Source organism: Dendropsophus ebraccatus, chromosome 13 (genome assembly GCF_027789765.1).
Source record: "Dendropsophus ebraccatus isolate aDenEbr1 chromosome 13, aDenEbr1.pat, whole genome shotgun sequence".
NCBI lineage: Eukaryota > Metazoa > Chordata > Amphibia > Anura > Hylidae > Dendropsophus > Dendropsophus ebraccatus.
The window spans coordinates 45,623,254-45,695,342 of NC_091466.1; the positions used below are offsets into that span (position 1 = coordinate 45,623,254).

At 46.5% G+C, this 72,089-nt stretch overlaps 1 protein-coding gene across 1 annotated transcript; it reads left to right on the forward strand.

Moving 5' to 3' along the window:
* Positions 1–3,369: 3,369 nt before the first annotated feature.
* On the forward strand, positions 3,370–23,221 carry LOC138770549 (uncharacterized). The gene is made up of 10 exons (XM_069949652.1): positions 3,370–3,444; positions 17,154–17,175; positions 17,344–17,362; positions 21,165–21,215; positions 21,427–21,474; positions 21,818–21,862; positions 22,063–22,113; positions 22,449–22,481; positions 22,759–22,806; positions 22,996–23,221. The coding sequence occupies exons 1-9, from the start codon at positions 3,370–3,372 to the stop codon at positions 22,802–22,804; spliced, it is 390 nt and encodes a 129-aa protein (XP_069805753.1). The 3' UTR covers positions 22,805–22,806; positions 22,996–23,221.
* The last annotated feature ends 48,868 nt before the right edge of the window (positions 23,222–72,089 follow it).

Genomic DNA, 72,089 nt, shown 5'->3' on the forward strand with positions numbered 1-72,089 from the left:
CGCTATTGGCTAAGGGCCCTATTCCACAGTAACGATAATCGGCCGAATCGGCCCATCGGGCGATTATCGCTCTGTAAATAGAGAGAAACGATCAGCCGATGATCGTAGTCATCGGCTGATCGTTCATTTAGGGCCAGACCTAAATCATCGTTCCCCCCCGCGCATGCTACGGTTGAATACGCGGTGCATGCGGGCGACCGACGATTTGAGAAGCAGCAGCATACATTAACCTGCAGGTCTTCTGCTCCGCTCTGTCTTCCTCCCCGGGTCCCGCACGCTCTGGCTTCAGAATGGCCTGTCAGTTGACGGAGCGCTCAGCAAATCACAGGTCGGACCTCGGCCTGTGATTGGCTGAGTGGCCTGTCAGCTGACATGCCATTCTGAAGCTATAGAGCGCGCCGGACCTGGGAGGAGACGGAGCGGAGCAGAAGACCTGACCCGTATGTATGCTGCAAAAGCTGCAAGGACATCGATAACGATGTCCCTGCCGCCCTCGCTCACGATCACCAGGCCGTGGAATAGGCCCAGTAAACGAGCGGCGATCTAGCAGATCGGCGCTCATTTACATCGTTGATCGGGCCCTCCTCGACCCTGAAATAGTACCGTAAGCTGACGTGCTCCAGCGTCATCTCAGTGGCTAAAGCAGTTTCCCTGCTCAGCTGCTGCTCATGAGAAGATGACAGGGAGAAGACTGCACGCTAAGTTAAGCTCCCCCCTTTCCCGAACGGAGCACAGTGCTGACCCACAAAGGGTTCAGTTAACCCCCTGGTGACCAGACAGTGTCGATTTTTTTTTCTCCCTGAAAAGCGCCGCTAAAAACCACCATATGTATAGCCTGTGGCATTTTTTTGTGTAGCTGAAGCTTTCCATTGAAGTCTATGGGGGAAAAAAACGCTGCAGTTTTCTCGAAAAAAAAAATCATATGTGCAAGAAAACCATAACTTCCATTAGTTCCCAGCTAATATCTGGCCGCAGCGTTATTTGGGGGAAAAAAACGCCATAGCATTTTTTAAGAAAAAAGAGGCAATGTGAAGGAAGCCTTACTCAGAAAATACATCTACTTCAACAGTAAATAATAAAACTGTTTTTAATGCCTGAATGGAGAAAATCTTTAGTATGTGAGAAATTATTTTTCAGCAGTCAGACCTGTTAGACATCAAGAATTCACACAGAAAGAAGACAATTTCCGTTTTAGAATGTGCAAATTATTTTAATCAAATCATCAGAGAACTCAGGAAGTACCCTTATTTCCTTTATTTCATAACATTTTGCACAAGAAGAAGTATGACTATTACAGTCCACGTAAATCTTATAAGAAAAAAAGAAAAACCATTTAGAACAGACTGTGTGGCACAATCTCTAAAGGTTAAGAAAATACTGGAACATCAGTATAGGAAATACAACTACAGACAGTAGAGTTGGGATGTCGGGAAAGCTTTCTTAAGGAGAATAGAATAGACAAAAAAAAGGGGGGATTTAGGCAGAAGGAAAGAGATGCAGAGGGTCAGGTATTACAGAAGGAAGAAGAGTACCCCTAAGTGATAAGATGTACTAACGAGACCCCCAAGGACTAAGATCACACTGCAGCCATAGGCTCTGTAAGCAAATCCTTCCAAGATCAGATCCCACAATACAATGGGACTGACCTGTATGTGTCAGTTATTATGCCCCCTTCTCAAGGAATAGTGCCTCCTGCAGCCATTAGTATGCCCCTTACTCAAGTAATATTGCCCCTACAGCCATTAGTAATGACCCTTCCCCAGTAATATGGACCCCTGTAGCCATGAGTAATGCCCCTTCTCAAGTAATAGTGCCTCCTGCAGCAATTAGTAATGCCCATTCCCCAGTAATATGGACCCCTGTAGCCAGATATAATGCCCCCATTCCCAGTGGTAATGTCGCCAGTAGTCACATAATGGTCCCTGTAGTATTAAAACTATCTTTCAGCCAGTAACAATGCTCCATAGCCCCATAATGATGGCCACATTCCCCCATATAACATTCCCTATTGCCAATTATAATGCCCCTGCAGCTAGATATGCTACCTACGGCCAGATACAGTGGGTCCCTGTGACAGATAGGAGCCCCTATAGCCTGTAATATGCCTCAGTAGCTGGATACAATGCTCCCTACAGCCAGATTTAACATCCCATGCAACCAGATATGATCCTTATGACCAAATGCAATGTTCCCTCCTAGTCAGATACTTTAAACCAGCATACATAATGCCCCCTGTAGACAGATATGCCCCATATAACCAAAAGCAGTGCCTCCTTACTATACAGATACAATACCATGTAGACACAGATACCCCATGTTACCAGATACAATACCCCATGCAAACTACATATGCCCCCTGTAAATGAGGTGCAAACAGTCCAGATATACCTTTGTATTGAGATATGATGCACTTGTATACAGTTACAATACCATGTAGACACAGATACCCCCTGTAGCCAAAATACAATTTCCTAAGTAGGTAGATATGAACCCTGCAGCCATTACAATAACTCTATAACCAGATACATTGCCCTTGCTACTAGATATGCTACTGGATCAAAACCCATGTCTGCTATAGCCAGATACAGTGTGCCCCTGTAGTCAGATAGAATCCCCCTATAACCAGTTATGAATGACCCTTACAACTAAGTATGTCCCCTGTAACAAGGTGTATTGAGGAGTGTAGGGGACTGAACTTCTCAATACACATATTTGTTATAATGGCCCGCCTATGGCAAACTGTGCACAATAGTGAAGATGAACGTAAACACTAAACCCCAAAAGGGACCTGAACCCTACACAGGCAGAGCAGGCTGGAAAGTATGGCAGATATGTAATATAATCACTTATGACCCTTATATAAAAACTATTAATAAAATAGTAATTATAAAGGGAAAAATATTCTTTAGGAAGGGGCTGAAACCTTTTGCTAAATTGTTTTTTTTGTTTGTTGAGCAACATTATCAAGTATCAGTATAAACCATATTAAAATACTGCAGCCGAGCGCATAGACCAAGATCTTATTTATCCAAACAAAAATAGAAATTCCCGCCAATGGCTAATTATTCATTATGTATGTAATGTTTATATCAGTGATATTGCATTATATGGTTAGTATAAGTGTTGTATTAAGATGTTTAAATAAAGTTTATTTAAAAAAACAAAACAAAAGAAATATGACATCATAATAGAACAGCTACTGACCCGTCAGAGCTTGATTAGAGTTGGAGCGTAAGTACGCACAGTCCATTGGCTCCTGGTATTTTTTGTTATTTTCTATTTTTCATCAGTTTTCTCCATGTAATCTTAACTTTTCACACACACAGGCGATTTCTGCAAGAGATTGGCGACAGGAGGCAATTTGGAGAAATGGAAGAGGAGCCGAAGATGGACGTGGAGCAGTCCGTAGAGGAAAAGGACGTTCCAGTTGTCTTCGAGGAACATGTGAGTGAGAATTCCCCATCCAGTATAGCAGGGTATAGCAGATAGGGTTGTATAGAGATGGGGTTGTGTACATAGTAGGGATGTCCTGTCCAGGAGTATCTGTACCTGTAGATACTCCTCCCTGATCACATGACACATAGGTGCCCCCCCCCCTCATAGGAGACAGTGGTGATGGGAGGAGATGTGTAGAATGGGGAGCTATAAGTACCTTCACACCCTGTTACTTATTCCCCATGTTCAGCCATTTCCAACTGCCATTTTGCCATGTTCCATGCAGGGGGCGGGGCTTAGTTGGCCATGATAACTGCTGGGTGGTGGCTGTGGTCTATGGGCCGGGCTCATGCACTGTGTGTGTTATGTGATCTCCAGCACCTCGGCGGACATAGGAAGGAATATACTCCTATAGGTAGAGAGGGAAATCACATAGCACACATACATGGGCCTGGCCTAAGACTTTATCCAGATGTCAGGTAATATGTGACAGATGCTATCACCGGATCAGGATCTACTGTGTGATCTGTCATGTTAAATAAATAAAATAATAATAATAACGATATATATGGTACAAGATGGGAGTTTTAATTATGCAAACGGAGAGCTCCAAGCTGTAAAAACTACAACTCCCATAAAGTATAAGTCCCCACAACATGATCATGGTAAGTTGTAGTTCTTCAACTTGGAGCTCTCATGTTGGCATAACTACAAGCCCCATTCTCATGTTGTGGTGACAGTACAAGATGGGAATTGTAGTTCTGCAACCTGGAGATTTCCAAGTTACCTAACTACAACTCCCATCATGTAATGTCACCAGGACGTAATGGTAGTTGTAGCTGTTCAACAGCTGGGGGCCACAGTAGATGGAAAGTGACATAGGGGGTGACGCTGAGATGCTGGTAAGCAAGGGGGGGTGCTGCTGCACATTGTCCCTCTATGGGCTCTACAGGCAGACGAGGAGGCCTGAGTGGAATCCCCCGTCTTACAGCGCCACAGAGATGCTGGGGCCCTGAGGATGACCGGAGCCGCCACTTCTCTTGCACAGTGAATCCCACGCACCACACACCACACATTAAGGAGCTGCTGAAACACGTACGCAAGGCGCAGGGGGGGGGGGGGGGGGGAGGGGGGGGGGGGGGGGGGGATTGCAATACATTGTCCTGGCTATACGGGCAGATGGGGAAGCCTGTAGGTGAATTCTCCCCAACCAAAGCATCTCCTCCATGCTGTATGTGGGGAGGATTCCACTATAGGCTTCCCCGTCTGCCTGTAGAGCCGGCACAATGTCATGCAGCACAGTGGCCGACAGACAACAGCAGCCGGCCATCCTCCATAGCGGCCGGCAGACAGAGCAGCCCGGCCATCTTCCATCGTGGATGACTGACAGAGCAGCCCGGCCATCTTCCATCGTGGATGACAGACACAGCAGCCCGGCCAGTTCTCCATAGTGGCTGACAGACAGAGCAGCCCGGCCATCTTCCATTGTGGATGACAGATCAGAAGCAGCCCGGCCATTCTCCATATAGCCAACAGACAGAGCAGCCCGGCCATCCTCCATAGCGGCCGAAACACACAGCAGCCTGGCCATCCTCCATAGCGGCCCACAGAGACAGCAGCCGGCCATCCTCCATAGCGACCGACAGAGACAGCAGCCCGGCCATCCTCCATAGCGGCCCACAGACACAGCAGCCCGGCCATCCTCCATAGCGGCCGACAGAGACAGCAGCCTGCCATCCTCCATAGCGGCCGACAGAGACAGCAGCCCGGCCATCCTCCATAACGGCAGATAGACACATCAGCTCGGCCATCCTCCATAGCGGCCGACAGACACAGCGCTGTGAGTGGTGAGGAAATGAAGATGTCGCCGAAACAGGAAGTAGATACGTTTTTAAATAAATCGATGCAGGTGTATGGAGGCTGCAAGGGGGGGGGGGGGTTAAAAATAATTACATTAAAAAAAGGGCAAAGTTTCCTGTGTTTGTCCCATTGTTTGGGATGTTGGGAGGGAGAGGGACAGGGCCGGCCTTAGGGTAGATGGCGCCCTGTGCAGAATATTCTTTCGGCGCCCCCCCCCCCCCCCCCCCCCGGCTGATTGTAGCCCATCCCAAGCCTATCTCTTGGAGACACACACTGTATATACTGCTTACACAGACAGATACAGTCACATATACACATACAGACACAAGGGGGAGGTTCATCAAACATGGTGTAAAGTGAAACTGGCCCAGTTGCCCCTAGCAACCAATCAGATTCCACCTTTCATTCCTCACAGACTCTTTGGTTGCTAGGGGCAACTGAGCCAGTTTCACTTTACACCATGTTTGATGATCTCTCCCACAGTGTATATACTGCTTACACAGACGCACAGTATATATATCCTGCAAACACAGACACACATACAGTCACATATACAGATACACACTACACATACCCACCACTGGGAGTTGTTGTTGTCCCACCAGAGCCGCACTGGAGCATGCTGGGAGTTGTTGTCCTACCACACAGTCAAACAGGAGCATGCTGGGAGTTGTTGTCCTACCACACAGAGCCACACGGGATCATGCTGGGAGTTGTTGTCCTACCACACAGAGCCACACAGGATCATGCTGGGAGTTGTTGTCCTACCACACAGAGCCACACAGGATCATGCTGGGAGTTGTTGTCCTACCACACAGCCACACAGGAGCATGCTGGGAGTTGTTGTCCTACCACACAGAGCCACACAGGATCATGCTGGGAGTTGTTGTCCTACCACACAGAGCCACACAGGATCATGCTGGAGTTGTTGTCCTACCACACAGCCACACAGGAGCATGCTGGGAGTTGTTGTCCTACCACACAGAGCCACAAAGGAGCATGCTGGGAGTTGTTGTCCTACGACACAGAGCCACACAGGAGCATGCTGGGAGTTGTTGTCCTACGACACAGAGCCACACAGGAGCATGCTGGGAGTTGTTGTCCTACCACACAGGGGCATGCTGGGAGATGTCCTACCACACAGGAGTATGCTGGGAGTTGTTGTCCTACCACACAGAGCCACACAGGAGTATGCTGGGAGTTGTTGTCCCACCACACAGAGCCACATAGGAGTATGCTGGGAGTTGTTGTCCTACCACACAGAGCCACATAGGAGTATGCTGGGAGTTGTTGTCCTGCCACACAGGAGTATGCTGGGAGTTGTTGTCCCACCACACAGAGCCACATAGGAGTATGCTGGGAGTTGTTGTCCTACCACACAGGGGCATGCTGGGAGTTGTTGTCCTACCACACAGAGCCACAAAGGAGTATGCTGGGAGTTGTTGTCCTGCCACACAGGAGTATGCTGGGAGTTGTTGTCCCACCACACAGAGCCACATAGGAGTATGCTGGGAGTTGTTGTCCCACCACACAGAGCCACATAGGAGTATGCTGGGAGTTATTGTCCTACCACACAGAGCCACATAGGAGTATGCTGGGAGTTATTGTCCTACCACACAGAGCCACATAGGAGTATACTGGGAGTTGTTGTCCTACCACACAGAGCCACATAGGAGTATGCTGGGAGTTGTTGTCCTACCACACAGAGCACTAACACACAGAGCACACACAAACTCCACTAACACACACAGACAGAGATAGATATATATACTCACAGTCACACTGCAGTAGTAGTGGAGGATGTCTCTGCCCATGAGGAGAAGCAGGTAGAGCGGAGGATCACACTGCTGATGTCTCCGTCGGGGGAGGGAGCGGGGTTATGGGCCTCTGTGAGCTGGGAGACGCTGTGGGGGGGCGGGGGATGGGGGCCAGGCTGCAGTCACATGTCCGGGGAGAAGAGCTTCCTCGGCTGCTGTGCTGAGGCAGGGGACGGATATATGGCCTCAGGGGGATGCAGGTGGCGCCCCCTTCCTGCCGGGAGTGCACAGCGCCCTGTGCGGCAGCACTGCTCGCACACCCCTAAGGCCGGCCCTGGAGAGGGAGGGGGTGGGAAGAGTATGGGAGGGGGGTGGGAGGGATAGAGGGTGAAAATGAAACACTTGTTGTGTTTGTAAAACAGTTTTTTCAATAAAAAAGATCTGATTTAAAAAAAAAAAAAAAAAAGGGCAAAGTAATAGCACATCCTACAGATGTAAGAATAAATGTTATTTTTTGCATGATTACTGGGTTCTCCTTTACAAAAATAAAAATAATGTTATGTATATTTATAAAGTAGACTGTACTCCTGATTTGTTGTTGGGTGTAACATACATTTACTGTCAGATAGCTGCTATACTGTAAGACTAGACTGACACATGTGCAGTGTGGACACAACATTACAGTCACCATAAATCCTGTTATAACCACAAGGAGGGACACAGACTGTAAAACATGGTTTGGGTGGGTTCACACGCACAGGATCACGGTACTGAAATCCCCCTAAACCCGTACCACCCTAACCCACCGCTACTCAGTGAATACTTTACCCGTTTGCAATTTGGCTTGTTTCTGTGGCTTCCGGCTCCCTGACATCCCGCTCAGCCAATCAGTGCTCTGTCCCGCCGCAGCCACTTATTGGCTAAGCGATACGTCAGGGAGCCATGAGCCACAGAAGCAGGCCGGACTGCGGACAGGTAAAGTATTCACTGGGTAGCGGTGGGTTAAGGGGGGCGGAACATACTGGCAGGAGAATGACATACAAAATGACAGTACCGTGAAATCTGCTGTGATCTGGTGCGTGTGAACCCACCCATAACCCCTTAAGGACAGAGCCAATTTTGATTTTTGCGTTTTAGTTTTTTCCTCCTTGTGCATAAAAGGCCATAGCAATTGCATTTTTCCACCTAGAGACCCAAATGAGCCCTTATTTTTTGCGTCACTAATTGTACTTTGCAATGACAGGCTGAATTTTTGCATAAAGTGTGGTGAAATTGAAAAAAAAAACGCATTTTGTTTATTTGGGGGAAATGTGTTTTTACGCCATTCGCCCTGGGGTAAAACTGACTTGTTATGCACGTTCCTCAAGTCGTTACGATTAAAACGATATGTAACATGTATCACTTATATTGTATCGGATGGCCTGTAAAAAATTCAAACCATTGTCAACAAATATACGTCACTTAAAACCGCTCCATTCCCAGGCTTATAGTGCTTTTATCCTTTGGTCTATGGGGCTGTGTCAGGTGTCATTCTTTGCGCCATGATGTGTTCTTTCTATCGGTACCTTGATTGCGCATATACGACTTTTTGATCGCTTTTTATTACAATTTTTCTGGATTTGATGCGACCAAAAATGCGCAATTTTGCACTTTGGGATTTTTTTACGCTTACGCCGTTTACCGTTAGAGATCAGGAATGTGATTAACTAATAGTTCGGGCGATTACGCACGCGGCGATAGCAAACATGTTTGTTTATTTATTTATTTACTTTTATTTATAACCTGGGAAAAGGGGGGTGATTCAGACTTTTATTAGGGGAGGGGGCTTTTTATTCACAACAACACTTTTCTTATTTTTTTTACACATATACTAGAAGCCCCCCTAGGGGACTTCTAGTATATACACTCTGATCTCTCATTGAGATCTCTGCAGCATAGATATGCTGCAGAGATCCATGAGATCGGCACTCGTTTGCTTTCGGCTGCTGCAGCCGGAAACAAACGAGTGCCGAGCCGGGGACGGCGCCATCTTGGAGCGGTCCCCGGCCGGCTTCAGAAACGGAGATCGCTCCTCCGGGATAACATCCCGGAGGAGCCATCTCCGCCACTAGACACCAGGGAGATGCTGGATCCGGTAATCGGATGCAGCTGTCATGTTTGACAGCTGCATCTGATTACTGTATTAGCGGGCACGGCGATCGGACCGTGCCCGCTAATAACTACGGTCCAGGGCTACTCGGGGCACCCGGGACCGCCGCGGTTCAGAGCGGGGTCGCCGCGCGGCCCCGCTCTGAACGCCCTTACCGGCAATAGGGCGTACCTATACGCCCTTTGTCGTTAAGGGGTTAAAGGTATCATGTATATGCTAAAGTATAGAACGATCTTACCAAATGTATACTGCTTGTAGATCAATGGTAGTCTGCTCATCCCAAATGTGCAGGGTAGGAGGATGTAGTGAGCACCTTTGTCTCTAATAGGCCCTATGTCAGGTGCACCAAACTACCCCTGCTCGCTCAGAGACCCGTTGGGGTACAAATGCCCTAATAAGTGTGACCCCTGCCCTGTCCAATTCCTCTCCAATGCCATATTACTACTCTATCATTTACTCTCAACTGGTTCCATCCACCAGGAATAATAGTAGCACTAGGGCTGGGGGTAGTAGAAGCTGTAGAACTGCAGGTAGTAGGAGCAGTAGGGCTTGGGGTAGTAGCAGTAAGGCTGGGAGTAATAGCAGAAGTAGGGCTGGGGGTAGTAGTAGCTGTAGGGCTGGGGGTAGTAGTAGCTGTAGGGCTGGAGATAGTAGTAGCAGTAGGCCTGGAGGTAGTAGTAGCTGTAGGGCTGGGGGTAGTAGTAGCTGTAGGGCTGGGGGTAGTAGTAGCTGTAGGGCTGGGGGTAGTAGTAGCTGTAGGGCTGGGGGTAGTAGTAGCTGTAGGGCTGGCACAAGTGGTAGCTATAGGGCTGGGGGTAGTAGTAGCTGTAGGGCTGGGGGTAGTAGTAGTAGCTGTAGGGCTGGGGGTAGTAGTATCTGTAGGGCTGGGGGTAGCAGTAGCAGCTGTAGTGCTGGGGGAAGTAGTAGCTGTAGGGCTGGGGGTAGTAGTAGCTGTAGGGCTGGGGGTAGTAGTAGCTGTAGGGCTGGGGGTAGTAGTAGCTGTAGGGCTGGGGGTAGTAGTAGCTGTAGGGCTGGCAGAAGTGGTAGCTGTAGGGCTGGGGGTAGTAGTAGCTGTAGGGCTGGCAGTACTGGTAGCTGTAGGGCTGGGGGTAGTAGTAGCAGTTGGACTTGCAGTAATAGCAGCAGTAGGGCTAGGGGAATTAGTAGCTGTATGGCTGGGGATAGTGGTAGCTTTAGGGTTGGGGGTAGTGGCAGCAGTAGGGCTGGGGGTAGTGGTAGCTGAAGGAGTGGGGTAGTAGTAGCTATAGAGCTGGGGGTAGTAGTAGCTGTAGGGCTGAGGGCAGTAGTAGCTGTAGGGCTGGGTGTCCAATGTGATAGAGACAATGATTGGCACTATCGCCTATAGAGATCAGTCCAATATGTGCAAAATTGAGTTCATAAAAGTACCAGCAGAGTGTTCTCTCCACCCTTACTTTATATATAGAAAAAAGAAGATGTGCAGGGCACTCAATGTAAAACTTGACTTTTATTTAATCCATGTTAAAAATCCATTTCACGGGATAAAGACGGCAGGAACATCAGCACCATGTGGCAGCGTGACAGCTGTTTCGAGTACGTCAGTATGCTTCTCCAGACGCCTGGTGCTAGCATTCCTGCCGTGATTATCCCTTGTAATGGATTTTTAACATGGATTAAATAAAAGTAAAGTAGCTGTAGGGTGCAGGGTAGGAGGATGTAGATAGTAGTGAGCACCTTTTACGGTTTTATGGTGAGTGCCATGCACATCTTTTTACGGTGAGTTCCCAGCACATCTTCTTTTCTATATATGAAGAACCTGTACTTCTTACTATTTTGGGGAGCTAGGGGTAGTAGTAGCTGTAGGGCTGAAAGTAATAACAGCAGTAGGACTTAGGGAAGTAGTAGCTGTAAGGCTGGGGATAGTAGCAGTAGGGCTGGATGTAGTAGTAGCAGTAGGGCTAAAAGTAGTAATAGCAGTAGGGCTAGAGGTAATAGTAGCAGTAGGGCTGGGGTTAGTAGTAGCAGTAGGGCTTCGGGTAGTAGTAGCAGTAAGGGTGGGGTAGTAGTAGCTATAGGGCTTGGGTTAGTACTAGATGTAGGGCTTGGGGTAGTAGTAGCAGCAGTAAGGCTGGGGGGAGAAGTAGCTGTAGGGCTCGGGGTAGTAATAGCAGTAGGGCTGGGGTAGTGGCAGCAGTAGGGCTGAGGGTAGGGCTGGCCTTTGGGGTGTGCGACCTGTGCGCTTGCTCCTGGACTGCAACTGAATCCATCTGACACTGTCAGCAGATCTGTCAGTGGCCGCTAACAGTGTCAGATGGCTTCAGGGACGCCCTGTGCCTTTCAAAGCCAGCCTCACACACAGCTACCTTCCCCTGAAGCTGATACCTCCAGTCCTGCGGTGGCTGCACGCTCTTCTCTACTGCTTATCTTCTCCAAGCTGCTGACGTCACATGTCAGGGACACGCAGGAGAGAAGAGAGTTCAGGCGCCGCGGGGCTGGAGATAGGAGGTTCTGGGGAAGGGAGCTGAGCTGTGTGTGAGGCTGGCTGCTCAGGAAGCTCCCTGTGTGTGCAAATAGACAGAGACCAGAGCCTCAGGAGTAGAAATACGCTGCTGAAGAGCCATGTGGGAGGTGAGTATCCTTTTTTGTTTGTTTTTCTGCTACACAGGGGGGCTGGGGGTGGTAGTTGTGTGGGGAGCTGTAGTTGTTTTGGGGGCTGGAGGTGGTAGTTGTGTGGGGGTGGTAGTTGTGTTGGGGGCTGGGGTGGTAGTTGTGTTGGGGGTGGTAGTTCTGTTGGGGGCTGGGGTGGTAGTTGTGTTGGGGGATGGGGGTGGTAGGTGTGTGTTGGGCTGTAGGTGTTTTGGGGGCTGGGGTTGGTAGTTGTGTGGGGAGCTGTAGTCGTTTGGGGGGCTGGAGGTGGTAGTTGTGAGGGGAGCTGGGAGTGGTAGTTGTGTTGGGGGCTGGGGTGGTAGTTGTGTTGGAGGATGGGGGTGGTAGGTGTGTGTTGGGCTGTAGGTGTTTTGGGGGCTGGGGTTGGTAGTTGTGTGGGGAGCTGTAGTTGTTTGGGGGGCTGGGGGTGGTAGTTGTGTGTGTGGGGAGCTGGGGGTGGTAGTTGTGTTGGGGGCTGGGGTGGTAGTTGTGTTGGGGGATGGGGGTGGTAGGTGTGTGTTGGGCTGTAGGTGTTTTGGGGGCTGGGGTTGGTAGTTGTGTGGGGAGCTGTAGTTGTTTGGGGGGCTGGGGATAGTAGTTGTGGGGGGCTGTAGTGTGTGGGGGGGCTGTGGGTGGTAGTTGTGTGGGGGGCTGGGGGTTGTAGTAGCTGTAAGGCTGGGGGGGTGGCAGTAGTAGGGCTGGGGGTAGTTTTAGCAAAAGGGCTGGGAGAGGTAGTTTTACAGACAGCTGTGTTGGAGGAGGGGCAGGGAGCAGCGCAGGGTCCGTAACTGCTCTCTGGTGGCCTCTGTGTGTCTCTCCTGCTTCTTCCACTGATCTTCTTCCTCAGAGCCCGGCTGCTGCGGGGGGATCTTCTGTGTTAAAGGCTGCAGTGCTCTCCCTGCTGGGCCGGAGTCTGGTTATGAGTGAGGTTCTAAACATATGCATTTATATTATTTTGCTCTAAGAACTTGTCTAGCCCTGTTTTGAAGCCCTCTACTGTTTTTGCTGTGACCAGATCCTGTGGTAGACTGTTCCACAGATTCACAGTTCTCATGGTAAAGAAGGCTTGTCGCCTCCGGAGAATGAACCTTTTTTTCTCCAGGCGGAGGCAATGCCCTCTTGTCCTTTGAGGGGGTTTTACCTGGAACATCTTTTCCCCATATTTCTTGTAGGGGCCATCTATATATTTAAATAAGTTAATCATATCTCCCCTTAAACGTCTCTTCTCCAGAATAAACAAATTTAATTCTTTTAATCTCTCATAACATCATGCAGTAATTTTCTTTTTTTGGATACTTTTTGGAAATCCATCCTTACACCATGTTCACACATGGCATGAACATCAGCCGTTATTTGATACAGCCGGTGTTTGATGTTTCAAACAACCCATGTCTCAGATGTTCACAAGGCTGATACTGTAGTATCGGGCAGGTGAACATCTCTTCATTTTAATTCGAATGCCGGCACATTTGGGTGTGCCCATAGTCCTTTACATTGTGCCAACAGGCTATCTTGTGCAGCCGCTGTTCACTGAATAGCAGCCACACAAAATAGACCCGTCAATTATTTTTTGTAGACGCAGACCACGGCCGTAGTGTATACACAACAGCAGTGATTCCATACAATGTAATGTAATTGTACACTGTCAATAATACACATAGTAGCAACATAGTAGCTGCAAACAATGTATGAAAGCAAATACAACATCAACCAATAAACAAGCAGGTGTGAATGGGATGGGATGCTCGCCAGTGTGGATAGGTACAGGAGCTATTAACCCTGTTAAGCCCTGAGCATGGTGCACCAATCTACTCTTCCTCACTGAGGGAACCATCGGAGTAGACGCCTTCATAATGGCGGCTCCTGCCCTGTGCTGTCCCTACTCCCAGACCCTACACTTACCCTTATGCTGCTCCCTACGCAGCATTTCATGTACAAAGGACTCGTCAGGGGAGGATGATGATCCCGGGTATAGCACTGCATCGGGGTTCAGTACAGTGTGCGTCTGGCTTCAATAAACGTGGCACATCACAGTAGTGGCCGGAGTGCCTGGAGGACGCTAATAGCCTGATGTAGTCGTGTCACACAGCAACAGATCAGGCTATTAGCGTCCTCCAGGCACTCCGGCCACTGCTGTGATGTGCCACGTTTACTGAGTCCGGACGCACACTGTACTGGACTCCGATGCAGTGCTATACCTGGGATCTATCATCCTCCCCTGACGAGTGCTTTGTAGATGAAACGCTGTGTAGGGAGCAGCATAAGGGTAAGCGTAGGGTCTGGGAGTAGGGATAGCACAGGGCAGGAGCTGCCATTATAAGGGCGTCTACTCTGATGATTCCCTGAGTGAGGAGGGGTAGATTGGTGCACCATGCTCAGGGCGTAACAGGGTTAATAGCTGCTGTACCTATCTATACTGGGTGCATCCCATTGTGTTCACACCCGCTTGTTTATTAGTTGATCTTGCATTTGCTATCATACATTGTTTGCAGCTACTATGTTGCCTCTATGTGTATTATCGCACCTGACTGAGTGATGCATGATGGTACTGTGGTGTGTATATAGTTTTTGTGGTTTGGTTTTGCTGTGGAGGTGAGCACACACTGTTCTTGATTAGTTTTTTATCTATATTTAAAAAAAGTTATATATTACCAATAATACAATGTTTTCTCCTGGTATACTATAAAGTCAGGTCGGCCTATTTGTCTGTATATATGTGAAGATTAGGGAAATAAATGACAGAGCACATATAAAATACAATTTTATAACTGTGCACATGGTCATCAGCAAACACACAGGCTTCCCTTGTATTCGTTCTCTATTACCTCTCTGCCTGTGTCTGCAGCTCTGTACCTGGTATGGACAGATTCTCTGGAAAGCTGAGCTATGATTGGTTGCTGTGGGCAGCTGACCCCAGTTTCAGTTTTAGGCTATGTTCACACAATGTATTTTTAATGACAAGACTCAACAATGGCCGTGTTAAACAACCACTGTTGTTTTAACTGTGTGTGAACATAACCTTCCACAGTTTGATAAATCTGGGTCATAGCTGCCCCCATCCATAAACAGTGCCACTATTGTCCTCAGTTTTTCTGTGGTACTGCGGCACATTTACTAGTGATGTGAATAAAACTGAGTTGTAATACCACATAAAGCCTGAGGATACGCATGGCGCTGTTCTTAAAACAAATCAGCAGCATTTTTCTAATTCTGGATAAGCCACATAACTCCTTACATCTTGTGCTGACAACTGGATAAAAGCTTACACTGATTTGTTGGATCATTGTCCGCACTTTTCACCTACAACGCCCCCACCCCCCACAAAAGTGATGAGTAAATACACCAATTAGACCAGAAATAGATTATGCAGCATATATGAGAGTTTTATATCTAACAACGTGACACAAATATGATGGTATATTACCCCCAATGTGTAATGGATGGGGATTTTAATACAATTATCTGAAATCACTGATCACTGATCTACCTTCATTATATTCATCTGTGGCGCAGGTTTTGGGAGTTTCTACTTTTTATTGATATGCCTCCATTTTAATGGCCGCCATATTGGATCAAGGGCAAATTTTTCCAGTGCAAAGGTGGTCACGTAGCATATAAAAAAAGGCAAACCAAGGCAAACATACCAAAGATATGGTTAGGGAACCGAGGTATTACTGCATGTCTGGAACATGGCTGCCATCTTGGAAGCCACAATCCAAATGGTCATGTAGTACATTAAAGATTACTACAATTGTCTCAGAAATCGATTGGTACAACCATATCTGCAATATCTCTTGTGGTTTAAAAGGTATCAACACAGAGGGAGAACTTTATCAAGGCTGTGGCTGGGGCGTATGCCAGGGAGAAGGCGCAGATTTGCTTCTTCTCCCAGGCGTATGCCTGCCATATCCCCCCGCTCGTCTGATGGGCGGTTAGGAAGGGCAGCGAGTTTGGGAGGAGGCATGGTTTTTTGGACATATAGCGGTGCGTAGTCGCAGCCAATGATTTTAGATCAGAATCAAAAGACAAGATCATCAGCGATCAACATTGTCATCGCCTGATCATTTTCTTTATTAAAAGGAGAAATAGTCTAAATCATTGTTCCCCGCAGCGGAGGCATAGAGAGATGCAAGAGCGGGCGGCTATTTGAACTTTGCACGCTGCCTATGCTTCTTCCTGCTGCGGGGAACAGCTCCTCCAGCCCCTGGACCTGTCCCCAGGCTGCCGCCTACACTGCTGGAGTCCCCACCGACCCCTGCTAGCTGGTTCGGACACTGGCGACATTCCCCAAGCTGCTACAGCTGCCTCTTGCCGCCACAAGGCTCTTCTCCACCAGTCTCCCCGACGTCCTGATACCCAGGCCGCCCACCACCCTCCTTGAGCCCCATCCCCGCTCTCTGGTCCGGCAGCCGCCTGGTGGAGCATATACTGGCCGAAGCTTCTCCCTGACAGGGCTCACCTCCACTGGCCTTCCTGACCTCCTTGGACCTCTCACCAAGCCCCTGCCATCCTCCTCCAATGCCTGCTGCAGTGCCAAAATCAAGTAGCGACACCAAAATTAAACAGAGATAGCTATTGCCTCTCTCTCTGCCTCTGTTGCAGGGAACACCCGTTTAGAGCGGGATTCCCCTCAGGGTAATCCCCACTCTAAACAGGTGTTCCCCGCAGCCACAGCAAAGAGAGAGAGGCAGTAGCGCTGGCTACTTGGTGGTGCTACTTGAATTTGGAACCGCAGCGGGCATTGGAGGAGGACGGCAGGTGCCTGGTGACAGGTCCCAGGAGGTTGGGAAGGTCTGTGGAGGTGAACCCTGTAGGGGAGAAGCAGCAGTCGCAGCCGGTGTATGCTATGCCAGACCAACGCCGGACGGGGCTCAAGAAGGGTGGCGGGCGGCCTGGGGACAGGTACTGGGAGGTCAGGGAGACTGGCAGAGGAGAGCCCTGCGGCGTGGAGGGGCAGCTGCAATCAGCTGATGACAATAATCATGGACTGATTGTTTCTTTTGGTCCTAACCTAAAAACATTGTCCGGCGACTGCACATTGCTACGTGTAATAACAATGCACGGCCGACGGCTGATGAATGTGTAAGGAAAATAATATGCTTTATTATTTTAGACTTTTAGGCCATGTTCACACATTGTACGAACAACGGCCATTGTTGCATTGAAAACAGCATTGAAGTCAATGTAGAACGGCAGGATATAATTGAGATATCAATTATTTCCATGGCCATAGCAAACAACAAGCAAATAGCTCAGATGTACACAGACGTTTCATGCTCGGCAATATACCAATGTCTTCTGCTTACTCTCTATATTTCCTATTTCAGGCTGCACAGGATGACGGCGAGGGTGAGTTTTACCTCTTTATAACATCACCTCCATAGATTTCATGTCTAACATCTCATCACATATATCACACCAGTCCCCTACCCCATTGCTGTGAAACATTGTGAAAGTTACATCATGAGGTTTAAAGACATATTGAAAACTAACACTTTTCTATTTTTTTTTCTTCAGATGGAGGATCGGATTCCAGGTTAGTAAATCTTTACTGAAAATGTAACTTGTGTGACCCTATAATTCCTCCCCTATAGACACCGATCAGCGCCAGGATGCCTCTGTATAAACTTTCTTCTTATTGATAAAGTTCTGCCAGAAAACTGATGTCTGTAATGTGTGTTAGATTTTCACTATCTTCTCTATTCTATCCCTAACAGCAGCGAGGAAGACCCCGAGGAGGAGGAGATGGAGGTTTCGGAGTAAGTATCTCATAGTAAAATATAATAATATAATAGTTATATCAGTCACAAAGACTTGTTTACTATTCAGAGTTTTTTTTAATGGAATAGTTCAGCAAAAAAAGTGCCAAAAATTTGTATTTTACTTCTATTAAAAAAAAAAAGCTCCAGTACATATCAGCTGCTGTATGCCCTGCAGGAGGTGGTGTATTCTTTCCAGTCTGACACATTGCTCTCTGATGCCACCTCTGTCTGTGACAGGAACTGTTCAGAGAAGCAGCAAATCCCCATAGAAAACCTCTCCTGCTCACCAGACTGGAATGAATACACCACTTCATGCTGGACATACAGCAGCTGATAAGTACTGGAAGACTTGAGATTTTTAATGGAAGTAAATTACAAATCTCTGGCACCAGTTCATTTGAAAGAAAAAAATGTTTGCTGAACTACCCCTTTAATTCCACATTATTTGCTTTTTTTAAGTAAACTTTGTAGCATTTTGTTTAAAAGTAAAACTAAAAATGTAAAACTTGTGTGACCCTATAATTCCTCCCCTATAGACCCCGATCAGCGCCAGGATGCCTCTATATAAACTGTCTTCTTATTGATAAAGTTCTGCCAGAAAACTGCTGTCTGTAATGTGTGTTAGGTTCTCACTATCTTCTCTATTCTATCACTAACAGGAGCGATGAAGGCCCCGAGGAGGAGGAGGAAGAGGATTCAGAGTAAGTATCTCATAGTAAAATATAATAATATAATAGTTATATCAGTCACAAAGACATGTTTGCAGGGTGGTCTCGTCTTAAAGGGAACCAATCAGTACAATTGGGCTGATATGGTACCCTGGAGCACTGTATACAGCTCCTGAGCAGCCTGGGCAAGTACCGGCCGTGGCTGCAGCAGAAGCTGTATATCGGAGAAAAAGAGGTTTTACTACTAGAGCGCGCAGCAGGCAGAGACAGGGAGGTAGTCATCTGGGTGCCCATATCTGGTCACCGCTGTCTGCCTGTCAGCGTGCTCGGCAGAATGGTTGACAGGGAGAGAGGCTAGTAACAACAAGCCTACAAAAATTAGTGTTCTTTTAAGTTATTAGTTTTTTTTTTTAAAGGATTAGTAATTTACTTCTATTAAAAAAAACTCTTCAAGTAGGTATCAGCTGCTGTATGTCCTGCAGGAAGTGGTGTATTCTTTCCTGTCTGACACAGTGCTCTCTGATGCCACCTCTGTCTGGGACGGGAACTGGCCAGAGAAGCAGCAAATCCCCATAGAAAACCTCTCCTGCTCACCAGACTGGAAAGAATACACCACTTCATGCTGGACATACAGCAGCTGATAAGTACTGGAAGACTTGAGATTTTTAATAGAAGTAAATTACAAATCCATGTCACCAGCTGATTTGAAAGAAACATTTTTGATTGCTTTTGCTTGCATTTTTTCTAGAAAACGTTGCAGCATTTTCTTTAAATGTAAAATTAAAAGATAAAACTTGTGTGACCCTATAATTCCTCCCCTATAGACACCGATCATGGCGAGAATGCCTAAATTGTCTTCTTATTGATAAAGTTCTCCTAGAAAACTGATGTGTCTGATGTGTGTTAGGTTTTCACTATCTTCTCTATTCTCTTCCTAACAGGGATGAAAAGATCAGGGAGGAGTTCGAGAACTGGGTGTAAGTATCTCATGGTAATATATGTGACAGTAATATTATAGTTACATCAGTCACAAAGACATGTTTGTAGGGGGTCTCGTCTAAAACCAACAAGCCTCTGCTCCACGCTCCCTGGTGCTTCTGCCTGCTCCTCGGTATCTTCCTGACAGCAGCAGCAGCAGCCAGGAAGATACCGGGCAGCGAGCAGAAGCACCGGGGAGTGTGGAACGGTATGTATATACTTTGCTGTTTTACACTAAAGGCAAAGACTGCATGTACATTGCCAAAGATATACACAGGCCTTGCTGCACGATTATTGAGGCGCGTAATAGGCTCAGTAAATGAGTGATGATCTAGCAGGTCAGCGCTTAGTTACATTGCTGATCGGTCCGTGTAACATGGCCCTTTGTCTCAACTAAGTCTCCTCTATCATCATGACTGACGGCCAAGCCAAAACAATCAGTCAAGTTGATAGGGGAAAGGCAGGGGGGAATCGGAGCGGTGGCACTTTAGAGGTTAAGCCACGCCTTTAGGACACTTTCTCAGGTACACAGAAGGGAGAACTAGCAACATCACCTTGGATATGTTAAAAAATGTCCATTGGTTTAATATAAGAAAAGTAAGAAGATATTTTTATAGGTGCACTCACATATTGTACGTTAAACATAGTTTAACCAAGATTTTACGCAAATTTTTCAAATATTCGAACCCAAATACCAAGTGCTAAGAGCGCTTTTATAGTCAGACCATCTGTTTTAATAAATCTGGGCAGTGGATTTCTAATTTACCAGTTTCTATAAAATCTCCCACAATATGCGGCACTTGGAGGACTGACTAATATTTCCTTTATAATATGCAATTTTTTTTGTCATGTAATAGGTGGAAGATGAAGGTCATGGATGCGCCATGGATGTTCAGGTAATAACACTACACCAAAAAACAGCAATGACATCAAATAAATCATTTTTATCATAGTTTGTTTTTGTTTGTTTTTTTACTTGCTTCACCCCATAAAAGAATAGAATAAAAAACGATCAAATGTGGCCTAGAATGCACCAAAAAAAAATAAATCTTTTTTTCACACAAAAATATGTTAGCACCCCAAGTCCTCTGTAAATTGATATGAGGCCTATATAATATCCTAAATAAAAGGGGGACCCCTAAATTCACTTGGTGCTCCTTGGTGTGGAAGACCTATGTGTCAGACATGTTGAGCCCTAGAGACGCTATTAACAGATTTCTCAAACTTCAGAATCAGGGAATGAGTATAGAGTTGCAGTTCTCTGCCAACACCGGCTGCTATGTTACAGAAAGAAAAACTATTAAAATAGAAAATGAGAAAATAAAAATAAAGAAAATAAAAATAAAAATTTTAAATAAATTTTGGCACAAGTTGATTTGAATTTTATTTCCTCAGGAGGGGGTGCAGGTTTAGAAAAAGGGTGGTTTCAAAATATTTTTTTAATTTTCATAGAAATATGGAAAACTGCTACTAAATATATTAGCTCTTAAACGTTCTAAACAAAATAAAAGATTAATAAATAAATTTTGCCAACACAAGGTAACTATTCTGTAAATTATCAATAATAATTAATTTATCAGGCAAGTAGAGAATTTCAACTAAAATCCTATGTGTTCAAGAAATTTTAGAACTTTTATTCACAAAAAAAATAAATAATTGCCACTAACATAACACTTGATGTGTCATGGAACATAATGTCAGAATCACTTAGATGCAAAAAAGTTACTGCCATAAAAAGTTATTCATGTCAAATTTTAAAAATAGGGCAACGGTGTTAGGGAGACAACTGGCAGTGACGACAAGGGGTTAATAAATATCATTAGTGGAATTCATGTTCTTATTGAGACATCACAATAAATAGCATTTTCTGAAAGTTTCAAATGGGACAAAGTAACAATCATCCTAACCAAACCTATGTTCTCTGTTACAGGAAGGGCCGGTTTCCACTACGCACCTGGCACCCTAACCTGCAGACCATCATGTAAGTATGAAGAAGAGATAAAATCATCTACATTATGTGGGATAACAATATGAGTCCATTGAGATCAGAGTTCGCCATCCAAAACTCTGTGTAGTCACATATCCCCAAAAACTATGGAGCAGATTTGCCAATGTGCGCCCCTGGGCATACACCGGTCTTAATAGATCTTTATATATGTATAAATATGAGCTGGTTTATATTCTATATTCAGTGAAGTTGACGAAGACGCGGATGAGGACGAGGCGGCGGACATCCCCAGGTGAGGGCTCAAAGCTTATAGTGTTGTAAATACATATTTATTTTTTCACCATCCAGTATAGAGAGAGGAGCTGCGGGAGGACAGGATAGGGGGCGCTCTAGTTAGACATAACAGCATTTATTCACATACCAAACTGCTGACACTGTGAGATAGCCATTAGGGTCCGCATACACTTCATATTTTAGTTGGTCGTACCCGACATATATAGTAACACTATGGTCAATGCATACAGCAATGTACAGCTCCACCCATTACCTTTGCAATCACTTTCTTTACAATAAACTATATAATCTGTAATATAATGATATATTTATTTATGACATGGTTTACTTTCTATACACAGAGAAGAGGAAGAAGAGGACGAAGTGACCACCGAGGAGATCCCCAGGTAATGAAACAAAGCTTAGAGTATTGTGAATACATGTTTTTTTCTGTCCGTTCCCGACATATATAGTACTATCATGGTAAATACATACAGCAATGTACAGCTCAATCCATTACCTTTGCAAACACTTTCTTTACAATAAACCAAATAATGTGTTATAAATAATATATTTATATATGAGATGGTTTACATTCTATACACAGAGAAGAAGAGCAGGACGAGGAGGAAGAGGCGACCACCGAGGAGATCCCCAGGTAATGAAACAAAACTGATAACATTGTGAATACAAGAAACTGTTATTTACCATCCTGTATAGAGAGGACAGGGGGCGCTCTATTTGGAGCTGGATCTAATTTCTATTGTGGGTAATGTTGAATATTATATTACTGCAGGAGTGAATAGAGCTGGTAATAAATGCTGGAAGGATAGAACTAGACCTGACTATAATACATGTAGCTGCAGGAGCTGATGGCCCAGCTAAAAGAATACATTTTCTTTATATTGTTTCTATATAATGTGCTCAGCCATTCTGGTTTCCTTACACTAACCATTGATTTCCCTCCATTTCTTGGTCATTTCTCCTTGGCAGAAGCAGCAGCAGAAGGAGATCCATCTTATCCAGGTAAATATAAGGGATGATACACTTACATGATAACACACCTCTATTGCTGCACTGTATATCCTCATGTCATCACTATATATTATATTATCAGTCACATATAATAACCACGAAAGGCCTCATGTACATAATACAGACATACAAGTGACATGGTGCCGCCTGTATCACACCCACTAGGATAGCACTGAGTCCCCTCTCTCCAGTGTAATGTCTATTCCCCATCACTGCTGATGGGTCTGATCTCAGGAAAGTCATGCTGGTTTTTCTCTTTCCCTTATAGACTGCGGGCGCTGTTCTGCTGCTGCTGCGCCACCAAGGAGGAGTAAAGGTGAGTAACCAAAATCCCATCACACCTCAGATCACTTTTATTCTGACTATATTTTATCCAGTCAGGATAAAAGGATATATATATATATATATATATATATATATATATATATATGTAACCTGTGATTATTAACAATGTTCATCATATCTTTATTCTGTTAACACATGGCTTGTTATATATCCTATCTAGATAACACCGCGCCGCCAGTGTGAGGAGAAGACACCCGACCATCTGGAGCTGTCTGGAGGAGGAGGCGTCCGGAACATCAAGGGGTAAATGAGGCGCCAGTAAGAACAGGAGGAATCATTTACCTCACATGGGGGGGAGGAGGTTCCCCCATTTTCCATCAGAAATAGGAGGAATACACTTTCTTAACACCTAGAGTGTAAGGAGGAGGTGCCCTTAAAGGGGTTATCCAGGTAACTAAAAAGGCATTTCCTCCCTCGCCGCCATCTCACTTCTGGTTTGATCTCCTCTCACACCAGCACCTTCTTACCTGGCAAAACGGAGGCGGCCTGAGACAGTGGGCCAGGTACTTTGTTGTGATTGTCGCATGCGGGTGGAACCAGTGGCGGTCAATGTACAAACAATTTTGCCGATGTCATCACAGCATTGTGTGTACATTGACCACTGCTGGCGGCGAGTTTCACCCACATGTGGTGATCACACCATAGTACTTGATCTACTGTTTCAGACCTTTGCCAGGTCAGAAGATGTTGGAATGAGATGTGATCGAACTGGAAGTGAGATGCTGGTAATGGTGGAAAGGAAATATCTTTTCAGCTCCCCAGATAATCCCTTTTTAACATCAGGAGGCAAATCAGGGCCCATAACATCAGGAGGATTTATTTGCCTCATACGGGGGGAAGGAGGAGCCCCCATTACCATCAACACTAGGAGGAATACACTCTTTTAACACCTAGAGGGTCTGGAGGAGGTCCCTTAAAGGGGTTATCAGGTAACTAAAAAGGCATTTCCTCCCTCGCCGCCATCTCACTTCTGGTTTGGTCTCCTCTCACACCAGCACCTTCTTACCTGGCAAAACGGAGGCGGCCTGAGACAGTGGGCCAGGTACTTTGTTGTGATTGTCGCATGCGGGTGGAACCAGTGGTGGTCAATGTACAAACAATGTTGCCCATGTCATCAAAGCATTGTGAGTACATTGCCCACTGCTGGCGGTGAGTTTCACCCACATGTGGTGATCACACCATAGTACCTGATCTACCGTGTCAGACCTTTGCCAGGTGAGAAGATGTTGGAATGAAATGAGTCCGAACTAGAAGTGAGATGCTGGTAATGGTGGAAAGGAAATATCTTTTCAGCTCCCCAGATAACCCTTTTTAACATCAAGAGGCAAATTAGGGCCCATAACATCAGGAGGATTTATTTGCCTCATACGGGGGAAGGAGGAGCTCCCATTACCATCAGAAATAGGAGGAATACACTCTCAAAACACCTAGAGGGTCTGGAGGAGGTGCCCTTAAAGGGGTTATCCAGGTAACTAAAAAGGCATTTCCTCCCTCGCCGCCATCTCACTTCTGGTTTGATCTCCTCTCACACCAGCACCTTCTTACCTGGCAAAACGGAGGCGGCCTGAGACAGTGGGCCAGGTACTTTGTTGTGATTGTCGCATGCGGGTGGAACCAGTGGCGGTCAATGTACAAACAATTTTGCCGATGTCATCACAGCATTGTGTGTACATTGACCACTGCTGGCGGTGAGTTTCACCCACATGTGGTGATCACACCATAGTACTTGATCTACTGTTTCAGACCTTTGCCAGGTCAGAAGATGTTGGAATGAGATGTGATCGAACTGGAAGTGAGATGCTGGTAATGGTGGAAAGGAAATATCTTTTCAGCTCCCCAGATAATCCCTTTTTAACATCAGGAGGCAAATCAGGGCCCATAACATCAGGAGGATTTATTTGCCTCATACGGGGGGAAGGAGGAGCCCCCATTACCATCAACACTAGGAGGAATACACTCTTTTAACACCTAGAGGGTCTGGAGGAGGTCCCTTAAAGGGGTTATCAGGTAACTAAAAAGGCATTTCCTCCCTCGCCGCCATCTCACTTCTGGTTTGGTCTCCTCTCACACCAGCACCTTCTTACCTGGCAAAACGGAGGCGGCCTGAGACAGTGGGCCAGGTACTTTGTTGTGATTGTCGCATGCGGGTGGAACCAGTGGTGGTCAATGTACAAACAATGTTGCCCATGTCATCAAAGCATTGTGAGTACATTGCCCACTGCTGGCGGTGAGTTTCACCCACATGTGGTGATCACACCATAGTACCTGATCTACCGTGTCAGACCTTTGCCAGGTGAGAAGATGTTGGAATGAAATGAGTCCGAACTAGAAGTGAGATGCTGGTAATGGTGGAAAGGAAATATCTTTTCAGCTCCCCAGATAACCCTTTTTAACATCAAGAGGCAAATTAGGGCCCATAACATCAGGAGGATTTATTTGCCTCATACGGGGGAAGGAGGAGCTCCCATTACCATCAGAAATAGGAGGAATACACTCTCAAAACACCTAGAGGGTCTGGAGGAGGTGCCCTTAAAGGGGTTATCCAGGTAACTAAAAAGGCATTTCCTCCCTCGCCGCCATCTCACTTCTGGTTTGATCTCCTCTCACACCAGCACCTTCTTACCTGGCAAAACGGAGGCGGCCTGAGACAGTGGGCCAGGTACTTTGTTGTGATTGTCGCATGCGGGTGGAACCAGTGGTGGTCAATGTACATACAATGTTGCCGATGTCATCACAGCATTGTGCGTACATTGACCACTGCTGGCGGTGAGTTTCACCCACGTGTGGTGATCTCACCATAGTACCTGATCTACTCTCTCAGACCTTTGCCAGGTGAGAAGATGATGGAATGAGATGAGTCCGAACTGGAAGTGAGATGCTGGTAATGGTGGAAAGGAAATGTCTTTTTAGCTCCTTAGATAACTCGTTTTTAACATCAGGAGGCAAATCAGGGCCCATAACATCAGGAGGATTTATTTGCCTCATACAGGGGGAAGGAGGAGCCCCCATTACCATCAACACTAGGAGGAATACACTCTCATAACACCTAGAGGGTCTGGAGGAGGTGCCCTTAAAGGGGTTATCCAGGTAACTAAAAAGGCATTTCCTCCCTCGCCGCCATCTCACTTCTGGTTTGATCTCCTCTCACACCAGCACCTTCTTACCTGGCAAAACGGAGGCGGCCTGAGACAGTGGGCCAGGTACTTTGTTGTGATTGTCACATGCGGGTGGAACCAGTGGCGGTCAATGTACATACAATGTTGCCGATGTCATCACAGCATTGTGCGTACATTGACCACTGCTGGCGGTGAGTTTCACCCACATGTGGTGATCACACCATAGTACCTGATCTACTGTCTCAGACCTTTGCCAGGTCAGAAGATGATGGAATGAGATGTGATCAAACTGGAAGTGAGATGCTGGTAATGGTGGAAAGGAAATATCTTTTCAGCTCCCCAGATAACCCCTTTTTAACATCTAGAGGCAAATTAGGGGCCCATAACATCAGGAGGATTTATTTGCCTCATATGGGGGATGAGAAGCCCCCCCCTTTAAGATCAGTAACTAGAGGAAGAGACTCCCTTAACACCTAGAGTGAGAGACAAGAGTCTACAGGAGGCAGCAGTAACATCTAGAAGCAAGTGAGGTGAATTTATCATCAAGATTCATTGGTGTCAGATGGGACAAGAGTGATAGAGCTACTCACCCATCTATGCTGTCAGTGGTAGAGTTGGTATTAGCACCTGATCAACCTGAACCAGTGATGGAGCCCCTGCTCCAGGTTATGCTGCCCTTATCTGATTCTCAAACTATGTTTAATTAGTGTTACCCTCTAAGCCCAGAGGAGGGGCAACTCTCCAGCCATGGCTCCCTCGAGGTTTCCCCCACAGGGGGTTTTTCCTCGCCTGAGTGCTGGAGGGTGACTCATTGTGAATCGGGGGTCTTTTTTGGTGTCATATAATTTAAAATAAAATTATGATCATTTGACACCTAATTACAATGTGTCATGTCTTTATTTTGCTGCTTTGGTGTCACTTATTTTGCTTTGGACTTATATATTTATTACATATTGCAAAGTCATAAAACCACACATCTGCCCACCAGAGGAACACCTTCATCATTTTATTTCATCAGGATCAAGACTTAGAGACCATTCACTTTAGTAGCCTTGTGGACAGTGCCCCATGGAGAAGACTGTTTAAGACACATGACACCTTTATCTGTATGTGTGTATGTACGTTACATAGTATTAATTCAACTGTTAATTAACACTAATTATAGCAGCCAATGCAGGCCTACAGGAAGCGTAACCCTACTTTCCCAGGTGACTGAAAATCCAAAATTGCCTATGTGGGCAGGAGGGATTTTTAATAGACAGTCGAGTCAACTAGAACATAGATAATGGGTTACAAGTCTTACGGAGCTATACACAGTAGATAAATTCTCTGAATCTACAGGAAAAGTTTAACTGGAGTGAACTTAAAAGGGAAGTCACATGAAAATAAAAAAGCAAGGCAGGCAGGGGTGCAGGAACTTAATAAACGGTGTATACTTACCAGTACCCGTCTCACTGAGCTGTGCCCTGGCTGTTATTTTCTCCTGGAATCCAAGCACGTCAAGTACCTGGAACTTCCAGCTGCAACCTGACGGCTAGGCTGAGCGGTGTCCTTCCCCAGTCACTGACTGGCTTGAGGGGCAATTGCTCAGCCGGGCACATGACGTTGTAACTGGAAGAGCTGCAAGAACCCAGCGGCTGTTAGATGGACCCAGGGACCCTATGGTGGACTAGAGTAAGTATAGTCGGTTTATTATGTTTCCGCAATTCCCCACCCCTCGGTTTTTTTAATGTCCTGGGACTTCACCTTTAATGAATGGGTCTGGATGACACCCTTCAGTGTTGTCTGCGGGCGGGAGATAGCCCGGTACCTGTCTGCGAGTAGGAAGAGGAAAGGTTCTTCATGTGGACAAGTGTAATGGAGGCAGAGCCAGCGCTGTGGTAGGGCTGCCGGATTCACCGTATGGGAATCATGGGCTAAAACAGGGCAAAGTGTGTTAATGCAGGAGCTCTGTGTGCCATCACACACAACACAGTGTCAGCGCATCATGTACGATGGTGCCCGTAGCTGAGAGAAACATTAGTGGATGGTATCGGCTGGACTATTAAACCAATAGGTATCGGCTAAATACAAAGCAATATTTCCGGGCAGCGGTGCATCATGGGTTGTCAGCACCCAGGGCAAGGCAAAGTATTGTGCTCCCCAACTTGGGCCTGTGAACATATAAGAGTAACAATGCAGACAGTGTGAGCATTAAGCATTTTTGCAAAAAACGAAACAAAAACAAAAAAACGGATGAAAAAAAAGGATGCAATTGTGTGCATCCATTTTAATCCGTTTTTCATTGACTTCCATTATATATATATGAAAAAAACAAAATCCTTTTTTTTAACGGACACAAAAATGAAGTTAACGGATTCATTTTTTTTTTTAAATGAAAGTCAATGGAAAAACGTTTCAAAACGGGTGCACACAAATGCATTCGTTTTTGTTTAGTTTTTTGCAAGAAAATGGATGAAAATAACTGATTGCAAAAACGTAGTGTGAACCCAGTCTAAGGTACATTTCTTTTGCAGTGCAGTGGGATCTTATAAGCAAGTACGGAGCTGCTGCTGATTGCTGGTTTGCACATTTGTCTTTTTTGCTGCTTTTAAAGAGGATGTACCACCAGGTCCTCTTTAATCTAAACCCAGGGATGGAACGGCGCCGTCACGGGGAAGTCGGTGCCGTGGTCCATTTTTCGGACCGCGGCACTGTTCACGTCAACAGCGCCGTTCTATGAACCGCAACCTCCGATGCTCAAGCACTGAAGGTAGGCCGGCCCGCCCCCAGTGGGAGGGAATTCCCTCCCCTGTATGACGCGGCTCCATTCATTCTAAGGGAGCTGCGTCATACAGGGGCGGGAATTCCCTCCCACTGAGGGCGGGCCGGCCTACCTCCAGTGCTTGAGCATCGGCCGGTTCTGGTGCATAGAACGGCGCTGTGCACGGGAACTGGGCCGCGGTCCGAAAAAACGGACCGCGGCACCGGCTTCCCCGTGACGGTGCCGTTCGATCCCTGGGTTCAGGTTAAAGAGGATGTACCTGGTGGTACATCCTCTTTAAGCACAAGGCACTTTTGCAGTTGCAGCTTGTGAGATAGTTTAGTGGTTGCAATCCGGTCACTGAGGCACAAGGCACTATAAGTGAGAGTACTTTACAGTATATATATACAAGGCACTTTTGTAATGCCTCCGAAATTGGCCGCTGGCTGTTCCTATGGAGTTGATGGAAAGAGCCAAGTACAGCGCTCTTCCAGCGTACTCGGCTCTTGCCATCGCCCAATAGGAAAGAATTGAGCCGCAGGTCGCACGCTATACAAGCAACACTATTCATAACAGAGCCGGCAAGGCCCGATATGGAGATCGGAGGGGAGTACAAAGGTCGGACACCCCCCCCCCCCCCCCCGCCCCCTGACCTCCTACTTTTCCTCTATCCTGTGAATAGGGGAAAGGATGAATTTCTTCTGGACAACCTCAAGGACAGTTTAGTCCACAGCTATTTTACCAACAAAAGTAGAAGGAACACCATCACTCTTACAGTAAAGGGAAGGCACCTCTGTGAACAGTTTTCCTTTTCTTTCTACCCCATAGAAATTAATTTTTGAGCCCAGCAAATGGCAGAACAATCAAACTAATTGACCAGGTGAACTGCAAAAGCAAAAGAGCCATCTACATGGCAATGTGCACCTGCCCCAAAATATATGTAAGGAAAACCATTCAGGAGTTACGCCGAGGCATATGCAAGCACATTAGCAAAGTTAAAACGGGGACAGATACGGCACTAGTACGCCATGTTAGAGGCTTTTCTATTACAATGATGTTAACACATTGGCTCTCTGTGGTTTGAGAAAAAGAAAACTTGGTCCTCGAGGTGTAAACTTAGATAGCCTCCTTTTACAGGAATATACAGACTACACTGTCCCTGGACGAAGGCTTCACATTTAACAAAATTTTGTCCTTTTGGAGTCTGCTTAATACTGACCAGGTATTAAAAGGGTATTTCGAGAAAAATTAAAGGGGTAGTCCTGCGGGGGGGGGGGAGCATTTTTTCCCTGACACCGGGGAGTAGGTGGCTGAGGGAAACGACGTCCACTCACCTCCCCGGTTCCAGCTCCAGGTCCCGCATCGCGGTGCTCCGGTTCCCGGCCGCTTCCTGGTGTCTGACGCGGGCCCTAGACATGACATCTCAGGTCCCCTCAGCCAGTCAGTGACGGAGGAGGGATCCGTTTCAAGTCCGCTCAGATCTCGCCTCTGTCACCGACTGGCTGAGCAGACCTGAGACGTATCGTCTCGGGCCCGCGTCAGACACCAGGAATCGACCGGGCACCGGGGACCGGGGACCCGCCGCTGGAACTGGGAAGGTGAGTGGACGTCGTTTCCCTCAGCCACCTCCTCCCCGGTCCCAGGAAAAAAATGCCCCCCCCCCCCCCCGCCGGAGTACCCCTTTAAGGAGATGAAGTTTAAGGTCTAAACCCTGAACCCCCCCCCCCCGAACGATCATCGTATCGCACCCCGCAGGTTCTATTCATTCCTATAGGATGTGCTGACCCAGGGGTCTATTCATAACAGAACTGAAATACCTCTTTCATACAACTGTTAATAATGTACATAGATTCACTAAGTAGCAATGATAGTACATATCCCATTTCTTGAGCTGACAAATACCGATATGGCATGATGACAGTGTTTCTTATTATCTTAGAGGCTCGTAGTGACACCTCAAAAGAGAAATATTAAACTTATTACATTCCTGTGGACCCTCAAAATAGTGAATGATCTAAGATCTAGAAGTTGATTAAAAAGCAAATCTCCATAGTCTGAATATTATAAACTAAGACTGTGGTCATATCTAAGGTCCCTAGTTTTAATTACCATTACAATCGCACTATTAATACATATCAATAAAAGTTACGTTTTAACCAGAACTGTGCGGTCGGTTAGACGCAGCTCGACTCTACGTCCTTCATAACTGGCCAATCAGACGCCAGGGGAGTTATTTATCACACTGGTGTAAAGTAGAACTGGCTCAACAGCTTCTTTCTAATGTCCTACATGATCCTGGGCGACTTTTGAGGGAATAGGACAAAGATATAATGCAGATTCTCCTGACTGTGTGTGCAGTGAACTACCCACTTTGCCAGTCAGTGACTACAGCTGTGTCCCGCCTCACTCACTGATTGGCTCAGTGGGTATTTCAGAGTGGGGCCGTAACATCACAGGTTTGGGAGCCCGACGGGGACCATGAGCTGTGACACTGCACTGTGGGGGCATGGGGGTGGGTCAATAGGACTTCTTTATTATGATCTCATAATGTATGTGAGAAAGGATTTTTCTGGTTTTAATAAATAAGGGGCTTATGGTGCGTTTACACAGACAGATTTATGACAGATTTTTTAAGCTAAAGCCAGGAACAGACTATAAACAGACAACAGGTCATGATAGAAATACCGATATTTCGCCTCTTTTCAAATCCATTCCTTTGGCTTTGGCTTCCAAAATCTGTCAGATAAATCTCTCTGTGTAAACGCACCATGAGATTGATAGAACATAACACATATTAATGAGGAACATTTATAAAATTAACATGAAAATTCAATTATAACATTTTTAAAGATTTTTTTTAAAGCTGGAGTTGGAGACGGGACATTTAACCCCTTAGGGACCAAGCCTATTTGGACCTTAATGACCAGGCTCATTTTTCAAAATCTGACCTGTCTCACTTTATGCGCTTATAGCTCAGTGATGTTTTAACATATGCTAGCGATTCTGAGATTGTTTTTTCGTCACATACGGCACTTTGTGTTAGTGGCAAAATTTGGTCACTATCTTGTGTGTTTTTTGTGAAAAACATAAAAATATCATGAAAAATTTGGGACTGGGACTAAAAAGCAGGCCTGGCAATGAAATCCCAGCAGCTCATATTCAATATAATCCCTGCTGGGGCCTGACTGGTCATAGGGCATCTCTGGCAAATGGCTGAGGGTCCGACGTCCTCTGTGGGGCGGTTCCGACTCCCTGGTAGGCCCCGGCCCCACACACATGCGGCACACTGACTGTCGGGTGGCAGGGCCCCCCCCCCCCAAAAGTGATACAGTGCTGCCACGTACCCCCCAATCACTCTTGTGACCACAAGCAGTGTTTTGCTTGCGGTAACAGGAGGCAGTCTAGCCCCTCGCTGAACTTCCTGGGGGTGTCCGGGGCACCAGAGAGCTCAGTGTGCGCTGGCATCCGGGATTTCCGGAACAGGGAGCGTGTGTTAGAGACGCTCCCTGTGCCGGAAGTACCAGCCCCGTTGCTCACTGAGCTCTCTGGTACCTGCACTGCCGGGAATCCCCAGGACACCACCAGGGAGCTGCGTATCAGCAGGGGAAGAAGAGGAGAAGAGAACTGCGATGGGGGAGCAAGGTGTTAGGTGAGTTTGTTCTATTTATCTGCTTTGCACAACAGAGGGGCCATCTATAAGGGGGACAACACAGGGGGGCCATCTATAAGGGGGACTACACAGGGGGGCCATCTATAAGGGGGACAACACAGGGGCCATCTATAAGAAGGACAACATGGGGGTGGGGGGCATCTATAAGGGGGACAAAATAAAGGGGGCAACACAGGGGGGGCATCTATAAGGAGGATAAAGAACAAAGTAGGGCCATTTATAAGGGGGACAACACATTGGGGTCATTTATAAGGGGGACAACACAGGGGGGTCATCTATAAGAGGGAATACACAGAGGGGGCATCTATAAGGTGGAATACACAGAGAAGGCATCTATAAGGGGAAATACACAGTGGGGGGGCATCTATAACGTAGACTACACACAGAAGGGGCATATACCATAAGGGATATATATATATATATATATATATATATATATATATATACCTCCCAGCATGCCCTGACAGCTATAAACCTTCAGGAACTGCTGGGAGTTGTAGTTTTCCCTACAAAATAAAAATTTATTTTGTAGGGAGAACAATAACTCCCAGCAGTTCCTGTAAGGCTGCGTTCACACAGAGTAAAACTGACGAAATTCTGCTGCGGAATCCCGCCAGCCTCCGTGCCATACTGGCAGTCTATAGGAGGCTCGTGTCCATTCTTCCACGCAGAGAGAGAGGAGCCTCCCGTAGACTCCCAGTATGGTACGGAGGCTGGTGTGATTCCGTGGCGGAAAATTTGCCAGTTTTAGTGTGAGAACAGGCCCTTAGTATATAGCTGTCAGGGCATGCTCGGAGTTGTAGTTGCCAATCTATGGGGTTGGGAGTTACATTTTTTTATTCATGTAAAATGAATACCCCAGAACTATGTAACACCTAACCCCATAGATTGGGAACTGCCCTTGCAGCTATAGACCTTCAGGAACTGGAGTTGTAGTTCTCCCAACAAAATATATTTTTTAATTAAGGTAAAATGAATTCCCCAGAATTATCTACTTTGTTGAGAGAACTACAACTCCCAGCAGTCCCTGAAGGTCTATAGCTGTCAGGGCATGATAGGAGTTGTAGTTCACAATATATGGGGTTGGGTGTTACATAGTTCTGGGGTATTCATTTTACATGAATAAAAAATGTAACACCCAACTCCATCACTTGTGACCTACAACTCCCAGCATGCCCTGATAGCTATAGACCTTCAGGAACTGCTGAGAATTGTAGCTCCCGGTATGTCTAACATGATTATATAGTATATAGGGACCTTAGTAGTGTCTGTGCTGCAGTGACATTTTATCATAAAACTTTCCCCGTACGGTAAGTGGGCTTGGGTGCTTTTACATGCCAGGGCTGATATTAAGTCCCAGTCCGGCCCTGACCCCTGCCATATGGCGGGAAAATACACAATGTCACACAACACCTAGGATGGAGCCATCTATCACTACTCATATTCATTTGTAAATTACACTAGGAACAATACAAGAAAAATAAAATAGCTAGGATTTACCTAATGACGTGATCATGTATGTACTACTACTATACAAGCACATATATAATCAATAATACCGCCATAGAGTGGTCAGATACCAGCTCTATGTAGGATTTGTACAATAACATTATAATAGCACTCATATAGTCAATAATAGTTAGTGTATAATACCAATGTGGTTATATACTGTATATACTGCATATATAAGCTTATGTAATTAAAAGTACTGAAAGACTTGAGATTTTTTTAAATAGAATTAAATTACAAATCTCTGGCACTTTCTTGCACCAGTTGATTTGAAAGAATCCCCCCCCCCGCCCGCTGGAGTTCCCCTTTAATACATATACAAAGTATAATAGAGTAGTCATTCCTGCAAACCACCTCTGTGTAGTCAATGTCTGGGATTGGCGCTACAGCCATATACAGCTCTGGCATTGTGGAACAGTGGACATGTGCACTAGATCTCCACCTTATCGGGCGACATGACAGATAAGGGAAAATGTCTTATGTGTTTAAGTGTCCATTTACACATGCAGGGGATGGTACGATTTCAGGTGAGTATAACGTTATCTGTGGCACCATAAGAATAAAATAATCTACCATGTCGGCCTCTATGCTGCTTCTATTTGTTCTCATGTACAGTATGTACAGTATATAGACTATGGATGAAATTTACCACCATATTGTGGTATAATATTACGCTTTACCATAACATGTCAATATTTATAAGTAAGGGAGGAAAAATACAGGAAACCCTTGTGTGACCCCTGCTGTGTATATATGCAGGGCAGGTCAGGGACGCTTTAACCAGAGGGCACATGGTGCACGTGCAGCGGGCCCACTGGTTAAAGGGGCCCCCCCGAGCAGGCCGGCCGTTGCTATGTGCGACCAGTGCGGTCGCACAGGTCTCCGGCCACCAGCCTGTCAGGGGGGAGCGCCATGGATGGGTAATCTACTTACCCCTCCATGGCGCCCCCTGCAGGGCCCCCCGTCCGCCGCTGCCCCGCCCGCCCGCTGCTGCGGCGCTTCACCGCTTTAGCAGCAGCGATACTGACAGAGAGAGAACCATTGGCTCCCTCCCTGTCAGTCACTCTTGTAACCGCACTTCCTGCGGGCACAAGAGGCCGCACTCTCCCTCTAGCGTCCAACGTCACTGGAGCGTCTGCGCGAGGGTAAGGGGAGTGCAGCCTCTAGTGACAGCAGGAAGTGCGGCCACAAGAGGCAAGAGAAGAGGAACCCGTGGACCTAGGTTAGTAAAAGTGTTTTTTTTTCTAATGTTATACGGGAGGGGGAACGCATATACTATTGGGGAGCAAAGGGGGCTATATACTATGGGGGAGCACAGGGGGCTATATACTATGGGGGAGCACAGGGGGCTATATACTATGGGGGAGCACAGGGGAGCTATATACTATGGGGGAGCACAGGGGGCTATATACTATGGGGAAGCACAGGGGGCTATATACTATGGGGGAGCACAGGGGAGCTATATACTATAGGGGAACACAGGGAAGCTATATACTATAGGGGAGCACAGGGGAGCGCATATACTATTGGGGAGCACAGGGGGCTATATACTATGGGGAAGCACAGGGGAGCTATATACTATGGGGGAGAACAGGGGAGCGCATATACTATTGGGGAGCACAGGGGAGCTATATACTATGGGGGAGCACAGGGGAGCGCATATACTATTGGGGAGCACGGGGGCTATATACTATGGGGGAGAACCGGGGAGCTATATACTATTGGGGAGCACAGGGGAGCTATATACTATGGGGGAGCACAGGGGGCTATATACTATGGGGGAGCACAGGGGGCTGTATACTATGAGGGAGCACAGGGGAGCCCATATACTATTGGGGAGCACAGGGGGCTATATACTATGGGGGAGCACAGGGGAGCTATATACTATTGGGGAGCACAGGGGAGCTATATACTATGGGGAGCACAGGGGGTTATATACTATAGGGGAGCTATATAATATAGGGGAGCACAGGGGAGCTATATACTATTGGGGAGCACAGGGGAGCTATATACTATTGGGGAGCACAGGGGAGCTATATACTATGGGGGAGCACAGGGGGCTATATACTATGGGGGAGCACAGGGGGCTATATAGTATGGGGGAGCACAGGGGAGCTATATACTATGGAAGAGCACAGGCGAGCTATATACTATGGGGGAGCACAGGGGAGCGCATATACTATTGGGGAGCACAGGGGGCTATATACTATGGGGGAGCACAGGGGAGCTATATACTATGGGGGAGCACAGGGGAGCTATATACTATGGGGGAGCACAGGGGAGCTATATACTATTGGGGAGCACAGGGGAGCTATATACTATGGGGGAGCACAGGGGGCTATATACTATGGGGGAGCACAGGGGGCTATATACTATGGGGGAGCACAGGGGAGCGCATATACTATTGGGGAGCAAAGGGGGCTATATACTATGAGGGAGCAAAGGGGAGCTATATACTATGGGGGAGCACAGGGGAGCTATATACTATGGGGGAGCACAGGGGGCTTTATACTATGGGGGAGCACAGGGGGCTATATACTATGGGGGAACACAGGGGGGCTTTATACTATGGAAGAGCACAGGGGAGCTATATACTATGGGGGAGCAAAGGGGGCTATATACTATGGGGGAGCACAGGGGGCTATATACTATGGGGGAGCACAGGGGAGCTATATACTATAGGGGACCACAGGGGAGCTATAAACTATGGGGGAGCACAGGGGAGCGCATATACTATTGGGGAGCACAGGGGGCTATATACTATGGGGGAGCACAGGGGAGCTATATACTATGGGGGAGCACAGGAGAGCTATATACTATGGGGGAGCACAGGGGAGCGCATATACTATTGGGGAGCACAGGGGAGCTATATACTATGGGGGAGCACAGTGGAGCGCATATACTATTGGGGAGCACAGGGGAGCTATATACTATGGGGGAGCACAGGGGGCTATATACTATGGGGGAGCACAGGAGGCTGTATACTATGGGGGAGCACAGGGGAGTGCATATACTATTGGGGAGCACAGGGGGCTATATACAATGGGGGAGCACAGGTGAGCTATATACTATTGGGGAGCACAGCGGAGCTATATACTATGGGGGAGCACAGGGGGCTATATACTATAGGGAAGCACAGGGGAGCTATATAATATGGGGGAGCACAGGGGAGCTATATACTATTGGGGAGCACAGGGGAGCTATATACTATTGGGGAGCAAAGGGGAGCTATAAACTATGGGGGAACACAGGGGGCTATATACTATGGGGGAGAACAGGGGGCTTTATACTATGGGGGAGCACAGTGGGGTATATACTATGGGGGAACACAGGGGGGCTATATACTATGGGGGAGCACAGCGGAGCTATATACTATGGGGGAGCACAGGGGAGCGCATATACTATTGGGGAGCACAGGGGGCTATATACTATGGGGGAGCACAGGGGAGCTATATACTATGGGAGAGCACAGGGGAGCTATATACTATGGGGGAGCACAGGGGAGCGCATATACTATTGGGGAGCACAGGGGGCTATATACTATAGGGGAGCATGGGGGAGCTATATACTATTGGGGAGCACAGGGGAGCTATATACTATAAGGGGAGCACAGGGGGCTATATACTATGGGGGAGCACAGGGGGCTATATACTATGGGGGAGCACAGGGGAGCTATATACTATGGGGAAGCACAGGGGAGCTATATACTATGGGGGAGCACAGGGGAGCTATATACTATTGGGGAGCACAGGGGAGCTATATACTATGGGGGAGCACAGGGGGCTATATAATATGGGGGAGCACAGGGGAGCTATATACTATGGGGGAGCACAGGGGAGCTATATATTATGGGGAGCACAGGCGAGCTATATACTATTGGGGAGCACAGGGGGCTATATACTATGGGGGAGCACAGGGGAGCTATATACTATTGGGGAGCACAGGGGAGCTATATACTATGGGGGAGCACAGGGGGCTATATACTATGGGAGAGCAAAGGGGGCTATATACTATGGGGGAGCACAGGGGAGTGCATATACTATTGGGGAGCACAGGGGGCTATATACTATGGGGGAGCACAGGGGAGCTATATACTATGGGGGAGCACAGGGGAGCTATATACTATGGGGGAGCACAGGGGGCTTTAAACTATGGGGGAGCACAGGGTGCTATATACTATGGGGGAACACAGGGGGGCTATAAACTATGGGGGAGCACAGGGGAGCTATATACTATGGGGGAGCACAGGGGAGCGCATATACTATTGGGGAGCACAAGGGGCTATATACTATGGGGGAGCACAGGGGAGCTATATACTATGGGGGAGCACAGGGGAGCTATATACTATGGAGGAGCACAGGGGAGCGCATATACTATTGGGGAGCACAGGGGGCTATATACTATATGGGTGCATGGGGGAGCTATATACTATTGGGGAGCACAGGGGAGCTATATACTATAAGGGGAGCACAGGGGGCTATATACTACGGGGGAGCACAGGGGAGCGCATATACTATTGGGGAGCACAGGGGGCTATATACTATGGGGAAGCACAGGGGAGCTATATACTATTGGGGAGCACAGGGGAGCTATATACTATGGGGGAGCACAGGGGGCTATATACTATAGGGGAGCATAGGGGAGCTATATACTATGGGGGAGCACAGGGGAGCTATATACTACTGGGGAGCACAGGGGGCTATATATTATTGGGGAGCACAGGGGGCTATATACTATGGGGGAGCACAGGGGGCTATATACTATTGGGGAGCAAAGGGGGCTCTATACTATGGGGGAGCAGAGGGGAGCTATATACTGTGGGGGAGTACAGGGGGCTATATACTATGGGGGAACACAGGGGAGCTACATACTATTGGGGATCACAGGGGAGCACAGGGGAGCTATATACTATTAGGGAGCACAGGGGAGCTATATACTATTGGGGATCACAGGGGAGCACAGGGGGCTATATACTATGGGGGAACACAGGGGAGCTACATACTATTGGGGATCACAGGGGAGCACAGGGGGCTATATACTATTAGGGAGCACAGGGGAGCTATATACTATTGGGGATCACAGGGGAGCACAGGGGAGCTATATACTATTGCGGAGCTATATACTATGGGGGAGCACAGGGGAGCTATATACTACTGGGGAGCACAGGGGGCTATATACTATTGGGGAGCACAGGGGAGCCATATACTATTGGGGAGCACAGGGGAGCTATATACTATTGGGGAGCACAGAGGAGCTATATACTATTGGGGAGCACAGGGAAGCTATATACTATTGGGGAGCACAGGGGAGCTATATACTATGGGGGAGCACAGGGGAGCTATGTACTATTGGGAGCACATGGGAGCTGTATACTATTGGGGAACACAGGGGTCTATATACTATTGGGGAGCACAGGGGGCCATATACTAATGAGGAGAGTGCACAGGGGGGCTATATACTAATGGGTGAGCGCACAGGAGGGCTGTATATAACTGGAGGAGCACATGAGGGTCTATATACTACAGGGACACCTTAAAACTATGGAAGCACAGAGGGGTGTTACTATGTAGGGGTACAGAGGGGTATAACTACTGTATAGGGGTACAAGGGACCTAACTACTCTATGTGTTGGAGCCTAAAATATTTGTCTGGCAGATTCTGGAGAGAAGATTCACAGCCAGGAGAAGACTTCAAGGTGGCCGAGGCTGGATGGAGAGAAAAAGAAAAGGTGACAGACTCTGATCGGAGAAGACGCCCCTGGTGAGTCACTGGATGTAACTGCACTCTGTTATAGGGTTGTAGTGTTAGGGGTCATGATGTGGCGGTATTATGTAATGGTATCATTGGTGATATCTTTCTGTTTTGTTTAGTGCAGTTTTTATGTAATATGTAATCACTGTATAGTGGAAATAGTGTTATAAGGTAACTACTGTATGTATTGGGGCTCTTGATACAGTGTGGGGGCAAATTCAGTACATTATACAATGTGCCGAAAGGGAAGGGGGGGCCCACTCTTGAGGGCTGTGCACTGGGCCCACCAATGTATTAAAAGGGCCCTGGGGCAGGTTATATATCCTGAACTGCTAACAGGGGCTATCCTCACTTCTTTGAATGGACAAGCCATGACCACCCATGAGTTACATGAGTATGGACCGACCCCAAACCAGACATTGTGTGTGGGGTTGTCACCATCATCCCCCCACTGGTGACAGGGACTCCCGCCTACACATAATTGTACCGCCTGCATGTGGTCACACAATCTCCTCCTAACCAAAATAAAACCCAACCATTTCCCCTAAATGGGCAAGTAATATACAAGACGTGACCCATAGTCATAAAGCATGACCACACAATGACTGGCTTACCTCGCACCATTATCTGAGATACTTTCTTCCAGGATATATTCTGAGGACAAGGATTCATATTTTCAAGTTCTGTTGACACTAAAAAAGTGAAGAAAGAAGAAGCTAGGTGTAATTGTAGATATAACCAGACTAATCTATTCATCATTTCTATGTCTCACTGTACAATACAACTATATCCTATACGGTCACACTCAGCTGCGTCCAGCCCTATGTTGGAGCGTATACTGATGAGAGGGGGGACAGGGAATATATAGATGGTGGGAGTGATGGGTTCTACCTCTCACCCATGTCCCTCTGTTCCTCTATTAGAGCAGAGAAATAGATCTGTATTTATGTGCTGCCTGTATTGCCCCAGGAGCCATCTAGCTGCTATCTACTATGTACTATGTACTAAATAAAAAAACGTTTAACCCCTTAGGGATCGAGCCTATTTGGGCCTCAATGACCAGGCTCATTTTGCTAAATCTGACCTGTCTCAATTTATGCGCTTATAGCTCAGTGATGCTTTAACGTATGCTACTGATTCTGAGATTGTTTTTTTATCACATATGGTACTTTATGTTAGTCGCAAAATTTGGTCACTGTCTTGTGTGTTTTTTTGTGTGAAAAACATCAAAATATTATGAAAAATTAAAAAAAATTGCAGTTTACGAACTTTGAAATTCACAGCTTCTAAAAAAAGAAAGTCACATGACATAAATTAGTTACAAAGTCACATTATCAATATGTCCTCTTTATTCTGGCTTCATTTCGTAAACATATTTCACTTTTTAGGGTGTTACGGGGCTTAGAAATGTAACGAAACGCACCCCAAAATTTGTAACGCAGGTTCTTCTAAGGACAATCGTACCCTATATGTGGGCATAAACCACTGTATGGGCGCACAGCGGGTCTCAGAAGGGAAGGAGTGCCTATTAGCATTTCCAGTTCAGATTTTGCTGAAGAAGTTTCTTAGCACCAGGTGGTTTGCAGAGCCCCTGTAGTGTCCACAAAAGAGAAACCCCCCCCAAAACTCATCCCATTTTGGAAATTACACCCCTAAAAGATTACATCTTGGGGTTGTTGTGAGCATTTTGACCCCACAGGTATTAGAGAAAAGTATTTAAAACTGTAAAAGTGAAAAAATTTTATTTTTCCAATATGTTTGTTTAGTTTGAAATTTCTCAATTTCACGAGGAACAGGGGAGAACACTCACCTCAAAATTTGTAACTGAGGTTCTCCTCAGTACAACGGTACCTCATATGTGGGCATAAACCACTGTGTGGGCACACAGCAGGGCTCAAAAGGTGTCATTTTGGTGTTTACTGGCTATCTGGGGTGGTAAGTGGCAATCTTGGGCATTTGCCTGTCACCACCCCGGATAGCCAGTAATCTGGTGTGGTTATGGGCAATCTGGGGTGGTTACGGGCAGTCTGTGACAATCTGGGGTTGTTATGGGCAATCTGGGGTGCTTATGGGCAGTCTGTGGCAATCTGGGGTGGTAACGGGCAATCTGGGGGTGTTTACTGGCTATGAGGTGGTTATGGACAATCTGGGGGTGTTTACTGGCTATCTGGGGTGGTGACGGGCAATCTGGGGGTGCTCACGGGCAATCTGGGGTGGTGACGGATAATCTGGGGTGGTGACGGGCAATCTGGGGTGGCTACAAACAGTCTGTGGCAATCTGGGGTGGTTATGGGCAATCTGGGCGTGTTTACTGGCTATCTGGGGTGGTGACGAGCAATGTGGGGGTGGTCACAGGCAATCTGGGGGTGTTCACTGGCTATCTGGGGTGGTGACGAGCAATCTGGGGTGGTGAAGGGTAATCTGAGCGGTTACAGGTAAACTGGAGTGGTTTTGAGTAACCCAAAGTGGTTATGAGTAATCTGGGGTGGTTACAGGTAATGCGGAGTGGTTATGAGTAATCTGGGGTGTTTACAGGTAGTGCGGAGTGGTTATGAGTAATCTGGGGTGGTTACAGGTAATCCGGGGTGGTTACAGGTAATCCGGGGCACTTGACTTTGGTGACAGGGGATAAAAAGTGTCATCAGCATTTTGAACAAGCGATCAGCGGTATATAGTATATACAGTACCACTGATCGCTTGTACCAGGACCACACCGGGTGGTCCCCGATCATTGCTCCATGCTCTCTGCCACCTCAGGTGGTGGAGAGAATGGGGCTTTGAGCATTTTTAGCAATCTATCACTGTGAACAGAGTCTGTTCACAGTGATGGCGGTGGCCATCTTGAATCAGATGGCCGCCCAGGGAGGGGAAGGTCAGTGACCGGGTCACTAGGGTTAATCCTGGGGAGTGTGGGGGGCGGGGGGGTTGCGGCACATGTTTTCATCTCCTCTCACCGTGAATTCACGGTGAGAAGAGATGAAAATGCTCAGCTGAGACGGCAATGCCCGTTACCGCTGGCTGCAGTTATACTGTTAATAACCGTATCGCCATTGCGGGGACCGGCCGGGACTGACCTCACACTACCCCAACCTCTCAGCCACCTCCGGAGGGGGCTGTGGGCCTTACCGGTGCCGCTGCACTATTTTGCGCCATTGCTGTAAAAAGCTGATGGCAGGAGAATAGAACCCATTAGTGACTACAATAAAAATCCGTATCGGCAGTCACTAATACCATAATAAACATATTCTCTGGCTCACTATGGTTACGATGATACCAAATTTGTGTAAGTTTTTTTAACTATTACCACTTTGGTTCAATAGAAACTATCTCCCTAGCAAAAACAAACAAAAACTGTCATCACATTGCAAGATCCATAGCGTTTTTTAACTTTTGCGCGACAGAGCTCTTTTTGGTCTTATTTTTTGCGGAAAGATTTGTAGTTTCTACTAATACCAAGTTTTACGTATACATGTCTTTTTGATCTCTTTTATGACGTATTTTCTAAAGCGGATTGATAAAATACAGAATAGCTCTAATACTGTTTTTTCTTTCTTTTTTTTTTTTTACAGCGTGTGTCGTGCAATATAATTATTGATACAGTTTTATAGATTGGGTCGTTACGGACGTGGCGATACCAAATATGTATAGGATTTGTGTTTTTTGTTTTTTTTACATTAAATGTTTTTATTTAAAGAAAAGAGTACAAAAGGCAGCTACAGCTGTGTGGGTTACGCAGAGCCATAAAAGATAAGGTATACAAAATCTTAAAATACCATTCCCAACGTCGCCCTACTGACTATCGCCAGCAATGATGTATTATGCAATAAAGGCAAGATCACCAGTGGTCTTGTAGAGAAAGGAACGATACCTGTTCAATAATACCGTATACAATAAAAGCAAAATACACCTTTTGATATAGAGAAAAGAAAAGTAAACTGTGCACCAACACAACAGTACAAAGAGGCTAGGTTATAGAAGAAGGAAAAAGAAGGACAAGTAAGAGTAGATAACAATTAGGCAGATATAAACGACGTCAAAGCATAATAAGGAAAATTACATACATACAGATACAAAGGGAGGGGAGGGAGGGGAAGGGAGGGAAGGGAGGTAGAAAGGAGGGGGGAAGGTGGGTTGTGGGGGTGATTTACACCCCTTCAGGTCACGATTTATTAAAGAAAGGCGAGATAGAGTTAAAAGGCTTAAGGAGAAGCGAGCCAATTCGCCATTTCGGGACTGTCACGGAACAACAGCCACAGGGTCCATATTTGTGAAAATTGTTTGTTTCGGTTGGCATCTTCCGCCATTAGTTCCTCCATATGCATAATATGATTAACCTCCGTGACCCATTCCGCTAGTGACGGAGGGGTGGGTGATTTCCAGTGTCGGGGTAGCACTGATCGAGCGGCAGTCAGGAAATGGCGAAGGATACCTCGCTTAACCCCTTAAGGACCGGGCCTGAAATGGCCTTAAGGACCGGAGCAAATTTTATGAATTTGACCAGTGTCACTTTATTCATTAATAACTTCGGGATGCTTTTACCTATCCGGCTGATTCTGAGATTGTTTTCTCGTGACATATTGTACTTCACATTTCTTGTAAATTGGAGTCGATACTTATAACGAATCTTTATGAAAAAACTCAAAATAGCGTGAAAAATTGTGAAAAAATGCATTTTTCCAACTTTAAACCTTTTCTGCTTATACAGAAAATGGTTATACCACATAAATTATATATTAAATAGCATTAGCAACATGTCTACTTTATGTTGGCGGCATTTATTAAACTATATTTCATTATTTTTAGACAATAGGAAGCTTAAAACATTAGCAGCAAATTTCCAAATTTTCAGTAAAATTTCAAAATCAGATATTTTTAGGGAACTGTTCAGGTTTAAAGTGTATTTGAGGGGACTGTGTGTTAGAAAGCCCCACAAAGCACCCCATTTCAGAAACTGCGCCCCCTAAACTCTGCAAAAGCACATCCAGAAAGTTTTTTAACCCTTTAGGGGAGTCACAGAAATAAAAGCTAAGTGTGTAAGAAATTTGAAAATTTTAATTTTCTGTGCAGAGATTTTATTGTAATCCAATATTTTTCATAATTATAAACCTATTACCAGAGAAATGCACCCCAATATTGATTGCCCCGTTTCTGCAGTTTATAGAAATACCCCATATGTGGCCCTATTGCGCTATTTGACGCAACCACAAGCCTCAGATATAAGGGAGCGCCTAGTGAATTTCAATGGCTCCGTTATTTTTGGTCATTTTTGACTGTACCACTTCAGGTTGGCAGAGGCTGTGGGGTGCCAAAACCTAAAAAACACCCCTAAAGGGACACCATTTAGAAAACTACACCCCTCAAGGAATGTAACAAGGGGTGCGGTGAGCATCTGGACCCCACAGGTGCTTCACAGATTTTCCAAACAATATGGCTTGAAAAAAGACTAAAGTATTTTTTACACTAAAATGTTGTTCTAGCCTTCAATTTTTCATTTTCACAAAGGGATAAAAGGAAAAAAAAAACACAAAACATGTAGCGCAGTTTCTCCCGAGTACGGAAATACCCCACATGTGGACATAAAGTGCCAAGCGGGCGCAGGACGAGCCTCCAAAGGGAAGGAGCGCCAATTGGCTTTTGGAAGCTGGATTTCACTGGAATGGATTTCAAGGGCCATGTCGCATTTACAGAGCCCTTGTGCTGCCAAGACACTGGAAACCCCCCACAAGTGACCCCATTCTGGAAACTACACCCCTCAAGGAATCTAACAAGGGGTGCAGTGAGCATATGGACCCCACTGGTGACGGGCACAAATGTGGAAAAATGTGACGTGAAAGTGAAAATTTTCATTTTTTCACTTTCATGGCACAAATGTGCCCGTCATCCAGGGGTCCATATCCTCACTGCACCCCTTGTTAGATTCCTTGAGGGGTGTAGTTTCCAGAATGGGGTCACTTGTGGGGGGTTTCCAGTGTTTTGGCAGCACGAGGGCTCTGTAAATGCGACATGGCGTTCATCATCCATTCTAGCCAAATCCAACCTCTAAAATCCAAATGGCGCTCCTTCCCTTCGGAGGCTTGCCCTGCGCCCACATGGCGCTTTATGTCCAGATGTGGGGTATTTACGGACTCGGGGGAAATTGCTCTACACATTTTGTGTTTTTTTTTCTCTTTTAACCCCTTGTGAAAATGATAAATTCAAGGCTAGACCAACATTATAGTGTAAAAAATTTAATATTTCATTTTCACGCCACATTGTTCCACATTTGTGCCCGTCACCAGTGGGGTCCATATGCTGACTACACCCCTTGTTACATTCCTTGAGGGGTGTAGTTTCCATAATAGGGTCACTTGTGGGGGGTTTAACTGTCTTGGCAACACAGAGGCCTTTTGAATGCAACATGGCCCCTCGAAATCCATTCCATCCAAATCCAGCCTTCAAAAACCAAATGGCGCTTCTTCCCTTTGGAGGCTTACCCTGCACCCGCATGGCGCTTTATGTCCACATGTGGGGTATTTCCGTACTCAGGGGAAATTGCTCTACACATTGTGGTTTTTTTTATCTTTTAACCCCTTGTGAAAATGAAAAAATCAAGACAAGATCAATGATTTAGAGTAAAAATTAAAAAAAAATTACACTAAATGTTGGTCTAGCCTTGATTTTTTTCCATTTCCACAAGGGGTTAAAAAAGAAAATGAACACAAAACGTTTAGGGTAGTTTCCCCTGAGTACGAAAATACCCCACATGTGGACATAATTTGCCATATGGGCACAGGGCAAGTCACCAAAAGGACAGAGCGCCATTTAGAGGCTGGAATGGGGGATGGAGGCCATGTCGCAATTACAAAGCTCCTGTGCTGCCAGAACAGTAGAAACCCCCGACAAGTGACCCAATTCTGGAAACTACACCCCATAAGGAATCTAACAAGGGGTGCAGTGAGCATATGGACCCCACTAGTGATGGGCACATGTGTAGAACATGTGCCGTGAAAAAAAAAAATACCATTTTTTTCATTTTCACGTCCCAAATGTGGCCGTCACCAGGGGGCCATATACCCGCTGCCCCACTTGTTAGATTCCTTATGGGGTGTAGTTTCCAGAATGGGGTCACTTGTGGGGGGTTTCTACTGTCCTGGCCGCACAGAGGCTTTGTAATTGCATCATGGCATCCTCTAATGGGAATGGCGGCCATACCTATTTAGCTGGGGGAAAGGGACAATTCTGATTTATTTGGGGGTATTAGGCCAATTATTAGTTTATAAGGTTGGAAAGGACAGGTGTCCATCAAATTCAATCTGTATTGATCCAGGGGAAGGCAAAAACCCCTCGTAAGGCAGACGACAGTAGCCTCATCACAGGGGAAAAATTCCTTCCCGACTCCATAATGGCGATCAGAATAATCCCTGGATCAACGTGACCCCTGAAATAGGAATAAGGGACAGAATTTAGATAATGTAGAACTCCAATGACGTGTGGTGCGCCTTGGAGCGATCCAGTATGCAGAGGCCGAGGGGATCAGGACAGGTGTCACACTGGAAAATGGTGTCCTTCCTGATCCCCCTGTTACACCACACTCTGCACTTCTTCTGGGGTCTCCCGTTCTCCAGTGTGGGGGACGTCACCTGGAAAATGTTGTCCTGGTGCGATACGGGTTCCTTCATATCCAGAAGCGCTGGGTCCGCTGCATGGCTGCTAAATATTAGGGCTCTATTACTACTTCTGATATGTTCGGATCGTGCCGCAAGCTACAGTAGCTCGGGCAGCGAGGGACCGGAAGAGGGGGTGCTGGTATAAGAGTTATCCCCGTACAGGTGGTGACCTTTATCCAGCAGTGGGAAGATCAGTTCCCGGACGATCTTCCCACTAACTCCGAGGATGGGGGGGAGGGGGCATCTGGGGGCTGGATTCGGGTGTCCCTTCCTTCATACACTCTAAGGGTACGTGCACACTGCGGAATCGCGAAGGATAACCCTTTGTGCATTCCGCAGTTGGCACCCACCGGCGGACTGATGCGGGCGCGCGTCTCCGTCCGTGTCATAGACTCCATTCTATGCACGGGCGGATTCCGCTCTGCGTCCAACATGTTGATGGAATGACTGATGATGGAATCCGCCCGTGCATAGGATAGAGTCTATGACACGGGCGGAGACGCGCCCCTGCATCAGTCCGCCGGCGGGTGCCAGCTGCGGAATGCACGAAGGGTTATCCTTCGCCATTTCGCAGTGTGCACGTACCCTAAATCTGTAAGTGTACCCTGAGGTACTCTCACAGAGTTTGTAGAATTTCACGCCATACCGTCATCTCTTATTGGGACGGTACTGGCGGAAAAGACGTGTCTGGGGGGCAGCGTACGCTACGCTACTCCCAGACACGTCACTGGATGATGAGGAGGATGAGGATGAATGGAGGAAAGAAGGATCCCCCCATTCATCCTCACTGGCTGTTTCGGTGTCGGAGGCAATAATAATGTATGCGTCCGATACCGAAAACACCCTGGGGGGCCATCTTTATATGGGGATTGGTATATGGGGTATGTAGTGGTGTAGTGTAAAACTTTATTCAATGTAGTGTGGTGTAATGTAGTGTTTTTTTACGTGTTTTTTACAGTAAGTATACAAAAAAAACCTACGCCAAAAATGGTGTTGCTGATGAATGCCGCACTTATGTTCGGCACTTATCAGCAGACCGTGGCAGTAGGATATAAAAAAAAACCACCCTACGCCAAAAAGGAGGAGTTGCTGATTAGCAGCGCACTTTCGTGCGATGCTGATCAACACTCAGCGGCGATAGGGTGCGGAAAATAGAAAAAAAAAAAATTGGGAAAAAAATTTTTTTTTTTACTACATTCTGAACATCCCTGTAGTGGCTGATACGTGTATTACACTTATCAGCCGCTAGGGGGCAGCAGAGCGCAAGATCCGAAAATAGACGACGCTGGAGCCGGAAAAATACGAAAATAGACGACGCTGGAGCCGGAAAGAGACGATCGGGACTCACGGAAGAAGCCGAAGATGAAGAGGACGCCGGGAACCCGGAAGACGCCGATCAGGACCCCGGGACAGGTGAGTAATGTACAAATACCTGCTCCGGACCCCTCAGCTACCTAGCTGAGGGGTCCGGAGCAGGTATTTATTACTTGTGGGGACTTTGATCGCCGTGAACGGCCGGCCGGCTGGCCGGCCGTTCACGGCGATCGGGACGGTGGTACCGTGACCACCATTACTTTTTACAGTAATGGCGGTCGGTGCCGTCCGCGGACAGCACCGACCGCCATTTTTTTCCGGGTCATCGGGCCACCGATGGCCCGGAAAGGTTCCGATCGCCGCTATGGGCTTATCAGCCAATAGCGGCGATCGTCGGCATGGGGGGGGTTAACAACCCTCCATGCCGACAGGGAGAGATGGCCTGCTATGTATTATAGCAGGCTATCTCCCCCGATCGGGACCCGGCCGGCCGCGGCGCCCGTTTAAAGGGATGACGTACCGGTACGTCATGGGTCCTTAAGTGACAGTGATCCATGACGTGCCGGTACGTCATGGGTCCTTAAGAGGTTAACTGAGGAAATAGAGCCTGGTATCATGGTGAGAAGGCCTATGTGAGCTAGAGTAGAAACAGTGGCGTTTGTAAGGGAGTTGTACAACTGAAAGATTTTTTTCCAAAACGGTTGGATGTTCGTGCAGCTCCACCATATGTGTAGCATAGTTCCAGTAGCATTGGAGCAACGCCAGCAGAGATCTGACACAGAGGGAAAGATGGTATGCAGCAACGCAGGACATCTATACCATCTCGTGCGGATTTTATAGTTTTTTTCCTGCGCGTGGCACGCTGCAGGGAGTTTGTGTGTAATTAGAAAGCATTTGTTCCAGTCGTCTTCCTCAAAATGGGTTCCCATCTCCCGTTCCCAAGCCAGCACAAAGTTGAGTGGTTCTGAGGGTACATGGGAAGCAAGTACGCTATGCATGCAAGAGAGGAGGCGTTGCGGAGGGTCCTCCAGCGAAACTAGTGTCTCTAATGTCGTAAGGCTTTTATGAAGCGTTTGTGGTTGGGAAAAGGTGGAGAGGTAGGAGCGCAGTTGGAAATACTCCATCCACAACAAGCGTCTCTCTGGGCGGAGGACCCCAAGCTCAGTCAGTGGAGGTAGGGCGGATGCATGGGTAGAGATTTTAGCTAGCCTAGTTGCAGAGGTCCTGTCCCATATGAGGAAACTGTCTTTTCCCACAGCTGGGGGAAATCCCGGATTATCAAACAGGGGGGTCATGGGTCCAGGCCTGTGCGACAAAGCAGAGGGAATCACCACTCTGTCCCATAGTGACAGAAAATGCTGGGTGAGCAAGGGTAAATCACGATGAGTCACATGCTCCCTATCAATCCATGGTAGAGAGAACAGGGACCATGGGGATAAGTCATCTTCTAGAGTGACCCACTGTTTGCCAATTCTGGATCTGTGCCAGTCCACAACCCGGGACAGGACCGCCGCTCTATAGTAGGTTTTAATATCAGGCAGGCCTGCTCCTCCTTCCGTTTTGGAAAGACATAAGGTTTTAAATCTTACTCGTGGGCGTGAGGAACCCCAAACAAATTTGTTTATTGCCTTGTTGAGTTGGAGAAAAAAGGTGTTAGGAACCCTGATAGCAGGGCTTGAAACAAGTATAGTAGTTTTGGTAATATGTCCATTTTTACCGTATTAATGCGGCCAAACCACGAAAGGCGTTTCAGGTTATAGTCCGATAGCGTAGTCTTTAATTTTTGAAGGAGGGGAGTGTAGTTAAGTTGGTAAAGCTTATCGGAGTCCGCTGAGATATGGGTACCCAGATATTTAATAGCCTCTTTTTCCCATTTAAATTGGAAGTTGGATTGTAGAGAGTTTTGTAATGTGGGTGGGAGGCTGATGTTCAGTGCTTCTGTCTTTGAGTAATTAACTTTAAAGATGCTAACTTTACCGAATTTTTCTAGTTCTGCTATTATAGAGGGAAAGGAAATGTGAGGATCCGTAACAAATAAAAGGAGATCATCAGCGTAAAGCGCTAATTTGTACTGTGTATTGTTGACTGTGATGCCATGAATATCCGGGTTAGATCTCAACGCGACAGCAAGGTGTTCCATTACCAATACGTACAATAGGGGGGACAGGGGACATCCCTGTCTTGTCCCATTGCCAATTCCAAACGAGTTAGATAGTATACCATTGGCTCGGACTCTGGCTGTCAGGCTGGAATACAGTGCCATGATTCGTGACAGCATTGTTGGGCCCAACCCTATCTGGCGCAGTGTGTGTTCTAGGAAAGTCCAGTGTATCCTGTCGAACGCCTTTTCGGCGTCGACAGATACAAGGCAGAGCGGAGTGTGTGATTTTTGTGCATGACCTAAAAGTAAAAGCGTTTTATTGGTGTTATCTCTGGCCTCGCGGTTTTTGATGAAGCCTACCTGATCATCAGAGATAAGGGAAGGTAGGGTTTCAGCTAAGTGGTTGGCAATTAATTTGGAATATAGTTTAATATCCACATTTATTAAAGAGATGGGGCGAAAATTGGGGCAAGCTATGGGTTCCTTGCCGGGCTTCGGGAGGACTGAGATATGGGCTTCGAGAGATTGTAACGGAAAGGGAGTAAGAGTGGATACTGAGTTAAATACCTTTTTAAAAAATGGACTAAGGAGAGAAGAGAGAATTTTATAAAATTTTGTCGTGTACCCATCGGGTCCCGGGCTCTTTCCTGTAGGGAGAGATTTGATGGCATCTGTGATTTCAAGTCTGTAAAGTCTTCCTCGAAAGAGTCCTTAATTGAGGGCTCGATAGTAGGAAGAGCTGTCTCAGAGACATAGTCTCAGATTTTTTCAGTTAACACTGTTGGGGGAGCAGAATGGTAATGACCCCTAATATTATACAAGGCCTGGTAGTATTTGCGAAATTCCTCAGCTATGTCTACCGGATTGACAATCTCCTGTTGGGGGGTTTTGAGTTTGGGGATATATGTTGTGCCAAGGCGTGGGTGGAGGGTATTGGCCAGGGCTCTGCCGCATTTATCAGTGTGTTCGTAAGCATATTGTTTCATTCTATCCCTGAACCGTGTGTAGCTTTTGTCTAACAATGTTTTCAATTTTTCTCGGGCAGAAGTTAGGTCCGCCAAGACGGAAGGGACAGGAGACGATTTGTGTAAAGATTCTAACGTGTGGATAAGGTCAATGGTCTTGGTGATCGCAATGGCCCGTTCCTTTTTCAGGCGGGTGCCATGTTGTATAAGGACCCCGCGGATCACACATTTCAGTGCTTCCCACTGTATAGGTAATGGCGTGAGGTCATGTTCGTGGTTAGTAATGAAGTCACTAATTGTGGAATGCACGGCAGACATACAGACTAAGTCTTTTAAAAGATTTTCATTTAGTTTCCACGAGCGGAAGGTAGGAGCTGAGTCTGGTATTGTGAACGTGCAAAACACAGGAGCGTGATCTGACCAGATTGCCTTGCCTATATGCGAAGTGGGGTTCCAGGTTAGTAGATGGTGACTTACTAAGAAGAAATCTATGCGGCTGTATGATGCGTGTAAAGGTGAGTAAAGGGTATAGTCTCTTACAGTTGGGTGCAGGGTCCGCCATAGATCTACGAGCTGAAGGGAATGAATGGTCTGCGACAGGCGTTGCATGTGAGAGAGAGGTTGCCGGCCTCCACCCGAGGAAGAATCCAGTGCTGGGTCGAATATAAAATTAAAGTCGCCACCGACAATCAGGAAGCCCTCCGCAAAACCCTCCACTAGACGCAAAAAACGTCTGCACGTCTTGACCTGGTCCTGGTTAGGGAGATAAAAGCATGCCAAGGTAAAAATTTTTGCCTGTATGGACAATTTAATGAGCACATACCTTCCCTCTGTGTCAATCTGAGTAGCTAGAATCTCGTGCCTCAAGGACCTATGAATGCCAATGCTGGCGCCTTTGGATTTAGCCTCCGGGTTGGAACTATGGTACCAGGTCGGGTAATATCTGTTTGAGAACTGTGGGAGGTGGTGTGTTTTGAAATGTGTTTCCTGTAGAAACACTATATGTGCCTTTTCTTTGTGCATGTTATAGCAGATCTGTGACCGTTTTTCAGGGGTATTAAATCCCCTCACATTAAGGGAACATAGCTTAAGTTCTGCCATCTTAGTTTACTGTGTGGGGTCTAGGGGGTGGGTGGGAGGGGTGGGGTGGGGTGGAGGGTAGGATATCACACGATAGGGAAAGAGGGGAAAAAAAAAAGGGGGGGGGGGGAAAGGAGGGGGAGAAGAAAGAAAGCGAGAAGAAAGAATCAAGAAAGATAAATTGTAACTGTCAACTATGTAACAGTAGGCTCCCCTAGGATCTAAATCAGGGGGGAAAAAACAGTAGAAACTAATGTACCACTTAACAGTGGTTTAACCTAAAGTGGGGAAGTTGCCCAGTCAGGACCAAGCTAACCTCCTCACCAGCACCTAGCTAGTTATGTATAAACAACTAACGTAAACCCAGCATAGAATGTAGTCAAAGGAAAGCAAGAGAACAAATATAGTAAGGGAGTTAGTCTCCCTCAATGTATGCCAGCGAGTGTTAGTCACAGTAAGTAACAATGTATACGGGCATCCCATTCAAGCCCACGTAGAATGGACTGTGATAATATTAGACAATTCTGTAACTGAGGCTAAGTTATATGCTGACACGAATAAACAAAAGAACACATATTGTCAGTATTCAAAAGGATACCAGAATAACTTGGTGTTAGTATGAGAACTCTTGACAACTAAAATAACGGTAGAAGTGCATATAATAGGAATGTGCGGCAGCACGTATAGATCCCTGTTAGAACCGTGTCAAAACATAGGTAACATCTAAGCTAAGCTAAGCTAAGATAACAGTAATCTCAGAAAACCTCAAGTCAAGTTAGCTGTCGTCTGTACGAGCTGTTATGCCCTAAAGATGTGTACAGAGCATCACACTCATATATACTCATCATTACAGACCAGACGCTCTGCATGCTAAGGGGGTTCCCCGCCATCTCCTGGGGGTGTGCGGGGTCTCCTTTCACGACAACGTGGCTGGCGTTGTGGCAGAGGGGGGAGACCGGCCAGGCAGCAAGGAATGGCAGAGGGAGATGTAAAGCTTCACAGAATGGTCGCAGATCTCCAGGGCCTTGTAGAGTATGTAGATGCCCATCTTTGCGGACTTGTAGCTGGAATGGATGTCCCCAAGAGTAGGTCAGATGATGATCTCTGAGCGTATCAAACAGGGGTTTGAGTGTACGTCTTTTGGTCAGCGTGAATTGGGATAAATCTGCCAGTATTTGAATGCGGCTGCCGTCCAAGAGAATGTCTCCTTTCTCCCGTGCCTTGCGCATCACCTCATCTTTTAGTTGGAAGAAATGGATGCGGCAAATCACATCTCGCGGTCTGTCCATGTCAAGGCTACGTGGGCCTAAGGTGCGGTGGGCCCTGTCAATTTCTATGATGTGATCCTCCGGTTTGTCCAGAATGACATTAAAGAGAGATTGCAGCTTGGGGATAAGCTCCCTGGTTCCCACATCCTCTGATATGCCCCTAATGCACACGTTATTCCGGCGGTTACAAATTTCTTGATCGTCCACCATGTTAAAGAGGCATTGTATTTGCTGTGTATGTTGGGCAATTGTAGCTTGCTGCTCAGCTTGTGCTCCAGAAACTGTCCCCACCTCATCCTCTAAGCGTTGGACTTGGTCTGACAGGTGGGATAGATAAGCTGAGAGAGATTTGAGTTCAGATTTATAGGTTGACTCTAGCCGCTGGACATAACGTTCCATGTCCTCTTTTGTCGGCATAGCAGCCATTTGCTGCTTAAGGTCTCTAAGGTCATCTCCCATAGCGACTGTTTGGGATATTAGGCAGGAATCTGCCTCAGAGTTAGCCGAAGAAGGAGGGGGGCTGCAGGAGGAGGTATGTAGCAACGCAGCAGCAGGGAGGCTGGGGGCTTAGGAACAAGTCACTGCCGAGTTAGGGACCACGTGTCTGTCTTGTAATGGCCGCTCGCACAAGGGGGATAGCGTGCCAGCGAGATCTATGGCCGTGGCTACTTGGCCGGTATGCTCCGGGACAGCTGCAGTGGAGGAGAGCAAGGGACACCGGGACAGGGAAGGACCGGCCTCAGCAAGGCAGGCGTTTACCTCAGTGTGGCGTGTGGGCTCCTGGGAGGCCGCGTGGAGGATGCCGGGCTGCAATGGCGTCTGAAGCAGCCTCCCACCGTCCTGAGCTGTGCCCCGCGGTACCGGAGAGTGATGGCCCCGTGCGTCCGAGGGTCTCGTGGGTGAGGCAGCAGTACTGGAGGCCTCTGGAGTTCTCCCAGGTGAGGGATCATGCGGTGGCACAGAAGGGGCAGTGTCCGGTAATGGCGGCGCCGGTCCCTGGCTGCCGCTCTCTCTGCTGCGGAGGTATCGCCTCAAAGATCCTGCCAGCGGTCCCAACGAGCGTCCCCTCGGTCTCCTGGGTCTCCCTGCTTTCGGTAGGGACATGTGGCGGTGCTGGGTTTATGCTTATGAGCCCGGTGCTGGGGTGAGGAAGCGGAGCTCTCAGCAAGCACGTCTGCTCGGCGCCATAGCTAGACCACGCCCCTCAGGATTTGTGTTTTTGATCTGTTTTATGTAACAATTTATTATGTATAGGGAATGAAATGCATTTTTATTATTGGGGGGCGGGGGTTGGGGGGGATGTTTTGTGTTTGGTGCACACTTTTTTAAAAATTTTACACTAGTGTACATTAGTGTAAATACTTCGATCACTAATACAATACACTGTACTACTTCTATAGTGTACTGTATTATGCATCATGTTGACAGGCATTCAGCACGGCCATGCCTGTCAGCATTAAGCATCTCCAGGTGATCCCGGGGGCCTTAATTAGGCCCCCGGGATCACCATGGAGACATCGGGGGACCGGACCGTCTGGGACCCACAGGAACCCGTTAGATGCCGCTGTCATGATTTGACAGCGGCATTTAACGGGTTAAACTACCCGGAGCGGAGGATCCTCCGATCCGGGAAGTTACAGGCGGGGGGGGGGGGGGGGGGGGGGCAGCTGTCACACTGACTGATCCACGGCAGTTTATTCCGATGCGTCCGCCATTAAAAGGCGTATGCATCAGAATAAAGCCCATTAGTGACTGCCGTGAAAAGGCAGCATGGCGCTCACTAAGGGGTTAAGCATATGATATGTGATGTCTAAAAATTGGACCCTTCAAGCAATGGATCATAAGGAAACCACAGGTACTAGGTATTACTGGTATCCAGGCAATCACAGGTACTAGGCATCACTGATATCCAGGCAACCACAGGTAATAGACAACACCGGTATCCAGGCAACCACAGGTACTAGGCATCACTGGTATCCAGGCAACCACAGGTACTAGGCATCACCGGTATCCAGGCAACCGTAAGTACTAGGCATTACCGGTATCCAGGCAACCACAGGTACTAGGCATCACCGGTATCTAGGCAACCACAAGTACTAGGCATTATTGGTATCCAGACAACCACAGGTACTAGGCATTACTGGTATCCAGGCAACCACAGGTACTAGGCATTACTGGTATCCAGGCAACTACAGGTACTAACCATCACCGGTATCCAAGCAACCACAGGTGCTAGGCTTCATTGGTATCCAGGCCACCACAAGTACTAGGCATCACCGGTATCCAGGCAACCACAAGTACTAGGCATTACTGGTATCCAGGCAACTACAGGTACTAACCATCACCGGTATCCAAGCATCCACAGGTGCTAGGCTTTATTGGTATCCAGGCAACCACAAGTACTGGGCATCACCGGTATCCAGGCAACCACAAGTACTAGGCATTACTGGTATCCAGGCAACCACAAGTACTAGGCATTATTGGTATCCAGGCAACCACAGGTACTAGGCATTACTGGTATCCAGGCAACCACAGGTACTAACCATCACCGGTATCCAGACAACCACAGGTGCTAGGCTTCATTGGTATCCAGGCAACCACAAGTACTAGGCATCACTAGTACCCAGTCAACCACAGGTACTAAGCCTCAATGGCGTCAAGGCAACCGGTATCTAGGCAACCACATGTACTGGGCCTCGATAATATCTAGGCAACCACAGGTACTAGCATCACTGGTATCCAGACAACCATACGTATTAGTCTTTATTGGTGTTCAGTCAACATGCTCGTCCATTCAATTCCCCAAATCCACCTCCCTACCCTGAAGCCCGCACTCCTCTGTTTTTAGGCTGGAGAAATGGACGCCGTCATGTGTGCGTGTGCTTATGTATGCACAATGTTAGAAAATACCATTCACTGCATCCCAACAATTACAAAGTTATAGTACTAGGACTACTTATATCCTAGGCAGTTTTCAGATTTCATTCAACTTACTCAGACTTCCATACTCCTCCCAGTAACCCATTGCTATAACTTTCTATGGGTCCTGCTTCTTAATAGTTTGTCTTATATCTTCTGTTGCCATCAAGTGGTAAGATTTGGTAATACCAGTAGAATGCTTATAACAATATTCTATTAGGCTTCCTTCACACTGCCTCTTTTTCTTAGGAAAACGCTAATAAAAACGACATAGCGTTTTTTTTTTTTAAATGCATGCGGACAGATGTTAGCTGGGAATTAATGATCATGATTTCATGATTTCCCTTGCACTTATGGCGTTATTTTGTGGCGTTCTTCTCTCCTCTCTGGCGTTTTTGTGGCTCTGTGGCTGTTTTACTATAATGCAGCAGGCTGAGGGTTTGGAGTTTTTCCAGCAAACACCTGAATTTTTCTTCCATTAATTTCAATAGAAGTCTTCAGCTCCCTTAAAAAAAGCGATAGCTTATGCATATGGGGGAGATTTATTAAACATGGTGTAAAGTGAAACTGGCTCAGTTGCCCCTAGCAACCAATCAGATTCCACTTTTCATTCCTCACAAACTCTCTTTGGAAAATGAAAGGTGGAATCTGATTGGTTGCTAGGGGCAACTGAGCCTGTTTCACTTTACACCATGTTTAATAAATCTCCTCCAGGATAGCTTCACACACCGTTAGATGCGCCTAAGGCATTCGATTCAGTAGAGTGGGGCTATCTCCTGGAGGTACTGAAACGGTTTGGTTTTGGACCAAACTTCCTTAGGTGGGTGGCACTACTGTATCAAGCCCCTAAAGCACGCATCATGATAAATGGAGTATACTCGTCATATTTCTCGCTATCCCGGGGCACCCGACAGGGGTGTCCACTGTCACCCCTATTATTCGCACTGGCCATTGAACCTATAGCATTAAGATTACGGAAAGACCCACTATACAAGGGCATTATAAATGGTGATAGGGAAGATAGGGTGGGATTATATGCGGATGACACTATCCTGTTCATGTCCTCCCCACGCACTACCCTCCCACTAGCGATTACTCTTTTCAATTCTTTTGGTAAATATTCGGGTTTATATATCAACTGGTCTAAGTCCGTTTTCATGCCTTTGTGCCCAGAGGGCTGGGCGGATAGTGCCCATGGGTTACCTGTTGTGTCCCAATTTAAATATCTGAGAATTATGATTTGTAGACAATTCTCCCGTGATGCCTCCATGAATATTTACCCTCTCTTAGAGTATATAAAAACTAAGTTCAAGATTTGGGCGACTCTCCCCCTTGCTGTGCCTGGGCGTATTAATCTTATAAAAATGGTGATTTTGCCTAAATGTCTGTATATGCTGGAACATGCTTCTGCCCCAATTCCACTTTCTTTCTTTAAATCTCTTCACTCTCTCTTTCCCTCTTTTGTGTGGGGTGCCTCCAGGTCCAAATTGAGTCTGCAGACACTTCAACGGCCTAAGTCATTTGGTGGGATGTCACTCCCGGATTTGTATCTATACTATTTGGCGGGACAGCTTCGATATCTTAGGACATGGGTAGAGGCGGAGATCTTACCGAATAGAGAGCACCATTTGGCCCATTTTTTGGATCTCCGGCATTTGTGGCCTGTTTTAGAGGGTGGGTACCTAAAACCATCTAAGCTTCTACCATTGCATAAATTGGCCTCACAGGTCTGGGGTGCCGTTAAAAGGTTATTAAATTATCAAGGGGTGATGGTGGACACTCCATTATGGTACCACCCTAACCTACCACATTTTTCTACACATCTGGAGCCTCTCTTCTGGATACGGCACGGTGTTTGTAAAATAGGGGATGTGTGTAGAGATCAAACTTTTTGTTCTTTTCAACAATTGCAAGACAAACATGATCTACCAAGGGGGTCTATATATAGATATTTGCAGCTCAGACATGCCTTTCATGCCCAGTTTCCCCGGCCTTCTCTACCTTTCTCTGAGTATCCCCTTATTGGAGTGTTCAGGTCTCAGGGCCCTGGAGGTTTAATCTCTGCACTGTACTCATTTCTCATTCAGTATTGTATAGAAAACAACCCTCTACCAGTGGAAGATAGGTGGCGTTGCTCTTTGGGAGAGTTGTCTGAGGATGAGTGGTCTGATGTTCTATCTTCTCATTTATATGTTTCTCCTGCCGTTAACAATAGATTGACTCAGCTATTTATCATTGATCAAAGTTATCTAACACCTGTACGAATGCATAGAATGGGCAGATATCCTTCAGAGGAATGTCACAGGTGCCACTGCCCGAGGTCAGACTTCTGGCATATGATATGGGCCTGCCCAGATGTCGGAGCATTCTGGTCTGAAGTGTCGGCTCAATTATCACAGATTATAGGAATTACAGTACCATGCGCGCCCAAGGTGTGCTTATTGGGTTTATTAGATGAAGAGGAGTGGCCACACTACCATAGAATCTTCCTGAAAGAGTCCCTATTCATGGCACGAAAGACGGTGGCAATGAGATGGATGGATATCAGACCCCCATCAGTGAGTAAATGGAAAAATCTAGTCAACTCCATGCTGTCTTACGAGTTTATTGTTTACAAACATAGAGGGTGTCCTGGGTAAAGTGTGGGGCTGGTGGTGTGACTCGCCTCTGACAGCATTCCAACCTAGTAGGTTTGTACGGATAAACTAACACAATATTCCTTCACCCCGCGGTGAGGATTATTTTGATTTCAGGACCTCGTTATGTGGTGATGTCCGTAATGATGTTATTGTTTGATATGTGTGCTATCCTTCTTTACTATGTGATATGGTTTTTCTACTGCCCATCTTTGCTTTCTTTTGTGATATGTGGACACAGACGCCTCTATCACTGCTCGGCTGAGCTGTCAGGTACATAATGTATGTATTATACCACATTGTTTGTGTCTGTTCCTTATCCTTCAATAAAAAGAGTTTAAAAAAAAAAGGATAGCTTCACACACACCGTATCGCAGCGAATTTGCTGCTGCGGATCCGCAGCAGATCCGCAACTGATTTGATCTAAATAACTGAACACAGCATCAAATCTGCTGCGGATCTGCTGCAGATCCGGTGTGTGAAGTCACCCCCAAGGTGTTTTTTAGTTGCGGTTTTCAGGGAGAAAAGCGCCACTGTCTGGTCCCCAGGGGGTTAACCTAACCCCATGTGGACCAGATTGTGGTCATGGGGGGTCACATTTTGGTCCACAGGGGGTTTACTTACCATCCGGTCTTCTCCCGGTCTTCTTCTGATCAGCGGCTGCAGCGGGAACAGTACATTGGCTGACGCTGGGGCGCCACTTATGAAGAGGCAAAGTCTGGCACACTTGGATCTCAGTGTGCCAGGCTCTGTTGAAGACGTAAGTGGTGAGTATCAATAGGGCCCCGCTTCTCCCCCCAGCACTGTACTCATCCCAGCAAGTAATGAGGGCAATTAACCCCTTTCTTGCTGGGATGGGTATATTGTGACATCAATGTGGCCCTCATGGGGGAAATTGAGGATGCAATGCAATCTCACTTTACCCCCTGGGGGCCACATTGTTTAGTTTGGCACACAAGAGATTAAGCGTGGATGTCATGCATCCATTTGTAACCCAGGGCCGAATTAACAGCTGCTGTTGCCCTAGGCACTAAACTTGAAGACGCCCCATCACAGGATTGGTAGATTGGTAGGTAATAGCTCCAGGTGTCACATTTGCCACTGCCACACCAGACCTGATCAACCCCACCATACTGTGACTGGATAACACTACCATACTGTGACTGGATAACACCATCATACCAGTCTCCCTCTTTCTTTCCCCTGCTCTCTGGTGCTGCCCCCCCTGCAAGGTGCCGCCCTAGGCAGCGGACCACGGGTGCCTAGTGGTAAATACGGGCCTGACCTAACTCCTTGTGTGCCATACTGTAAGCAGCATCTGCTAAGAAGCTGCATACTGTAAGGTGCAGAATACCTGTCACAATGATGGGTGCTCTGCTACTGGCATTTATTTTGTGTGTTTTTCCATTTTGTTTTTCAGAATTGGTTTACTGTGGATTACGTCAAATTCGTTGGACTATGTTGATGACCAGCGTTTTGTTTTGTTTTTTTATAAAATGGTCAACGAGGTGTATGGAGTGTTCTTTCATAAATAAAATACTTTAAAAAAATGATGAATACCTCCGTACCCCCTCTGCGTGCTGCAGCACCCCCTATAACAGTCCCTCTCCGCCTCTCCAGCGCAAGAGGCACAGATTGGGCCGATGCAAATAAAATATTCGCAGATAGAGCTTTTGTGAAAATTTTTACGCCGATCGGGTCCATCTACTCCTAGAAAAGGCATTTAGCCTTTTAATAGATGCCCCTCTTTGTCTCTATTATGCAGAGCAATAATCACCCTTATTCGGCAAACTGTACTTTGCTGGGAGGGTTAATCACAGTGAGGTCTCCAGCAACTTGATGTCAGATTAACCCTCCCTGCATTACAGAGAGCAGTGATAGCCAGGAACACGAGCCTTCCTTAGGATGGAGATCAGAGCAGAGACATGTGAACAGCTCAGACAAAGCTTTTTGTGTCTTCAGCAGAAAGCAGCAGCTCAGAACTAAGGAAACATGACTAAAATGCAGCAGCAGGGGATTGGGGCAGGTGAGAATGACTTTTCTATTTTTAAAGGGAATGCTGATCCACTGCATTTTAAGGTATTCAAACAACTTTAACCCCTTGCCTCCGCAGCCTGTTTTGGCCTTAATGACCAAGCTCATTTTTCAAAATCTGACCTGTCTCACTTTATGCTCTTATAGCTCAGTGATGCTTTAACGTATGCTAGCGATTCTGAGATTGTTTTTCGTCACATATGGCACTTTATATTAGTGGCAAAATTTGGTCACTACTTTGTGTGTTTTTTGTGAAAAACATCAAAATATCATGAAAAATTTGAAAATTTAGCATTTAATGAACTTCTGAAATTCTCTGCTTCTAAAAAAGGAAGTCATAGCACATAAATTAGTTACTAAATCACATTACCAATATGTCCTCTTTATTCTGATATAATTTGGGAAACATATTTTACTTTTTTAGGGTGTTATGGGGTTTAGAAATTTATTAGCAAATTATCACATTTTGTGAAAGTTTCCAAAACTGATTTTTTTTTAGGGACCAGTTCTTTTTTTAAATGGATTTAGAAGGCTTGTATACTGGAAACCCCCATAAGTGACCCCATTTTGAAAACTAGACACCTTAAAGAATTAATCTAGGGGTATAATGAGCATTTTAACTAGAATTTTTCCAATAATATGTTCGTTTAGTTGGAAATTTCTCAATTTCACTAGGAACAGGGGAGAAGCTGCATGCCAAAATCTGTAACGCAGGTTCTCCTGAGTAGAACGGTACCCCATATGTGGGCATAAACCACTGTATGGGCACCCAGCCGGGCTCAGAAGGGAAGGAGCGCCAATTAGCATTTTCAGTGCAGATTTTTCCGAAGAAGTTTCTGAGCCCCAGGTGCGTTTGCAGCGCCCTTGTAGTGTCAGCAGAATAGAACGCCCCCAAAAGTCACTCCATTTAGGAAGGTGCACCCCTCAAAGAACTCATCTTGGGGTGCAGTGAGCGGTTTGACCCCACAGGTATTAGAGGAAAGTATTCAAAATAAGACAGTAAAAATGAAAAACTCGAATTTTTCCAATAATATGTTTGTTTAGTTTAAAATTTCTCAATTTCACGAGGAATGGGAGAAAAAACGTACCCCAAAATCTGTAACACAGCTTCTTCTGGGTAAAACGGTACCCCATATGTGGGCATAAACCACTGTATGGGCTCACAGCGGGGCTTAGAAGGGAAGGAGTGCCAATTTGCTGGAGGAAAACCGCAGCTAGTAATAGTTATTAGAATAGCGCAGTTACTAAAATACAATAAAAAATTAGATTACAGGTAATGTGGGGTGGTCACGGGCAACCTGGGGTGGTCATGGGCAACCTGCGGTGGTTACAGACAATCTGGGGTGGTTACGGGCAACTTTAAATTTTCCGAGATAACTGATTCTGGAGCGCATGCGCACTTCAGAATCAGCCTGGACACCAAGGAGGAAGGACCTCCCTGGATCAGGTAATGTATATAGGGAAGGGGGGTGACTGGGGGACGGGGGTGACTGGGGGGGGTGAAGGGCGACACTGTATCACTTTTTATCCCCTGTCACCAATCATTTATGGTGACAGGGGAAAAAAAGTGCTTCTTTGCACTGGGAACAGGCGATCAGCGGTATATAGTATATACCGCCGATCACCTGCTCCGGGACCACACAGGGGGGTCCCCGATCACTGCCCCATGCTCTCCGCTACCTCCGGTGGCGGAGAGCATGGGGCTTTGATTATTATTTTATTTCCATCCCTGTGAACAGAGATAGTCTGTTCACAGGGATGGGGCGGCCATCTTGGATGTGATGGCCGCCCGGGGAGGGGAGCGGGTAGTGATCGCCCACTAGGGGGGCTGATCTGGGGTCTGATTGATACTTTTTCATCTCCCCCCTCCGTGGGAGATTCACGGTGGGGGGAGATGAAAGGCGACGGCGATGGTAATGCCCGGTACCGGCGGATCGCCGCTATAACGGTAATAGCGGCGATCCGCCAGTATCGGAGAACGAGGGGAGGGGGACATACATGTAGTGGCGGTGGGGGGAGGCAATATTCTGCAGCCTCCCCCCGCCGCCCGATCGGCGGAAGGACATTGAATCTCCCCATAGACGCTGCAGTCGCATTGACCGCGGCGTTTATGGGGTTAACTGCCCGGGGGGAGCGCGGCTCCCCTCCGGGCAGTGGCAGCAGGAGGAGGCTGTGTCACACAGCCTCCTCTTGCTGCTCGATCTTAGATAGAGACAGAGGGGGGATGCAGGGAAAGCATGACGTCCAGGGACGTCATGATGCGTTCTGCCACTGCTTTTCATGACGTCCCTGGACGTCATATTGGGGGAAGGGGTTAATCTATTGTTTCCCTCTAACACAGCAAATACTAACTGAGAAATGGAACTCACTTTTTATTCCCCATATTCCAATGTTTCTAGAAATCCCCCACATGTGGCCGCAGTGCATCACCTGACTCAACCACAGGCCGCAGACATGACAGAAGCCTTGTGTATTTTTAGGGTCTTTTCTTATTTCAGTTTTTTTTTTAGCCATAATACCATGTCACAGAGGACTTGCGGTGCCAAAATATTGTGTAAGATAAATTTACCTTTCCATCGGTACCATTCTGAGGGACATGTGACACCCTGATCATTATTTATTAAATTTTTTTATGAGATGGTACGAATAAAAAACACAATTTAGCAGCTGTTTTTCATCATTTTTTTGTACACCATTTACTATACCTCACATATGACATGTTATCTTTATTCGTCAGATCGGTACGATTACAGTGATATTCATGTTATATAGCTTTTGTTATACTTTATGGCATTTATACTATAAAAACTGTTTGTGTCTTGCATATTGTAAGAGCAGCGATATTTTTATTTTTTCGCCAATGGAGTTATGTGAGGGCTTTTTTTTTGGCTGCATGAGATGATGCTTTTAGTGGTACACATTTTGGGTACATGTGACATTTTTTCTATATTTTTTAGGGGGAGGGATTAACAAAAAAATTGTCATTTTTGTTAGATCTTTATTTATTTTAATGGCGTTCCATGAAAGGAAGCACGGGGAGGTTGGGGGGCTCCGGTAAAGGAAGCACGGTGGGGGGGGGGCGCCAGGAAAGGAAGCACGGGGAGGGAGGGGGAGCGCCTGCAGAGGGAGAGAGCGGGCTGGGAAGGGGGAGCACGGGGAGGAGGGGAAGAACGGGGAGGAGGGGGCGCAGGGTCGGCTCCCGCAGAGAGCGGGTGCCTGGGAGGAGCACAGCAGTGTTACAGCATGTGCAGCTGCCTCCTCCCAGCACCCGATCGTCGAGAAGAAGGAGATCTCCCCATATACGCTGCGGTCACACCGACCGCGGCGTCTATGGGGTTAACTGTCCGGGGGGAGCACGGCTCCCCTCCGGGCAGTGGCAGCAGGAGGAGGCTGTGTGACACAGCCTCCTCCTGCTACCCGATCTCAGCCAGGGACAGTGGAAAGAGGCAGGATGAGCATGACGTCCAGGGACGTCATGATGCATTCTGGCACTGCTTTTCATGACGTCCCTGGACATCATATTGGGGGAAGGGGTTAAAGTGGTTGCTGCTGGATCACTGGTGAATTCCACGATGCCGGTGAAAATTCTAGTCTCAATGCCTATGAACACGCATGAGACCATGTGGCGCAAGACCGAAGACTGTAATGCATACAACCCTAATGGATCAGAATGGGGGTGGTGCGCATTATAGTTTGAGGCATGTTCATAGCCATGGAGACTCGAATTTTCACCCAAAATATGGAATTCACCACTGATCCGACAGCAGCCCTGATGACAGATACATTTTAATAGTTGACTTTTTCTTTGTGCTACTGAATTGAAATTAGAATTTTTAGACAGCTATAACATATTAATATCATTTTCAAGGTTATATTGTTTAACCTTATAATTTATTCTTAGCAGATGACGGTACCAAGAGCTCAGGAAGCTGTCAATCATCATATTACACAAGACACATACAGAGAACAAGCCATTAGCCTAGATCCACCCTCAGCCCCTCATAACAAAAAGATGTAATCTGATTCTTTAAAGAAAACCTGTCACCCCCCGTGCCGGGGTGACAAGCTCCCGACCTCCGCTACAGCCCCCTATACTCACCTGATCCCGCCGGGTCACGCTTCTGGATCCGGTCGGGTCACGGAGATATCAGCCGCTGCAGCCCGGCGCGCGCACTGAGAGATGAGTTCAACGCTCATAGAGAATGATGGAGCGCTGGACTCTCCTGTCATTCTCTATGAGCGTTGGAATCATCTCTCAGCGTGCGCGCCGGGGTGCAGCGGCTGATATGTCCGTGACCCGACCGGATCCAGAAGAGGGACCTGGCCGGATCAGGGGAGTATAGGGGGCTGTAGCGGGGTGTCGGGAGCCTGTCACCCCGGCACGGGGGTTGACAGGTTCCCTTTAAGCAGGTTCTTCTGATTCATCACAGACTGTAAGACAAAATATATATCACACAGGGGGTGAGATACATCACAGAGAAGAAACCGTCTTCATGCTTAGAATATTAAGTATAAAGATTTTAGGAAACCTGTCTCCCAGTACCCAGGGCAGAGCCTACCTGACCCCCCAAGCTCTCTAAGCTGGTCCTGCCGCAGAGAGTAGATGAGCCAGACAGCGATTTCTCCGTGGTGGGACTGGCTTTGGGGGTGTGACTGGCATGATGGGGTAAGTGTTGGGGGCTCTACCGGGCGGGGGGGAGGGTATGCGGTGTCGGACAGGCATTAGTTACCCATCATACTGAATTATGCTTATCACACCATCACGTAATGGAACGGAGGAGACCTTACCTCAGACCCTGGCGCACGTTAGGCTTCAAAAAGGTTTCTTCGGGAAGTAATCCCCTCTGTTCCATTACATCCATTACATACGGTGTGGTCAGCTTTGGCTTCATTAAACTGTCAGATAAATCTCTCTATGTAAATGCACCACAATTCAGTATTATGGGAAACTACTGATTGGTTAAAAGGAAAGTCTGGAAAAAATAACTTGGCCCAGTGGGAGAAGAAGAAGAATGGGATAGTGTTTTAGCAAACATGGTAAGAGTCTTCATTAATAAAAATTTATGAGGACCCTGTTTAGGATAATCAATAGACTGAGTAACACGCTAAATGTATTGTATAGGATGAGGTATCGGAGTAATGATAGGTGCCTTAAATGAGGGGAACCAGAAGCAAATTATATGCATGTGCTTTGGAGATGCAATCAATGCCAACGTTTTTGGAGAGAGGTGGTAGAATATATATGGAATAAATTGGGAACTGGGCCCCCTTATAGTGCGCTATGTGGGATTCTGTTAGATAACTGATTAGTTAGATAAACATAGGAACATAGTTTTGAAATTACTATTAACGGCAAGACTGGTGATTCTCCGGAGCTGGATTATTGCCGCCCGCCATTAATATCCCACTGGGAAAATCTAGATAAAAAGGTACAGGGGTACGAAAGGATTTCCTTTTTAAGTAAAAAAAAACCCTCTGTTTATCTTTGAGGCAAATGGAAAGATGACACAGAGATGAAACATTATCTACCACTTCAGGATTAGAAGGGTGTGTTGATTTTTTCTATTTATTAATATATATTTTTTACCTCATTGTCCTTTAGGGTTATTGTTTGTCAGTAAATGTTTTATGAGATTGTATAATGTATACATTGGATTTCTGTAAAAATTAATCAAAGATGTAATTTTTAATTTTTTGAAAAACAAAACTACTTAAAAAAAAATATATATATAAAAAAATCTGACACAGACGAGAGGCCATTTTCATATTCAAAATGTGGCAAAGGATTTATTTATAAATCAGATCTTCTCACACAGGGGAGAGATCATTTCCATTTGCAGAATGTGGGAAATGTTATGCTGAGCAATCAGAGAACATCAGAGAATTTCTATAGGGAAGAAATCATTTTCATGTTCAGAACGTGGGAAATTTTTTTGAGTGCCTTCACACCTAGTTTTTTTGTGGCTTTTTTTATGCCCTGCCCCCCCCCCCAATCTTCTTCTTGTAATTGGAGCGGGAACACTGCTTCAGCCGCTGATTGGCTGAGATGACGCCGAACCATAATCAGCTCAGCCAATCAGCGGCTGCAGCAGTGTCCTAGCTACAGCCACTGATTTACAGGCTCCCTCTTTGAAGAGGCAGAGCTTGACAAACTTGGATCTCAGTGTGCCAGGCTCTGCTGAAGATGTCGAAGTGAGTATCAATAGGTCCCCCCTTCTCCCCCTGTTCACTATTGTGTTGCTTTATTTTTCTTTACTTTCAGACTTCTTAGTGAAAGCTGTCTGCTAGACAGAAACCATTACTAAGTCGGGGCCTAGTCTAAGCCGGTATAAAATGGCAAACACTAACCCCCATATATTACCCAAGGGCCCATTGCCACCAGGGGTACTGGGAAGAGCTAGGCACCGTAGTCCTGTAGCATCGAATTTGGCACTTCTGGACTGGGTGTTAGCTGGTTGGTATTAGGCTGGGGAGGGCCAAAACAAATGGCCCTTCCCACCCTGGTACTAATAGGCTGCTGCTGTTAGGTTTTTAAACCTGGCTAGTTATGAAAATAAGGGGAACCCTATACGTTTTTTTCCCCATAAATAAATAATTAGATTAAAAAAAATGTATAGGGATCCCCCTATTTCCATAACCAGCCATTTTATTTAAAAAAGAACACCCACACACCCCTCCTTGACCATTCTATTTCAATATAAAACAACTCTGGTAAACGACGCAGTCCAACGAATCCGACGTAATCCACAGGATACCGATGTCTGAAAAACAAAAGGGAAAAACAAACCAAAAAAGGCCAGGAGCAGAACACCCATCATTGTGACAGGTGTTCTGCATCTTACCGTAGGCAGGTTCTTCGTAAATGCTGCTTACAGTATGGCACATACCTTGTGTGCCAGACTAAACAATGTGGCCCCCAGGGGGTTAAGTGAGGATACATGGCATCCTCAATTAACCCCATGGGGGTCACATCGATGTTACAATGTACCCATCCCAGCAAGAAAGGCAATAATTGCTTCCCATCCGTGCTGGGATGGGTATAGTGCTGGGGGAGAAGGGGGCCCTATTGATACTCACCCCGACATCCTCTATCTTCAGCAGAGTCCGGCACACTGAGATACAAGTGTGCCAGGCTCTGCTTCTTCAAATGGAGCCGCTATTGCAGCCGCTGATTGGCTAAGGGCCCTATTCCACAGTAACGATAATCGGCCGAATCGGCCCCATTCGGGCGATTATCGCTCTGTAAAATAGAGAGAACGATCAGCCGATGATCGTGTCATTGGCTGATCGTTCATTTAGGGCCAAACCTAACATCATCGTTCCCCCACCGCGCATCGCTACGGTTGAATAGCGGTGCATGGCGGGCGACCGACGATTTGAGAAGCAGCAGCAGCAGCATACATTACCTGTCAGGTCTTCTGCTCCGCTCTGTCTTCCTCCCCGGGTCCCGCACGCTCTGGCTTCAGAATGGCCTGTCAGCTGACGGAGCGCTCAGCCAATCACAGGTCGGGACCGCGGCCTGTAATTGGCTGAGTGGCCTGTCAGCTGACATGCCATTCTGAAGCTAGAGCGCGCCGGACCTGGGGAGGAGGACGGAGCGGAGCAGAAGACCTGACAGGTAATGTATGCTGCAAAGGCTGCAAGGACATCGATAACGATGTCCCTGCAGCCCTCGCTCAACGATCACCAGGCCGTGGAATAGGCCCAGTAAACGAGCGGCGATCTAGCAGATCGGCGCTCATTTACATCGTTGATCGGGCCCTCCTCGACCCGTGAAATAGTACCGTAAGCTGACGATGCTCCAGCGTCATCTCAGTGGCTAAAGCAGTGTCCCTGCTCAGCTGCTCATGAGAAGATGACAGGGAGAAGACTGCACGCCAAGTTAAGCTCCCCCCTTTCCCGAAACGGAGCACAGTCTGACCCACAAAGGGTTCAGTTAACCCCCTGGTGACCAGACAGTGTCGATTTTTTTTTCTCCCTGAAAAGCGCCGCTAAAAACCACCATATGCATAGCCTGTGGCATTTTTTAGTGTAGCTGAAGCTTTCCATTGAAGTCTATGGGAGAAAAACGCTGCAGTTTCTCGAAAAAAAAAAAATCATATGTGCAAGGGAAACCATTAACTTCCATTAGTTCCCAGCTAATATCTGGCCGCAGGCGTTATTTTGGGGGAAAAAAACGCCATAGCATTTTTTAAGAAAAAAGAGGCAATGTGAAGGAAGCCTTACTCGGAAAATACATCTAGTACAACAGTAAATAATAATAAAACAGTTTTAATGCCTGAAATGGAGAAAATCTTTAGTATGTGAGAAATTATGTTTTCAGCAGTCAGACCTTGTTAGACATCAAAGAATTCACACAGGAAAGAAGACAATTTCATGTTTAGAATGTGGCAAATATTTTAATCAGAAATCATCAGAGAACTCACACAGGGAAGTAGCCATTATTTCCTTTATTTCACTAACATTTTGCACAAGAAGGAAGTACGACTATTACAGTCCACGTAAATCTTATAAGAAAAAAAGAAAACCATTTAGAACAGAACTGTGTGGCACAATCTCTAAAGGTTTAAGAAAATACTGGAACATCAGTATAGGAATACAACTACAGACAGTATAGTTTGGGATGTCGGGAAAGCTTTCTTAAGGAGAATAGAATAGACAAAAAAAAGGGGGAATTTAGGCAGAAGGAAAGAGATGCAGAGGGTCAGGTATTACAGAAGGAAGAAGAGTACCCCTAAGTGATAACATGTACTAAACGAGACCCCCAAGGACTAAGATCACACTGCAGCCATAGGCTCTGTCGATATATCCTTCCAAGATCAGATCCCACAATAACAATGGGACTGACCTGTATTTGTCAGTTATTATGCCCCCTTCTCAAGTAATAGTGCCTCCTGCAGCCATTAGTAATGCCCCTTCTCAAGTAATAGTGCCCCCTACAGCCATTAGTAATGGCCCTTCCCCAGTAATAGTGTCCCCTGTAGCCATTAGTAATGACCCTTCTCAAGTAATAGTGCCTCCTGCAGCCATTAGTAATGCCCCTTCTCAAGTAATAGTGCCCCCTACAGCCATTAGTAATGACCCTTCCCCAGTAATATGGACCCCTGTAGCCATGAGTAATGACCCTTCTCAAGTAATAGTGCCTCCTGCAGCCATTAGTAATGCCCCTTCCCCAGTAATATGGACCCCTGTAGCCAGATATAATGCCCCCATTCCCAGTGGTAATGTCGCCAGTAGTCAGCAATAATGGCCCTGTAGTATTAAAACTCTCTTTCAGCCAGTAACAATGCTCCATAGCCCCATAATGATGGCCACATTCCCCCATAATGACATTCCCTATTGCCAATAATAATGCCCCTGCAGCTAGATATGCCACCTACGGCCAGATACAGTGGTCCCTGTAGACAGATAGGCCCCCTATAGCCTGTAATAATGCCTCAGTAGCTGGATACAATGCTCCCTACAGCCAGATTTAACATCCCATGCAACCAGATATGATCCTTATGACCAAATGCAATGTTCCCTCCTAGTCAGATACTTTAAAACCAGATACAATGCCCCCTGTAGACAGATATGCCCCATATAACCAAAAGCAGTGCCTCCCTTACTATACAGATACAATACCATGTAGACACAGATACCCCATGTAGCCAGATACAATACCCCATGCAACTACATATGCCCCCTGTAATGAGGTTACACAGCCAGATGTACCTTTGTATTGAGATATGATGCATCTTGTATACAGTTACAATACCATGTAGACACAGATACCCCCTGTAGCCAAATACAATTTCCTAAGTAGGTAGATATGAACCCTGCAGCCATATACAATAACTCTATAACCAGATACATTACCCCTTGCTACTAGATATGCTACCTGGATCAAAACCCATGTCTGCTATAGCCAGATACAGTGTGCCCCTGTAGTCAGATAGAATCCCCCTATAACCAGTTAGAATGACCCTTACAACTAGATATGCCCCCTGTAACAAGTGTATTGAGGAGTGTAGGGGACTGGACTTCTCAATACACATATTTGTTATAATGGCCGCCTATGGCAAACTGTGCACAATAGTGAAGATGAACGTAAACACTAAACCCCAAAAGGGACCTGAACCCTACACAGGCAGAGCAGGCGGGAAAGTAGCGGCAGATATGTAATAATAATCACTTATTACCCTTATATAAAACTATTAATAAAATAGTAATTATAAAGGGAAAAATATTCTTATAGGAAGGGGCTGAAACCTTTTTGCTAAATGTTTTTTTTGTTTGTTTGAGCAACATTATCAAGTATCAGTATAAACCATATTAAAATACTGCAGCCGAGGGCATAGACCAAGATCTTATTCATCCAAACAAAAATAGAAATTCCCGCCAATGGCTAATTATTCATTATGTATGTAATGTTTATATCAGTGATATTGCATTATATGGTTAGTACAAGTGTTTGTATTAAGATGTTTAAATAAAGTTTATTTAAAAAAAACAAAACAAAA

What these genes read in the sequence shown, in the direction of transcription:
- LOC138770549 (XM_069949652.1), top strand. Translation starts at nt 3,370, where the DNA reads ATGGAAGAGGAGCCGAAGATGGACGTGGAGCAGTCCGTAGAGGAAAAG. An exon ending in CAGTTGTCTTCGAGGAACAT is followed by an intron (nt 3,445 to 17,153) that starts GTGAGTGAGAAT and finishes TTCCTATTTCAG; the next exon opens with GCTGCACAGGATGACGGCGA. An exon ending in GAGGCGGCGGACATCCCCAG is followed by an intron (nt 21,475 to 21,817) that starts GTGAGGGCTCAA and finishes TTCTATACACAG; the next exon opens with AGAAGAGGAAGAAGAGGACG.